Genomic DNA, 70,678 nt, shown 5'->3' on the forward strand with positions numbered 1-70,678 from the left:
AAACATACAGCCTTGGGTTGAACCAAACTTACTTGCCTCTTCGTTCACTGAGGCGGACAGTTAGGCCAATCCAACTAAGCTACAGGGTGGATCTAACCATTGACGAAATAATTAAACTGTTTTTAAAAAAAATCAGCGTAAACTTGTCCGAAACACGTTTGTACTTTCAGTTTATCTTTCAGTGGTTGAAAGATATTTCTCAAAAATGACATAATTTCCATAATGCTTATAGCAAAAAGCCTCTGCTTCACTGTAGTTGATTGTAGCGTACTTACTTAACGTCAGCGCTGTGAGAATGTGCTGGTTTCCAGATTACCCTGGGGCCTGTGCAATTGTGTGACCTAGGCTGACAAACTTCTTGCAAATGGCACTACTGCATAAAATGATTCAAACAAAAAACATCATATATTGAATGAAAGCTTAATATTCACTCGATTTAAGCATACCAATTGCACACTAGGTAGCACTCGCAAATAAATAAACGGAGGTGCACTTTTCAAGTAATGAATATCTAAACACCTGACGCAGTGGAGCGCCTTGGACACTCCTGGGTATGTATTCTTGTACAAATCGACGCTGTGTTTTTTTTTTCAAAACAAGGTGACAAGCTACCAAGCACTGTAGATTCGCAGAATATCTCGCCAGTAACAAGGCGTTTACGTTTCATCTCTATCAATATGAGCAAAAAATACAGAAAAAAAACACGCGTTGTGGAATAAACATTAAAAGTTGAAAGCCAATGAAAAATCATCGCTTTTTTCATCACAATCATCACAGGAATGACTTACAGACTGGCGTCATGGTGCCTTCGCGATGAAACGCCAAAACAACAATAAAAGATTCGGAACAGCTTCAAAAACAGGTTCATATCTAGCAAGCAAAAATTGGTGTTTTTACATCGTTTGAAGGTTGTTAAAACGCTGAAACGATGTCAAAACGGCAACTTTTTTCTGGCTAAGTGTACTTATATGCAAATGTCTGAAAATCATATCAACCAAGAATAAAATAATACGCATGAAGCATCAAATATCAACCAAAGACAATAACTTAGATTTAAGCGACAGAAAAACATAACAGATAAAATATATATAGATAAGTTGTTGCCCACTTCACAACATAAGCAAGATTAGCATAAAATTAAGTGTAATCATTTTAAGTGCAATAAAAATCCTTTAGAAGCACACGATCAGTCCAAATAACCCAAGGAGTAAATTATGCTACTTCATGTTTATCTACGTCTTGCACTGCAAAAAAGCAAAACTGTGTTTGCTCTAATTAAGATCCGGTCTTCTATTGCAAGTGTGGTCAGTTTTCTTATACTGAAGAGAAAATTTGACTTGTATAACCAAATGACTGGTCGTAATTTTCTTCACAATCGCATCGGAATCCAGATGATATTTTGCACCAAGTATATCGGACTTCCTTAATTAGCAAAAAGCAAGATTGAAACAAGAATCCAAAAACAAGCGAGCCACTTCATCTTAAAATTGATGTCAGATTCATTTACAGTGCAGCAGTGGTTATAGATTGGACCAGTGTCGAGAGAGAACAACCAAATTACATACATCCTGCAATCAAAGCTTCAAACAAAACCGTTATGGCAAAGATGGCTTCATCAGCGATTAGGTAAACTCGTACAACAGTCGCAAAAGCACGGATGCCAATCAAACACGAACTCCACATTGTTTTGTTTTTCATTTCATCTGCTCTGCTAAACACAAATGGCACCTAATGAGCTGGCGATCCAAGGACCATCATGGGCTAGCTGCAATGAAAAAGTTATTCAGTGGCTGACCATACAGTTAGAGGATGTGAAAGGAAACTGTCTGCTAAACGTTTATCGACGTAAACTGTGCAAGCCATTTTGCATTGAACACATAATAAACAGTGTTGAAGCATTTCAAACGACTTCATCACTGGTTCCCCCGCCGCGCAGGGAAACTTCCCTGTCCAAACCTAAACCATCAAACCCGCTCTCCTCGTGAGAAAGTACGCCATCATACTCAACCAACGGTTGCATCTGTTCTGGCTTCCCTTTTTTTCGTCCTTTCTTTGGAGGACCTGATATCAATTTTCTTTTTTCAAACAAAGTGTCGTCTTCTTCCGATGACGAGGGTGACGTCATGCTACGCATGAGCGAACTTGAACGGAAGGCATTCTTTTTAAAACCATCTAAAAGCAACATAAGCACAAATTCAGTACGTTACAATTGATAAGTAGGCTAAGTGACAGATGTATCTGGACATGCCACGGCGTACCACAACATAAGGTAGCAGTGAAAAATCAATAAGTTGCCAGTTATTTCAGATGAAATCAAGTTTGATAAAGGTTGTATGGCAAAGGTAAAAAATTAACGTTAATAAATGTCTGCCATGTTGAAATAGATATGAGATCAGGTTCCATGATTTACGTGTTAACCCTTGTTTTTCACAAAAAAAGATAATCTCATGTGTACTGTTATCTGTAGTGTAGCAAAAATAAAGGACGATGCTGCACTTACTTTTCGGTCTAAGACCATTTTTACTTTGTTTCAAAGGGATTTTCTCGTAGCCTCCATTTTCAATCGGCGCGTAATTCCGTTTTCTTCGCTTGTGTTTCGCTTTCATCTTTCTCCCTCTTCTGCCAAGAACAAAAGTTCAGAACGTTCGACTCAACCGAGCAAAAAAAATGTCAACAGACTTTGCAAAACTTCGCAAGAAAAAACTTGTTTGCGTAATACTGGTCACTTAATTTTCAACACTAAAAAAAATGGAAATTTGAGCGGTTCACAAGCAAGGTACATTTCATCAGGAATGAGCATGAAATTACTTTCAAATAAATACTCTAAATTAATTTAATTCAAATATAAAAAGAAAATAAAGTGACTTGCGTTCTCATGGTGACTATAGGCTACTAGGTTACCTCCTGATGTTAAGGATGATACCTAACTTTTATTACCGACGTTTCGTCAGTCAGCACGACTGACTTTATCAAGGGGGATAAAACAGGTTAACACAACCTGTTCAGTAACAAATGGCACAACACAAAAACATACTGACGAAATGAATAAAGTAGCAAGAAAGAATAGTCACATGAAGAACGCAAGTCACTTTATTTATTAAATGCCTGGTGAACAGTTTCACTCTGTTTTTACTATAAGAAGAAGTTTACATAAGAAAATCTTACGTACGATAGCTTACTCAAAAACAACAGCATATCATATTTCACGCAACTACTTCATTGCACGTGTCTAAGAAGCGACTGGATATTGGGTTGCCTGGCATACGATTTAGAATGCAACGAAACAAAAAACAACCTTTTTACGCTGATCAAACATAAATGCAAATACACTGATTCAACGTCTCCAGACGTTGACTTAATGCAAAAAAAGACAATTTTTTTAATTGGGTGGTTGGTTAAGCTCTTAGTTACCTGAGACAAAAGCACACAACAAAATACGAAATCGCCGTCAGGAGAATAATCAGGATAAAAATGACTATCACAACGTAGAGGATGCTCCAATCTGCAAGTACATGGTTCAACAGTGAGAAAGATTTAGTTTAACAAGGAAAGTCAATTAGCTGCGACATCTCGCAAGCTATACTATCGATCGGACGCGTTTTATTAATTACTGCATTTTGTGGAAAGCAGTTTCAATCTAGTAAAATCCTACAAAATGTAAAAAACCTTTGCAATTCTTAAAGAAAAACTTAACGTTGTGAAGCTGACTGAAAATTTGATCACGAACTCAAAATGTGATACAAAACATCACATGCTTGTATTTTACACCTCATGTGATAAGTTTCTTGCATCATTTATTAAGTTTGTGCTTTTCACTCCGGAATGTCGTTGAAGTTATTCTGCATAGTCAGATTTATCTTATAATTTTCATTTTATGAATTGCAGATTTAGGTAATTCTCGATGAGGACACAAGTACATGGTAAAAACGTTTGAGTTACTCTTAATTATGTTACATTTGTGTAATAAATATGTTAACCCCGTTGAAATTACTTTGTTTTGTTTGTCTACGGTTCAACAAAGCGAATTCTCTACCAAAGCTTTATAAAACTAAAAAGTGTTTCAAAAATGAAACTCCAGATAGTTTTTAATAATTATATCAGCTACAAAAGAAAGTTAAAATAATATTTAAGATTCTGGAATTCACAATTTTTTCAAAACCTTATGTTTGCACTTGATTAAATAATACCTTAGATTTATGCTTACCACAATTTCTCCATCCATCACCCATGTAAACTCTTATGAAGTTTTCCATCCAAAACACATCACACTCGCACTGCTTGGATCCCGAGTGGCATTTCCCGTGTCCGGAGCAGTTGTTCTTACAAACTAAAGTTTCAACATGTTTTAATTAATCCAGTACGAGACACTTCATTGCCATGGTTCTAAAATTGAAACTCCAAGCAGCAGTGTTAAATTCTTACCACACCGTCAATCAATCGACACAGTGTTGCATGCGAATAATCAAGCAGCTCAAACTTGCAAGGTCAAAATTTTTCATCAAAAACCGGCATATGAAAGAGTTGTGAAATTTGCATTCCAAATGGAGATTTATCATGAATGAATTTTTACCAAAGACAGCTACATGCCCGAACCCACGTCCTTGCAGCCGCTATCACTTTGAAGATGACGCTGTACAAAATATTTCATCTGTCAACATACCGAATGTGTCAACCAGTTTCACGTCCACATCGAGCAGTTGAATGCTAGACTGCAGTTTCAAGTTAAGAGAGGCAACCACGTCCAGTGCTGCCATGTAACCACCATCAGGTTGAGTGACATAGAACAATACTACCGTGCTGTAAAAGTGAAAGAATTTTTATTCGGTAAAGTTCTGTATTTATTTTTCTTACAACCATCGTTTGTGAGCGAACGGAGACAAAATGTTATTATTTGGTGTTAAAAATGTTATGACGTTGTTTGGTATAAATTGCAAAACAAATTAATTTTGTGCACGCCACCAACCATTCCTTTTATGTTGATTAAACGTTCTGCAACACAAGCTGACTATAAAACAAAACAAAAAACTCTTCAAGAATGAAAACGTTTCGTTTCGGTCGATGAAAACCACAAAATACTAATCAAAATGTGAATACGAAGAGGCCAGAAACATAATGAAAGCGTTCGATCTTGAAACCAACCAGTTTGAAAATTGCAAACCAATGAATGTGATACGCCGAACTCAGATGTTCCGTTACAACGTGAGCGAACAACAGTTTAATTATGTTGCCTTCGCAAGGGATTGCTGTGCTCCCCACAGACACACAAACACGACGCCAATATGAAGTGCTTCCACACACGTTAAAACTGCCGCCATATAAAATTAAATTTAACAAACTGCCTTTAACAGCTTTCCGTAAACAGTGTAGGCTACTTTACGGAATATAGGTACTTTGAGGAATAAAGAACAAATGAAGAGGATAAGCAGTTATTTCCTTGAGTCAAACCATGCCGGTTCTGATACTGGCCAGCAAGGAAGCGACACTGACACAACAAAACGTACGAGCTCGCCGAGCTGGTGAGTTTAACTTCTTTTTCTGACAGCAGAAAAAATCTTTCTGTTTACTGTACAAATATTTTTGAATCAAAAACTATCAAAATATCTAAGCAGGTAAAAAATATGTATGGCTTTCCTATCATTTGAAAAATTGAAACCTTTCAAAAAAGACAAACGATTCTGTCCTACTTACTCTCCGGTCCTGTGTTCATGGTAGACCGATCTGATGACGACTTCCTGGTCGTCTTGCAACGACAGAACGAGAGGAATCTGCTTTGCGATGATGTTCTTTGAGCGTTCAGTGAAAGCAGATATTGAAACTTGAAGATGAAGCTCAACCTAAATATATATCGCGTTTGGACAATGGACATTGAAGCGTGTAAGGTCGTGCAGTTATTTTCGTATTAGATTTCAGGATTAAATGAGCTAATTCTTAGACTTTGTTACGCTTGTTAGCGCTGAGACAACTGTTTAGTGTTTAGTTTGTCTTTCCCTAAAACGCTCAAAAATTGCATGTTTATAATTATAGTTGAAAATTATGAGAAAAATGTTTTTAAAAACTTCATAGTCTCAAAAAAATCTAAACTGATTGCCAGGTCGCCATGATGTCGACATCATAAATCACGTGACTACAACGTCATCGAGATATCGAAGTGTTGACACATGCGCAAATGTTGCGAGCAAATATTGACTTTCGAATTAAGTGCCGAGTCCTGTCATGGCCATGCCGGATGCGTTATTGAACTTGCGATACACATAAACTAAACCAGAGATTCTTCAACCCTGAACTAAACAAAGAACAACATTTTTTTCGTCATGGTCAATTTGGTCGCATACATTTAAACGTCAAGTGACGGTTGAACGGTAGGATTTAGTGGCAAAAATATAATCAATCGAACACCTAAGTCATTAATTTAGTATGCGAAATCATTCATATAGGAAAAAAAGTCTCTATGAGAAAGAAATTCACTTCTACTGAGGGATACCAATAATTAATTAATGTTCTTGCATTGTTTGTAAACCCGAAAAGTAAAAGTCGATTGAAACTAGACAGGCAATCAATTCGTCAAGCATAAACAACGTAAAGGCTAATTGGTAACAAACTTTATGACACTTTCAGGCAGTCAAAATAAATGCTGCGTGCACAATTCAGTGAAAATACTGCAAGCCATGTCGATTGTCGAACCAGTTTACCACAAAAACACGTTGCACAAAATAATTTAAAAGCGTGTGCTACATGCTGATTATTATCAGGACAACATTTCCGCATATTAGCAACAGTGCTGTTGCCGTTTGTTGTTGACAATGACATCACAGTCATTATTTTTTTATAGTAAATAATTATGACTGAAGACCGATTGCGGATAAGTTATTTCATAGCAAAAATGTGTAGAAATGTATACAGATTCATGCAATGAACAAGTTTCCAAAAACACATCACCGAAACAATTAATATTACACGTTTTTATTAAATAACTTAACCGTTAGTCGAACGCCATGGCGAAATACATACCAAATACTTAAGGAGAGTGTCAGGCAAAACTTTTACGACGGAGACATCGTTTGACGATTTTCCTCTGATGTTGGTGACGGTGAGGTGAAAAGTGTATGTTCCTTCTGTTAAGCCCACAACGAACAACTTGCTTTGAGTATCCGTGTTGTTCAAAACATGCTGTAAAAATTGTTTAGTTAAATATCTACGTTACGACCACTTATTCGTTCAACCGTGTCAACAACAAAGTACAAACAAACCGAGCGTTTTCAGCTCTCATGGAACCTTCATCAAGGAATCTTGATTTTCGATAAAATTACAGTAGACAATTTACTAAGCAGATACGTACCCCAGCAGATGGGCTAGACGAGTCTCGAACCCACAAATATGACTTAATTCCGTAATCATCCGAAGATTTACTCCCATCAAGTAGAACACCATCGTCAGGAAGATGAATGGTTACGTCAGGACCAGCATCAGCTACAGGGGGTCGCTCTGCGCATGGAAAGCACATTTACACAGACTTGTGGTAACCTTTCATTACAGTATAACTAATTGACTATACTAACGGCAAAAATGTTCGCCACAAATTGAAGCAAGAAGCTTCATACTGAAATCATGCTGAAAATCATCTTATTGGGCAAAACTTTCCCACTGAACAACAAAAACACTTCTCTTTTCATTTTGTGCCAGACGCAACGTCTGTTGAAAAAAATTAACTCTGATTCTTGTTCAATATCTTGACAGAAACATTAAATATTAATCCTAGAAATGATTTGTAGGCTAGCTTATATAGTATATACTTGATACTCAAAAATGCTAAAACAATCGTTCAACTGTTTTCGTACCATACCTTCAAAAGATAAAGCATGATATCTTTTAATTAACAAAAGACCAATCTATCATTCAGAAAATAAACAAACAGAATCAACATACCTTCCACAACGGTGATCGTAACGTCATCACTACTCGTCTCGCCTTCGTCATCTTCAACCGTCAAAGTGATGACGTAGTCACCTGGTTTGGATAGCCCAGAGACGGATGTGGTAAGGGCGTTGGGAGTGAGAATGTTGACTGCAGGCAAGGGCCCACTGCAAGTTATACGTTCGTGTGAAGCTGTGGTTTTAATTTTCATAGAAAGGGAAGTTATCACAATCGCAATGTTTCAAAGCATAATGAACAAGTTGATTCAGCAAAAGCTAGGTAGGGATTCTTAAGTGGTTCATTAGATTGAAAAGCAGCATTCAAACTGGTTCAGAAATTGTTTGGCAGCAAACAATAATTTTCTTCTCTCGAAACTTACGACTTGATTTTCCAATTGATTTTCTTGATTTCTTTGTCGTCACGGCTCCCAGTGCCGTCCAACTGCACACTCAGCGCATCATCACCCCCAATTGGGATCAGCAGCTGCACATCATCCCCTGCGTTGGCTTGAGGAGGATGGTTTGACTCCTGAATGTAGCAGAGGATCAAAAACTATCCATTTAACAAAGAGGCATGACGTAAGGTGAAACGGTGTGTCAGACCCAAATGGATTTGTGAATGCAATTAACTTTTACATAAACGTATTATCGCGTTAAAACCAAACATAATTTTAAAATGTTAAAATGATAATTTGAATAAAAATGAATAAAAAAGATTAGCAATTGCACAGCGGTTGCCATAGATCTTCTTGACACACTACAACGCACCGGTTGCACTATTACAGTGACTGCTGCTGTGTCTTCTTGTCCACTGCTGTCTGTCACCGTAAGTCGGAAAGAATACACGCCAACCTCCAAGTTAGACAACGTCAATGTGTCGGTCAAATAACCCTTTGAAAACATGGTTTCGATTAAAATTATCACTACAACATGATAGAAAAGTAAGATTTGTGTTTAACAGGAAACTCAACAGATTTATTTTAGCACACAACAGTACAGGCAAAACCTCTGTTCGTTTAGCATAAAATAACATCAAAGCTGTATAAAGTGGCTAGGGCTCTTGCATCAAATAAGAGTCAAGAATAGAGGGAGAATGAGAAGGGATTGCTCAACTCTGAAATAAATTGAGAGATATCTACCACACACCCTGGATCAAAACTGCATTGCCGCAAACATGCATTGCAGCAAACGACCTTGACTTAACGCATTCGTAGACAACTAGACATACTCGTCCTCGTCCATTTCAAAATGAACAATTGAACATATCACAACATTATTATTTCAATGTGTTTTGTAAGAAAGGCTCGAAACATGGCATATATAATGTGGGTCTGCTACTATTCGGTGAGTCCGATTCGGTGAGTCCGATTCGGTGAGTTCCTAACCTCTAACCCTAACCCCAAACCCCTAACCCTAAAACGGCAATGATAATTAGGCTACGGCACCCGATAATTTAAAAAAAAAAAAATTGAAAAAATCCCCCGTTAACGGATCGGACTCACCGAAACGGGCCATTCCGATATAATGTACCACTAATTAGAGCCAACAATGGTACAGTATTCGAAACTTTCCAAGAACTTAAAAACGGTTGGAAAAGTTGAAATGAATGACAACGTACTTGCATATCAACTCCTTGTATTTCACTCTCTGGAGCTATAGACCATCTATAAGACTTGATCCCGTAATCATCAGCGCTTCTATTTCCATGCAATACAACTGACGTTTGTGGCAAATGTATAAGTATATTGCTTCCTGCATTTGCTATAGGTTTGTTGTCGATTCCTGCGCAAACGCATGTCGGCGTGAAGTCAGTTTTATTTGAATGCTAACCTACCTAGTTTAGGATGATGTGAACATACCAACACTAGAATCGACACTGTTTTTTTCTCACGGTTCGTAATAAAGGTGTCCTTTTCGTGGTACAAATCACACGGAGAAGAATAGCATCAGATGACGTTTTTAATGAAATGTCACGTCAAAACTGCGTTTTCAAATTTGTGCAATGGTCATCATGGGGCAGTCGATAAAAAGAAAGGTGATTCAACTCAACAAAGGTGTATTCATTCCACAAACAAACTAAAAATTTACGAAAGCGAATGTATTAAGCACGTTTCCAATCTAGTGTGCTGGACAAAGTGTTGCATTATCTCCGTATTTCATGCTCAGAACGTCATAGGCTACAAAATCGAGGAAGCAGCCTTGCTTGCCCCATGGTGGCCGCGGCTTGCAAGTGAAGTATCATATTTGACTTACGTTGTTTCACAGACACGGTCGCTTTCGCTGAGGCAGTTTCCCCATCGGTGTCTGTCACAGTTAATTCAAACATGTAATCTCCAGCTATTAAGTTTTGCAATTGAAGAACCTAAAATTAAACGGATTGATTTGAAGGGAAAGAACTTAAAGATGGGCATGCAATAAAATGACAGTAATTAAGACAATCTAGCGAATGAGTTTAGACTGTACCGGCTTGTCATCAGCTTCCAGAACGCTGTCGCTGACTTGTAAGGGCTTGCTCTGCATCTCCCAGTGATAACTTACAATCCCATCGTCGTCGGTTGAGCCTGCAAATGCATGACACGATTATTGCTGGATTAAAGCAACGGTATAACTTGCACTAAATCCGTTTTTTCGCACTGATAAAAGGAAGTCCATTCATTTTCTATGACTTCATAAATCATGGAAACAAAGCTGATGACCAATTCTTAAGTAATCTAACCTTTAAATCAAAATTAACACTACTTTATGTTCTATGTTTTGTATAAACGTCCCGTATGGAAAATCCCAGTCAGCATATCAGCTCTTTTTTACACTGATTCAACGTCTCTAGACGATGGTTTGCTGACTAGAACATTTTAAGCATACCTGAACCATCCAGTACAGTGTCATCGTTGGGTAAAGTTATATTTTGTTTCGATGGGGAGATAACCGCGACAGGGGGGGTGTTTATCCGCAGAGGTTCAAGTACGGTTATATTGACGTAGGCTTCTCCGTATGCGTTTCTGTCTGTCACTATTACCTGTTCCCAACGTCAATATTATGTTATTACACATTAAAATCTTTTCATCGACTTAAGCTTTTCGCATGCACCGTGCAGTAGCATTTGAAAAAAAAGTGCAAGTGCAGCAAATATGTGTACTAGCATTTCAGCGAAAAGTCTTCGTATTGTGAACTGTATTCAAAGTTCGCTATTCAATGCTGTAATGGTTATAATTGAGCGCAGCCACGCAGTAATTAATCTTGCAGGAGTTGCATGTTGATTTTACCACACATCAGAAAATATCTGTCCAGCGCTCCGGGTCTGATAAAGTCCAATTTACGCTGCCATGGTTTCCCTTAGCCAACGAGAAAGGAGCAAAGTTCGATTGGTACTGAAGAAATGTTTACAATGCACTTTCAGCACCAACAAGTAACGACTTTTCAAATCCACCAACATAGCAAAATAAATCCTATTTAACTTACATTTTACCTATATATACCTGTTCAATTATATCTACACCACATCAATAACACTTAATGCTTAGACTAAATATATAATTAATAGCTTAAACAATTAATGCCTAACTGAAAACAGAATGAAGATACTAGTGATGTATCATAGCAAGAAACGCAAATAAAATAGTTTTTGAATTGGTGCTGAACTTAATAACGCTGCATTGAAGTATAACTAGAAACATTAAATTTTATAAGAATTTTACAACAAAACGATTAAATCCGGCCTCTTGTGCAGACTGGTATCATCCGGTAACTAATGTCACTCGTGCATTGATGCAGGTATGAGTAAACATGAGTAAAACTGAACTATCGTGCATCATTACCTCAAATTGATATCTTCCCGCTGTCAATGTACTCAATGTTAAATTATCATTATGCTTAGTCTCTCTTCCGACATCGTCTGCAGGATGTTCGATCACTTTCCACTCATACGAGTATCCACTTGCTGCAAAATGTACGAAGTTGAAAAAGTGGAGCGTATTTCGTCAGACATTGCAGTAAATAAACTTACGAAGCGACGGTGTTCCATCAGCAACCGCGTGCAACACCAAAGAATCTTGTGGGAGTCGGATTTCTGTTGTTCCAGTGACCGAAACAGAGATTTTTCTAATACCTTCAGTAGTGGTGGTAGGCTGTGTTGTTGAAAGTTGTGTACTTGTTGTAGTGGACGTTATCTTCGAGTTTGTGCTTACAGTTTCAGAAGACGTGTTTTGTATTGCAACAGTTGTCACTCGTGACGTAGTGGCCGCTTGATCCAAACCTACAACGCGGTTAATTTCGATTAAGTTAAAGGCAAAGTATAATTTTACAAGTTTACCAAAAATTTACAGGATTTTCCAGATGAAAACTCCAAAGTACGCTAACACTACTAAACAGCTATGTATCAAAACTTTTAAGAGGAATTTTAAGAGACATTTGAGTGGTTACCACAGCAAGTTATGACAAAAACATCATCAAGGAACAATAGTGAAAGCCATTTGAAGTGGATAATCAGTTTTAAAACTATTACACTTAGACTAAAAGTTAAAGCATACTTGTAAGGACATAGTGTTAACACAGGTGACATAAACACATGCAACAAGCACGCACTTCAACTTTTCACATTATCAATCAAACGTTTTTAAAACTTAGTTATTTCACTTTAAACCTATGTACTGAGTCACAACTAAACACATTTCTTCATGCAGTAGAAGGTCAGGCAACCAAACGCAAACTTCAAAATGCCAATTTGAATGCAGTGAACAAAATGCTGATGATCCGAGCTGCGTCTTTTGTTTGATCATGCGCAGACATTTTACTACCTTATAAACGTGATAACAACCTAAGAGTAATGGAGTATGTAGGCTATAGTATGATGTAATATTTTCTGGATTAATATAAAATTGCCATAAAATGACATGGCGCACAGACAGAGTATTGCTAAAACAACCCAGAGCTGCTTCACTTAAAGTTGATGTTTAAAAACTACGAAAGACGTCAACATTAGAAACAAAAAAATTGTGACAAATTTTACTGTTGGTCTACTGGCACACAAACTAATGGTTGTCAATAAAGAAGAATCCTACAAAGTGAAACACTGACTGGTTGATTGATTAGACGTAGGGAAAACATACAACCCAAACTTGCAAATCATTTGCATGCCCAAATTAGTTTGGGATTTGTACAATCAGCACTCTAACTGCATTTCATTTGAACATTTAGCAGAGTTTTCCAAATATACAAAATTCATATATGCTTCATTAAACGGACAAGAAACGATACACAATGTTTTCACCAATATATTTTATGGTCGTTTTACACCCATGCTTCCATAAAAAGGTTAAGAAAGTAAAAATATTAGCAAGCAGTACAACATGTATCAAACCTTTGACATGCAGCAATGAAAGTTTGCATTGTATTGGTGGCTTGCAAAACACAATTAAGCACTTAGTGCTTGCAAAAAATTACATAACTAAACTACCTGAAGTAAAAACTTCATCGCTTGATGGTGTAATCAGCGTAGTAACGTTGAAATCAGAAGTTACTGAATTTAAGCTGGTGTTGAAACTTGTGGTGTTTTCATTAGCTAAGAAAATGTCTGCTGTGGTGGCATTCACTGGTTCAACAACAGAGTTGATATCCACTGTGTCTGTGCTGACACTTGGCGCTGCTGTTGTATTGAGTATGACTGGAAGAGATTTATTCCCAATTGCAGTATTAGAAATTGTTACATTTTCTTCAAAAATCATTTTTGATAAGTTCATTGATGAGTTAATTGTATCAAAAATTGAAGAAGAAATCAAATCTGAAAAAATTATATATACCGATAAGCCAAAATCAGTAGAATCACACTGTAGCCAAGAAATTAATTCCACACTGCAAAACTCCATTGATAGCAAATGAATGTAAAAAAGTAAAACTCCAAACATAACGTCATTGCTGTTACACAAAGATTGACCATTTTAGTAGGCAAAGATCAACACAATTTATGACAATGAATTGACTGAGCAATGGCATACCTTTGTCAGAGCTTCTACTCTTGATGAAAATGAGAGTGCTATTTTTTCCTTTTGCAATCAAATCCACATCTTCTTCAGAAGCAAGATGTGGTTGGCATGAAACCATTGTGTCATTCGGACAATCAACCAACAGACATTGCTGAGATTCAAAATAAAAAAATTACTAAACACACTAAAAATCCTGATTAATATTAATATATACTACTTTTAGTTAAAACAGTGTCATATATATATTCTTAATATTATAATAAATCCTATTTAATTTAAACAGTTTATTTTTTATTTTTAAGCTATATAAATAAATAATCATTTGACATTTAAATGATCACAATACTAATACTAGGGCATTAGTTCAATAAACTGAACTTCAGTCTTTAGACACTAAAATATTGATTTCAAAAAGTTGTTAATCCCAGAAACATGTAGCCAAGCATGATAAGAATCAAGCTACAGTGGGGAAGACTGTAATTGTTAAAATGACATATACTGTATATATAAAAGAAACATCAAATTAATTCAGTGTGAAAAATCCAAGTTCAAACACTAAAATTTTAAAGAAACTACCAAGCAAGAAAAGAAAAAATATGTAAACAAAGTCAAGTAGCCTACACAAGTGACAGAAGTTTATTTTGATTCAATGACTGCATCTTTTTAATCTTAAAAAGCTTCTACTTACTTAACAGCACTAAGTACTCTCATAAAAAAAATATTTAAAACAATTGGCCTAACAGACTATATATATAGAAATTTACCGTGTCAGCATAAAGTGCAACATCACAAGTCAAATTATCACAGCATAGTTTTGAACACAATTCAACATCTTCTGCCTCCATTAAGGTCTTTCTTTCAGCACTTAATGGCCCAGTAAGTTGCAATTGAAAGTCCGAGTGGGTTACAACTTTGCAAATGCCTGTCATAAAAATCATACCGGTAAGTTATGATTTTACATTAGGCCTACACTATGAGTAAGCTGAAACTCAAGCTACTGTATAAAATTCTACTATTCTCAATACGGCTAGTTGTTTTTCAAAATGAAGAAATTAGATGAACAAAAAGATCACAAAAACTAGTTTTACGCTTATATCCTATCACTACACTGTATTTGCATGTTGCTCAAACAGGCGACAAAAACTTCGCTTTTGTGGAATTTTTTTAATTTTGTTAATGTTGAGAATCCTTTTTTTTTTGTTGAAAAGCAATCATTGAATAGTCATGAGCCATCACAAACCTTAATATAACTTTAATCCCTTTTTCAACAAATAAAAAATTCCCAACTCTTTAAAACAAACAAATTTTGCAGAAACTCTAATCAGCGACTTTGCCTCAGCTCTATTTTTTATCCCAATCTTTTCAGGGAATGAATTAGTTTACAGCAGTCTTTAAAACTACTAACTAGGCTAGAATACAACTTTAGTTTTGGCTAATTTATTGTAGGTAAAGCCTTCAAAATCAAAGTCCCATTCATTATTGACATCAATCATTTGTTTTATTTACCATATATAATCATCAAGAAAAACTTAACTTTGAATATGAACAAACAAGATTAAGATTGAATGACTGTGTCATCATTATTAATTAATATTTTGTTACTGCTATATCACTGTGTGGGAAAGAGTGACTAGTCCTCACACCTTACATGCCATGCGAGAATGGGAGTTCATGATGTTTGGTTACTTAGCAAAGACAAGTCGACCTACTGTATATGTTTATAAATCAGAAAGACTTTAGGTTTGTGGTGCATACCGAAATAAAGCAAAATTTTGAAAACAGATTTAGCTGCTTTGTGCCACATTGCACCCCACTAGTGTCAGAAGGCTGGGTTTGCCGGAGACATGCAAAGGTAGAGTGCATTGTTCTGAAAGTCACCACTTCGAGGGAGGGTCACTAGTCCTCAAACCTGTTGTTCGACATTGCCTTACATGCGAGAATGGGAGTTCCCAATTTTGGGTTACTCAACGGAAAAGTTGACTCTTGTGTTCTATCAGAAACAACTTAGGTTTGCAATACGTACTGAAACGAAACAAAATCCCGAAAATAGATTTAGCTGCTTTGTGCCACAAGTACAGCACATACAGTAGCCTAACCAGGGGTGGCAATGATGTCGTCCCCTGCCGATATCGTCTCTCATACATTAGGACGCGCAATCATTTACACCGCCAGAAAAAGCTGCATATGCGATGGTCGAAGGGCTGTTGGATTTCAGCTCGAGCGTCTATGACAATTCCCATTAAGTGATTATAAAAACGCTGCCGAAAAGACTTGATATTCGCTGAAAATACACTTTTTTGCTGTAAAACGTAGGCCAATGAAAATTGCAAAAGTAAGCTATAACATTATAACTATTTATTGTGGTGTTGGTTACATTATTCTTTCAGTTTGGTACAACTTGTGAGATTAATTGATGAACAAATAAAACAATCAATTTGGTAGGCTACCGTACCATTTTTAAAAGTCTCTGATTTTATTCGATTACATTTCAAAAGTAAAAATTAATTTCTACTCTATTATATATAATTAATTTTTTTCAGATGTTTGTTAGCCAGGGTTAATTATTTTGTTGCTGACGAATGCACAGTGTTGCACAACCAAGTGAACACTTTGTTTATTTACCATTCTTTCTCTAAAATAAAATAACCTACCGATACAGCTACAGCCTAGAAGGGGAACAAAGTGGTAAAAATGTGGCTTGCAATTCTGTTCACTTCTGTTTAATTTTGTGTCTGAAAATACGTGGAATGGAAAATCACAATCGCAAAAATGAAGAGCAAATTCTTCTGGATATTTTGCAGTCATTATGTGTTTAAATTAATCTTGTTGAACATCTGGCAACACTGTTTTCAAGGGACTACATCGATGTGAAACGACATCTCGGGGACGACGTCTTCAGGGGCCGCGACATTGTTGACATTTGCCTAACCAGTACACTAGCAAATGTAATACAAAACATTTCAGTTTGGGTATCCTCAGAGGTTTAAGCCGTTCTAAAGTGAGATGTAATGCTGCAACATGGTAAGTAGCAAACTACAAGACAGTACTGATACATGGTATAGTATTTTACAGATATGACATGGAAAGTATATTGTCGGCAGCAGTGGCCGAGTGGTTAGCGCGTTGGGCTCGCAGTCGAGAGCCTGCATGTTCGACTCCAGCCGCCCACACTTGCTGTTGTTTCTCTTGGCAAAAAACTTTACGATAATTGCCTCTGCTCAGTGATCGATTTCGAGTAATGGGTAGTACCAAATTTAAGTCATAAGTAGAGTAGACAACCGGAAACAGACATTGCCGTCGGCTGCAGCGTGGGTCAGATGTACGTCGGAAGGCATACACCAATGCATAGCGCTCAAGTCCACTTTCCCACAATGCAGGATAAACATACGAAAAACAAAACAAACAAACAAAACAAGTAGGCTATACCGTAGGTACTAGAATACAAGTTAGTTAAAATACGGTAATAAATACAATACTATTACTGTCTTACCTTTTTCCACGATTTCAGATCGACACTGAAAAATGCAAAAAATGTAAACAACTTTAAAGATTTCAAGCTTATGCTTCACCTCCATTTTAAGCAAACTTGATGGTGAGGAGATTCCAGAATAGAAATAACTGAATGGTTGTCAGCTTCTTTGAGATGAACTTTTTAGCCTTGGCATTAAAAAAACGACAAATTGTTTTTGCCTGTCATCTTTTCAGCACATGTACGGTATGACGCTGCACTAGAGAAATGCTCAAATCACAAGACACTTGAGAACCAAGTTTTCCTAGTTGAATACTGTATAACAATTACAAAAACAAATGACAAACAGAAAAATTGACCACCATCATTCTGGCAGAATAGTTTTTCCGCTTTCCGCCTAAAAAAGTCATCCGTGAATAAGTGCGAGGCATAAAATGCGACCTGACATACCTTCGAAAAACCTTGAATAAAACAATAACCGCCACACGTGCCACTTAAATTTTACATGCATCGGATTCAGTATTAAATTACCTTACCAGGGATGTGCACCAATAGGTGGGCATTTGGAAGGAACTCCCAGCAGAACGGTTCAAAGATGGAAGATATATTTACGATAAACATTAAAATAATAAGACGATTTTTGCATAATAGACAACTCTTCAAACATCTTGAAATAAAATTTTAATCCGCAACAGGTGCCACTTAAATTTTGCATGCATCGGATTCAGTATTAAATTACCTTTCCAGGGATGTGCACCAATAGGTGGGCATTTGGAAGGAACTCTCAGCAGAACGCTCCAAAGATGGAGGATATATTTACGATAAACATTAAAATAATACGATTTTGCATAATAAACAACTCTTCAAACATCTTCGAATAGAACTATAATCCGCAACACGTGCCACGTAAATTTTGCATGCATCGGATTTAGTATTAAATTACCTTTCCAGGGATGTGCACCAATAGGTGGGCATTTGGAAGAAACTCCCAGCAGAACGGTTCAAAGATGCTGGAGGATATATTTACGATAAACATTAAAATAATGTGATTTTTGCATAATTGACACCACTTCAAACATCTTGAAATGAAACTTTAATCCGCAACACGTGCCACTTAAATTTTGCATGCATCGGATTCAGTATTAAATTACCTTTCAAGGGATGTGCACCAATAGGTGGGCATTTGGAAGGAACTCCCAGCAGAACGGTTCAAAGATGCTGGAAGATATATTTACGATAAACATTAAAATAATACGATTTTTGCATAATAGACACCACTTCAAACATCTTCGAATAGATATATAATCTGCAACACATGCCACGTAAAATTTACATGCATCGGATTCAGTATTAAATTACCTTTCCAGGGATGTGCACCAATAGGTGGGCATTTGGAAGGAACTCCCAGCAGAACGCTTCAAAGATGGAGGATATATTTACGATAAACATTAAAATAATATGATTTTTGCATAATTGACAACTCTTCAAAGATCTTAAAATAAAACTTTAATCCGCAACACGTGCCACTTAAACTTTGCATGCATCGGATTCAGTATTAAATTACCTTTCAAGGGATGTGCACCAATAGGTGGGCATTTGGAAGGAACTCCCAGCAGAACGCTCCAAAGATGGAGGATATATTTACGATAAACATTAAAATAATACGATTTTTGCATAATAGACACCACTTCAAACATCTTCAAATAGATATATAATCCGCAACACATGCCACGTAAAATTTACATGCATCGGATTCACTATTAAATTACCTTTCCAGGGATGTGCACCAATGGGTGGGCATTTGGAAGGAACTCCCAGCAGAACGCTTCAAAGATGGAAGATATATTTAAGATAAACATTAAAATAATACGATTTTTGCATAATTGACAACTCTTCAAACATCTTGAAATAAAATTTTAATCCGCAACACGTGCCACTTAAATTTTGCATGCATCGGATTCAGTATTAAATTACCTTTCCAGGGATGTGTCCAGGGATGTGCACCAATAGGTGGGCATTTGGAAGGAACTTTCAGCAGAACGCTCCAAAAATGGAGGATATATTTACGATAAACATTAAAATAATACGATTTTTGCATAATAGACACCACTTCAAACATCTTCGAATAGATATATTATTCGCAACATGTGCCACGTAAAATTTACATGCATCAGATTCAGTATTAAATTACCTTTCCAGGGATGTGCACCAATAGGTGGGCATTTGGAAGGAACTCCCAGCAGAACGGTTCAAAGATGCTGGAGGATATATTTACGATAAACATTAAAATAATATGATTTTTGCATAATTGACACCACTTCAAACATCTTGAAATAAAACTTTATTCCGCAACACGTGCCACTTAAAGTTTGCATGCATCGGATTCAGTATTAAATTACCTTTCAAGGGATGTGCACCAATAGGTGGGCATTTGGAAGGAACTCCCAGCAGAACGCTTCAAAAGTGGAGGATATATTTACGATAAACATTAAAATAATACGATTTTTGCATAATAGACACCACTTCAAACATCTTCGAATAGATGTATAATCCGCCACACGTGCCACGTAAATTTTGCATGCATCGGATTCAGTATTAAATTACCTTTCCAGGGATGTGCACCAATAGGTGGGCATTTGGAAGGAACTCCCAGCAGAACGCTTCAAAGATGGAGGATATATTTACGATAAACATTAAAATAATATGATTTTTGCATAATTGACACCTCTTCAAACATCTTGAAATAAAATTTTAATCCGCAACACGTGCCACTTAAATTTTGCATGCATCGGATTCAGTATTAAATTACCTTTCAAGGGATGTGCACCAATAGGTGGGCATTTGGAAGGAACTCCCAGCAGAACGATTCAAAGATGTTGGAGGACATATTTACGATAAACATTAAAATAATGTGATTTTTGCATAATTGACACCACTTCAAACATCTTGAAATAAAACTTTAATTCGCAACACGTGCCACTTAAATTTTGCATGCATCGGATTCAGTATTAAATTACCTTTCAAGAGATGTGCACCAATAGGTGGGCATTTGGAAGGAACTCCCAGCAGAACGCTCCAAAAATGGAGGATATATTTACGATAAACATTAAAATAATACGATTTTTGCATAATAGACACCACTTCAAACATCTTCGAATAGATATATAATCCGCAACACGTGCCACGTAAAATTTACATGCATCAGATTCAGTATTAAATTACCTTTCCAGGGATGTGCACCAATAGGTGGGTATTTGGAAGGAACTCCCAGCAGAACGGTTCAAAGATGATAGAGGATATATTTATGATAAACATTAAAATAATATGATTTTTGCATAATTGACACCTCTTCAAACATCTTGAAATAAAATTTTAATCCGCAACACGTGCCACTTAAATTTTGCATGCATCGGATTCAGTATTAAATTACCTTTCAAGGGATGTGCACCAATAGGTGGGCATTTGGAAGGAACTCCCAGCAGAACGCTCCAAAAATGGAGGATATATTTACGATAAACATTAAAATAATACGATTTTTGCATAATAGACACCACTTCAAACATCTTCGAATAGATATATAATCCGCAACACGTGCCACGTAAAATTTACATGCATCAGATTCAGTATTAAATTACCTTTCCAGGGATGTGCACCAATAGGTGGGTATTTGGAAAGAACTCCCAGCAGAACGGTTCAAAGATGCTAGAGGATATATTTATGATAAACATTAAAATAATATGATTTTTGCATAATTGACACCTCTTCAAACATCTTGAAATAAAATTTTAATCCGCAACACGTGCCACTTAAATTTTGCATGCATCGGATTCAGTATTAAATTACCTTTCAAGGGATGTGCACCAATAGGTGGGCATTTGGAAGGAACTCCCAGCAGAACGCTCCAAAGATGGAGGATATATTTACGATAAACATTAAAATAATACGATTTTTGCATAATAGACACCACTTCAAACATCTTTAAATAGATATTACGTGGCACGTGTTGCGGATTATATATCTATTCGAAGATGTTTGAAGTGGTGTCTATTATGCAAAAATCGTATTATTTTAATGTTTATCGTAAATATATTTTCCATCTTTGGAGCGTTCTGCTGGGAGTTCCTTCCAAATGCCCACCTATTGGTGCACATCCCTTGAAAGGTAATTTAATACTGAATCCGATGCTTGCAAAATTTAAGTGGCACGTGTTGCGGATTAAAGTTTTATTTCAAGATGTTTGAAGAGTTGTCAATTATGCAAAAATTGTATTATTTTAATGTTTATCTTAAATATATCCTCCATTTTTGGAGCGTTCTGCTGGGAGTTCCTTTCAAATGCCCACAGGGGCGCCGGAAGCGGAGGGGCAGGGGGGGCAATGGTGCCCTTTTAAAGTCATGTAAGCTACTGCACATTCTACAATATAACAATTTCTGCTTTTCTCCTTAAAACTCGTTGTTTTTTCGGCAGCCATCGTGGCCTACCGGGAGCTCCTTCTCGGCGGCCAAATCTGCGTGCTTGGAGGCCAAAATACAAAATAACGATAGCACAAGTAAATAGAATTAAACTTGCAACAATGCTAAAATCATCACTTAGCGTTGTTAAGTCTGGGTCTGGGCGAGGTCCTACAATAGAATCGTTGCACCACGCAATAACTGCTTCATCGGGATTGTAATCCAGTACTGCGAGACCATCTAACGACACTCGCACGAGTGTCTCCAATGTGGCTGATTTTAAAGAAGTTCGCCACTTCCCTAAAATTCTTTTTAGCAACGAAAAAGAACGTTCGACATGTGTTGACGATGAGGGCAAGGTAATAAAATAAGTATTTCAATGATGTGAAGGACATTACTAAACGAAGCATGATTTTTGCAAAATATGATCAAAAAATGTTTTCCCCTCGGATGTCAACTAACCTAGTTCTCCTTTTTAACAACGATTCAATGTCCAACAACATCGAATCGACATAAAAACGACAATATTGCCAGCCGATGTAAATTAGCACTTCGGATAAGACTTTGTTAAAATAAACGTCGGGAATTACAAACAAGACTTACAGCGCTGGTGATCGCAGATGGATATATTTCATCAATAACAAATATTCCCGTAGACCCGTACAATGTAACAGTGGCGATTATGACGCGCTGACCTATTTTTGCGTCACTCTTTGATACTACATATTTTCGACAGTTATTCCACGATCATTCTATTGCAAAATTAAATAATTGACTAGAAGAGACCGGCGGCCAAACTTGGCCGATTGAGGAGGTAGCACCGGCGGTCATTCAAGCACTACTTAGCGGCCATGGCCGCAGGCTGCTTTAAGGCTTGACAGTAGGTTACATCATTATAACATAGCATGATGCCCTTCTTTGTATACCGAACACTTGTAGGTTATCACTACTCAATACATAGTGAGCTGATAGATTAGCATTAACGCTATATCTTAAAACTTGAAAAAAAATTGGCCCTTTAGTAAACAAAAGTGCCCTTTTTTGTAATTTTGCCCCCCCAGTCAAAAATCGTTCCGGCGCCCCTGCGCGCTAACCAATTGAGCTATCGGGGCGGGGCGAGTGCAACTCATCCGCTGCAGTCCTTTGTATTTGCTATTTTGGGCTACTTTCAGAATTACTTTTGCTACAATTTATTAAAATCCGATACAAGTAAAAATTCGAGTAAACTTCTAGGAACTATCAGAGGATTTGTCAGTCATAAAGATTTATAACCAATCAACCAGCATTGTTTTGGTCCTTCCTCCAAATTTTTTGTAAATTTTGCTTTGCAGCACTTGTCTTGCGTAATTTTAACTGAGGCTGATTTGAGTCTATCAGGCCGCCATTGCTTTTTGTTCAACCTCGTGTTCGGATAAACTTTGTCCTGACACGTTTCGTATAAAATCTTTAAAAAAAAATTAAAAAAGTGTGAAAACACATAAAAACTCCATCGACTACAAAAAAATTATTACATTTTGAGAAGAGGATACTAAAACGGTAAGTTTTTTGTTTAAAGCTAATTGAAATAAAACTGTTTAGTCACCAGATTTTTCCACTCAATGAAAACATATTTTATGAAGTTGTCTTTTATTAGATTCCAGCAAGTATCAATTTTGTAATAGGTTGCCGTTAAATTGTGTGAAATCAGCCAATAGGAATAGCATCTCATGAAATTAATTGAAGCTGTCTATCAAACAACTGGCTCCAGCTCCTGAATTTTACATACAGCTTGATCCATCTCCTTTTGAAAATGCAAACTTCTAGCTCCAACATAGGCTACATATTAATAAGCTGCAAATTTCATAGTTACAGAAAAAATGAATAACTCTGGAACCAGCAACTATCCGATGGCATCTTTGTATGTTGGAGATCTGCATCAAGATGTCACAGAAGCTATGCTTTATGAAAAGTTTTCACAGGCTGGGCCTGTACTCTCCATTCGTGTATGTCGAGATGTCATCACACGAAGATCATTGGGTTATGCTTACGTCAACTTCCAACAACCCGCTGATGGTATGAGATACTTTTGCTAATATTTATGTAAAAATCTAATGTATTGAAGAAAGGTTAACTACGGTACTGGTAGTTATGTCCAAAATTTTTTTTGCCACAGCACTCTTCTCAATCATTTAACATGTGCAATGTGCATAGTCAGGTTTTATTTTCATTATATATGTTGAAGAATATAGAAGCTCTATTTAGCCTACCACAATAAGAAATACTACCGTAGCTATTGTAGCTTAGTTAAGCAAGTGCAATGTAACTGTTTATTAGAAGTTGCTATTTTTACACACTTAATGCCATGGTTACAATCAGGTGTTGCCAGAGTTAGGATTAAAGTTAGGAAGGGTTAAGGCAGGGGCGTGCAACTGTTTATCGCAATGGGCCACAACGTACAATTATAATGATGCTGAGGGCCAGTCTATCGAATAACACATGAATATATATGAACAATTTATTTAATGGAAAAGTATACACAATCAAGTTACACATTAAGTTTCAGATATCTTGAAGCTCAGTTTTGTAACAAGCTCAATGTCTTTCTTGTAACCGTGAAATACCTCTTGCTGTTTGCTCAAAGATTTTTTCAACTGCTGCATTTTGTCAACCGTAATTGATCCACAATGCTATCATAATTAGCAGAGTATTCTGCACAGTATTGTCGCTTGATATTGTGCTCTTTCATTACTGCTATAGTGTTTTGACAAATCAGGCAAACAACATCTTGATTGCGTTGAACAACGAATTAATTTATTCACCACTCATTGTTGAACTTCCGCCTTTCATAATCAACCTTCCTTTTCTTACTTGTAGACATTTTTACTATGCTAAGCTTTTTGTAGAATAAATATTAATATAGGCAGTGGCTATTTGACCGGCGCCGGTCTTTGAATCTGAAACACTATTTGACCGGTCATGACGTCACTCTATACTATAGGCACTTCTTTCTTTTTCTCTTTCAAAGCAAAAGACGAGAAGAGTGCGTATATAACTTGTAAACTTGGCGATTATCTTCAACTGATTGGATGGCGCGTGGGTTACGTCTCTAGTTGGTGTTACAGAGGGTATGAGTTCGATACTTCGCGGAAGCGTTTTTTTTTTAAATTTTTAACTAAATTTTGACCCGAAGTGACTCAATCGTTAGGCTGCTGCATTTTTGTAGTCAATTTTTATTTTCGGAAGCCTACAGCCCAATTTTTTATGTCTTTTCAACTATGAGTAATAAAGTCAGAGTTTTTTAATTTTCTTGAATTTAAGAATTTCTCTGGATAATTTTCCGTTCGTCATAAGAGGATGTGACCGTGTTTGCCAAACGACGCAAAAATGTAATGCGTCGTTCGGAAAAACGATGTTTTCCGAACACGATGTTTTCCGTGGTCGGAAAACACGGTCACATCCTCTTATGACGATCGGAAAATTATCCAGAGAAATTCTCAAATTAAAGAAAATTAAAAAACTCTGACTTTATTACTCATAGTTGAAAAGACATAAAAAATTGGGCTGTAGGCTTCCGAAAATAAAAATTGACCACAAAAATGCAGCAGCCTAACGATTGAGTCACTTCGGGTCAAAATTTAGTTAAAAATTTAAAAAAAAACGCTTCCGCGAAGTATCGAACTCATACCCTCTGGAACACGAACCAAAGACGTAACCCACTCGCCATCCAATCAGTTGAAGATAATCGCCAAGTTTACAAGTTATATACGCACTCTTCTCGTTTTTTGCTTTGAAAGAGAAAAAGAAAGAAGTGCCTATAGAGTGACGTCATGACCGGTCAAATAGTGTTTCAGATTCAAAGACCGGCGCCGGTCAAATAGCCACTGCCATTAATATATTCACCACACTGCACCCATAAAGTAAGATTTATGTTACTGAATCATTGCCAGAAGAACAAGGCGGTTTTCTACGACGCTTACTAATGACGCAACAATAATGCTAATGATGTAATAATGCTAAAAGTCAATAATGCTAATGATGACATTACAAATAACAACATCCTCCGATCTAACAGTGAAAAGTATTTAAAAATAATGGGCTACTTGATAAAGAATGTGCGGGCCACGTAAATGGGTACCGCGGGCCATGCTCTGGCCCTGCTGGCCGTATGTTGCACGCCTCTGGATTAAGGTAAGAGTTAAGATTAGGGTTTTGATCTTTGCCCTAGACCAGGGGTCACCAAACTATTTTTTCCGAGGGCAGGATTGCTGCGGGCTGTATGCAAATTGCGAAAAGGTATACAACTATTTAGAATCTCCATTGACTTAAATTGAGCACAATAAATAACAAAGTCAGCGGTGGAATAGCAAAGTTGTGATGAAAATCGAAAAGTTGCTAGAAAAGTTATCCCATGCTGTAATACTACCTAGTGCTCTTGAAAAAACATTACATCTTTCCAACTATGGCCTAGCCTGTACCAGTAGCCTACCTATTTGTAGTGGGTGGTGGCCCAATGATAAAAACAAAACACCAACATGTAGGCTGCATGGTGGAAAAATGTACAAATTCAACATACAACAACGAACTATAAGAACAAACAATTTTAACAAAGAAGTCTATATTACACAAAAAGGCAAAGCAGCTGTTATTTCCGCAGCACGTGGCGGGCCGGATGGAATCAGTTTGCGGGCCGCCTCTGGCCCGCGGGCTGTACTTTGGTGAATGGTGACCCCTGCCCTAGACTGAAAAAATTTCCAAAATACAAGTTTTTGTTTTCAACAGCTTTATACTTTTCTCAAATTAGGGCAGAATTCCTTATCTGGCAACATTATTGATGAGCCATTCCGTGTCAATTCACACAGTCAAGAAAATCAACCTCTTCGATTTTTCTTAAATTTTACATACCTTTTCGCTATCCTATATGATGAACAACTGCAAAATTTGAGTGAAATTTATTGAGAAACACGAGAGTTATGAAGCATTCAGTTTGGGGGGGTCTGCCGAGGGAGCACATTTTTTTTAATTTTTGGCCATGTTTGAGGCCTTATTACTGCTAAATTAAATTAGGTAAGAACCCAAATTTTTTACATGTGATAGTACTTCTGCCAAATATTGAAAAAACAACATTGTTCACATTGTCACTCTAAAAGGTCAAAGGTTATAGACATCCAAAGTTGGCCGTTTCCAGCTCTCGGCTAAAATTTTCCAAAATTTGAAAACCTTGCCAAGACCCTATTTTTGGTTGGTTTTGGCTGAAATTTAGTAGAAATGTTGTTTACAGGATTCTCTATGAACTGAGAAAATTTCAGTACAAAATATTAAAGGGGTTGGGAGGTATTTAATGTGAAACATGGGTCGAAATGAAAAAAAGCAAAAAGTGGGGTCCTTTTAATACCCCGGTTACCCATGACCCCAGTGAAAATTTGCACTGAAATTTTTTTTACATATTCACTAAGATATGACAAGTCTACCATGCAAAATTGATCCATGGTTCTCAATGTTTTCTTATAGAAAATATTCGTCAAAGTTTGGACAAAAACGCTAAAAATTAGAAATAAAAACTTTAAGGGGAGTAGGGGTGATCATTATTTTATCTTGCTATTGGCTATATAAAATGTCTTGATGGCAGTAGCAATATTATGTGCTTGACAAACGACAATATAGACCTATAAATAAGTTTTGCAAGACGTTTTATGCATAAAGTTTAAGACATTATTATCTTTATGTGTTTTGGTTACACTGTCCGATATCGTTTTGTTCAATCTTTTGGTATTAAATTTTCTTTAATTGCATGAAGAAGAAGTATATAACATCAGAATGCCATGTTAATGCAAGCCGAAGAACCTGATAAGCTGACATACACAGACTATTTGGAAAATTGGTGTGTTCCATAATTCTAACAAAGAATGCATGATGAGTTTGTGCAATGATTGCTCTGGCAGAGAATGTTTGAAGAGCTACTTAATTGATACATTCAGCAACGAGTATGATCTTGATGATACTATAAGGGACAAGCAATGGGCTCATACTGATAGAACGACAATTAACTGAGCAGCTAAAAAGCCTGGATGACTTTATTGAATCATTGTGTGACACCTTTCTTGCTTTTATTTACTTATTTATTTGCATCAGGCTCAACTCAAGATGGTCAATATTACAATCAAACATAAAAAGTAGAAACAAAGCAGATACTCAGCCCCGAAGAGCTGAGTCGTAATGTACCAAATACAGCTTAGAAGACCCATCACTTCATTAGCAAATCACAATCAAGTTACTTGAAACAAAATTTAGCTGATGATGAAGTCGTAGTACTACTTGATTTTGCTGAGAACTACTCTACTCATTTATTGTCCAAGATACCGTGCAAGGGTTCCATTGGGACAACACTCCTGGCAACCCTTCACCCTTTTGTAATAGACTACAAAAAAGATGGAGCTTTAACATTAAAAAATTTGGTTGCAATATCAGATCACTTGGAACATTCAACAAGCACAATGCATACATTCATTAACCAAATAATTCCAATTATCAAATCACTTGGTAATGTGAAAAAATGATCTATTTCAGCGATGGTGCTGCTTCACAATACAAAAACCGTAAAATTTTTATCAATCTTTGCCATCATTCAACAGATTTTGGAATTGAAGCTGAGTGGCATTTATTTGCTACATCTCATGGCAAAAGTCTATGTGATGGAGTTGGTAAAACCACCAAAAAATTAGCTGCATGTGCAGTGCAGTCGTGCAAGTCTTCACGCAGCAACCACCAACCAAATTCTCACACCACAAGATCTTTTTCAATGGGAGCAAGATCACATTTCTGGGTTTAAACATATTTGGGTTTCTTCAACTGAAATTCAAGACCTCAACACAAAATTTGAATTGGAAAAGCGATATGCATTGTGTGAAACAATAACAGGCACGAGATCACATCATACTTTTATTCCACAATCATGTGAGTCTTAGAAAATGCGTCGACTGTCAAATGATATTTCACATACCCTTGTGGATGTGGTACGAGGTCAATCACAACCCCCAGAAAATGATGCAAATATAGGCCAATATGTGGCTTGCAGATATGATTCTGATTGGTACATTGGCATTATTTGTGAAAAAAGCTATGAAACGCAAGACTGCAATGTTCAGTTTATGATACTAAACAAAAGCAACAAATGTTTAAACTGGCCCAGATTATCAGACATCAACAAACATGCTGGATTCCATTTCATGACATTATTTGTTCAATTGCTGTGCAGAGTATCCATGGTTCTTCTGGACAACAATACAAACTGAGCAATGAAGATTATGACAAAATTTGCCATTTTGTTCACTGATAATGAGGACCACGTCTACATGGTATATATATATAGGCTCTACATTACAGTTGTCAAATATATAACAATTGCTAGAATCACAATCAAAAATACACTTCAAATGTTTTCTAGTATATATATATAGTTCAATATTGTTGTATTTTTTTTTGAATTTTTCGTTTGTAATTTTTAACGTTTTTCTCCAAACTTTGACGCATACTTTCTGTAAAACACTGAAAACCATGGATCAATTTTGCATGGTAGACTTGTCACGTCTTAGTGAATTTGTGAACAAAATTTCGGCTTGCATTAACTTGGCATTCTGATGTTATATACTTCTTCTTCTTTATGCAATTAAAGAAAATTTAATACCAAAAGATCGAACAAAACGATATCGGACAGTGTAACCAAAACACATAAAGATAATAATGTCTTAAACTTTATGCATAAAACGTCTTGCAAAAATTATTCATAGGTCTACATTTTTATTTGTCAAGCACATAATATTGCTACTGTCATCTAGAACACTTTATATAGCCAATAGCAAAATAAAATAATGATCACCCCTACTCCCCTTGAATTTTTCATTTCTAATTTTTAGCGTTTTTGTCCAAACTTTGACGAATACTTTCTATAAGAAAACATTGAGAACCATGGATCAATTTTGCATGGTAGACTTGTCATATCTTAGTGAATATGTAAAAAAAAATTCAGTGCAAATTTTCACTGGGGTCATGGGTAACCGGGGTATTAAAAGGAGCCCACTTTTTGCTTTTTTTCATTTCGACCCATGTTTCACATTAAATACCTCAAAACCCCTTTAATATTTTGTACTGAAATTTTCTCAGTTCATAGAGAATCCTGTAAACAACATTTCTACTAAATTTCAGCCAAAACCAATCAAAAATAGGGTCTTGGCAAGGTTTTCAAATTTTGGAAAATTTTAGCCGAGAGTTGGAAACGGCCAACTTTGGATGTCTATAACCTTTGACCTTTTAGAGTGACAATGTGAACAATGTTGTTTCTTCAATATTTGGTAGAAGTACTATCACATGTAAAAAATTTGGGTTCTTACCTAATTTAATTTAGCAGTAATAGGGCCTCAAACATGGCCAAAATTAAAAAATATGTGCCCCCTCGGCAGACCCCCCCAAACTAAATGCTTCATAACTCTCGTGTATCTTAATAATTTTCACTCAAATTTTGCAGGTGTTCATCATATAGGATAATAAAAAGGTGTGTAAAATTTAAGAAAAATCGAAGAGGTTGATTTTCTTGACCGTGTGAATTGACACGGAATGGCTCTGATGCTATTATTACACCATATAGTGTAACTATAGCCACAGCCTTGTTTATTTCTGACAAACATGTGAAAAAATAAACCTGTTGAGGCAGAGGCGATAATTATCGTACCTCACTCAAACACTACATTAGCTCAAGCTTTTAATCTAGAGTACCGTAGTGCTGAAGTGGCTGATTTAAGTTGCCGTGTAAAAAATTTCACTTTTGTCTGAAAAAGTTAAGTAACTCCATAGCAGGCCTCGAAATTCGTTTTTGTTGACGGCGGACAAATGTGTCCGGTTTGAGCAGCTATCTTGGCGGACAAATTAAGTCTCACAGCGGACACACCAGTTTTAACGTCGATCGTCATACTTAATCCCTTAATCTTGATAAGTCTTCGCCATTTGAGAACTATAGCTACAGTTTAGGCCTTTTTTAAATTTCAGCGAAGTCACTCTGAAAGGCTTATATCAGACCAACGACGTGCGCTTGATGCCGTGTAGCTACTAAATATGATGATTGTTAAAAATTTAAATTCTATGGACTTTTTGTGTCTGATGAAAATAAATAATAAAAAAATAATCTGCCGCATAACTGATTAACTTCCACCGAACGAGGTCCTGTGGCTTCTTGCGTCACAATGCTCTGGGCACAAGTCGGAAAACTTCTACACTAACGCGTAACGCTACTATTTTCTGATGTACAAAGTTTCACTAGGCTTTTTTCTTTAGGTTTATTTTTGCGTGTCATGTGAGCAAAATTGACGAAAAGAATAAACAAAACATTAGAAAAAGCACAATTATTTTTTCCCCTCTCCGTGTTGCGGTCGCTTCTTCAAAATAGTATCAGTATTCCACGAGACCACGGCAGGCTCGGAGTTATAATCAGCGCAGTCAAGGTCATTCAAACAAATTATGCGCATTGCGCATGATGAGAGCTTCAATAACATCGATCTTCAAAGACGTGTGCCAATTTCCACAAGATCACTGCTTGTCGTTAAGATACGTGATACTGAGATCTATTCCGTGTCTTTTCTCCAGACCGGCTAGTTGAGGGAAAAGCGTAAATGCGCGCTCTTCTTAAGCGATAAAATATGCGATTTTAAACAATCTCTTAATTTTGATTTTTTTTGTTGTCACTCATATTGTCGATGGCCTTGATGATCGGAAATTGATGGCTTGGGGTAAACGATGTGTTGTGATCTTTGACAGAGCTAATCCTTACATTCGTTGTTCCTTTAATATATGCGTCGTTCACCACTAAATTTCCTAGTAGTAGGTTCATCGCCCTCATTCTCCTTTCAGAAATTTTCCTGGGCCTTTTCTTTCTTACTGTAATACCAAAATTTAAGTTTTTCGGCTTCTTGCTGTAGTAGCCTACTCTTATAATCTAACTTTGTAACCAACCTTGCCTTATCAATATTACTCGGAGATCAAAGCCAGACATTGTGACATAAGACTTGAACTAAGTTGCGCGTGATTAGTGTAGAAGTACCAGTACTCCCATCAATTCTTAGCTAAGAATTCACCTCTGTTACGCTGATTCAATGTCATCAATCGTTGAAGCAACGTAAAATTCAAAAGTTTTTTCTGCTTGAATGGAAGCTAAGAGATACAGTATTACCGTAACTTTTTGTAGATGCGCGCTTGGAATGCGATTATTTTGCATTTCCAGCGCAAATTATATTCTTGCAACAGTTGTTCGTGCCATGCAATGACGATTTGTATCGCGAGTTTCTGCGGCAGACAAATATAACCGATCTAGAGGGTACTTCCTGCGGACATCAAATTCACGGCGGACATGTCCGCCATGAATTTCGAGGCCTGCCATAGTCGCTGCTCGATCTGCGATTTGTTTTTAAATATATATATGAATGTTGAATATAAAATTCATTTTATCTTTTCAGCTGAAAGGGCTCTTGATACAATGAACTATGACCCTATCAAAGGAAGACCTATTCGTATAATGTGGAGTCAACGTGACCCATCCCTGCGAAAATCTGGTGTTGGAAATATTTTTATAAAGAACTTGGATAAATCAATTGACAACAAAGCTCTTTTTGATACATTTTCGGCATTTGGAAATATTCTTTCATGCAAGGTTCAGAATTTTGTGTTTCTGTCTTGATTATTTTTATCATAACTGAGCATGATATATTTTAGATATCAATCAGCCAAATTATTTACTGAGTCAATTGTTTTCACTTTATTCTTTATTTAGGTGTCTTCAAATGAAAATGGCTCTAAAGGTTATGGCTTTGTTCATTTTGAAACTCAAGATGCTGCGGAAAGAGCTATTGAAAAGGTTTGTATTTTATTTCCAATGTCTAGTTTAAAAGGCTAGGATTTTCATTACAGGCAAAAGGTTTTTAGTTCTGTTTCTGTCTCAGTATATTAAACTTGCAGTGCTTTATGTTAAAATTGAAAGTCATTTTTAATGATAGTGTCAATTTTTATTTGGAGAGCATCAACACATACTTATTTGATTAATATTATTCAGGTCAATGGCATGTTGTTAAACGACAAGAAAGTCTTCGTTGGTAAATTTTTGACTCGTGCTGAGCGAGTTAAGAAAATGGGAGAAAGAGTGCGTCAGTTTACCAACATTTATATCAAGAACTTTGGTGATAAGTTGGATGAAGAAAGCCTAAGAGTCATGTTTGAGGTATATATCTTTAATATACACTTATACAGTACTGTATTGTTATTTTGCATTCATTGAAGGAAGTGGCTACACTTACGGCGCCGTAAATACAGCCGTTCCATGCCTTTTTTTTAATCTTTACGTCGCTTTTACTGCGCATGCTTGCTGTTGCTGCGTCTGCGCGCTTGATAAGTACGATACCGCCAGTGTTGATTTTATTCTTAAACTAAATTCTAACCCGATGTGACTCAATCGTTAGGCTACGCATTTTTATGGCCGTATTTAGTTCTGACCATCACCACGAAAAACAGTATATGACAAACATAGCAGAGGTCTAAAAAAAGGTAGAAGCGACAAAAAACATGGAGGTTAATAGCGTGCATGATACCAATCTAAAGCAGGACAATCAGTTTGAAATATGGCACGATCGTAACCGTGGCGTCGTCATAACATCTTAACAAATTTTTTGAACAAAGAGAAAAAAAAGCTAATGAGGTTTTTTTTTTAACAATTAAAATGAGTATAAAAAATTCTAAATTTATAAAGTTTTGAGGTGTTACGACCGTGCCATATTTTAAACTGATTATCCTGCTTTGCTATCATACACGCTATAACAGCCGCGTTTTGTCGCTTCTACCTTTTTCTATACCTCTGTTATGTTTGTCATATAATGTTTTTTTGTTGTGATGGTCAGAACTAAAACCAAACTAAACTGAACGGCCACAAAAATGCGTGTCCTAACGATTGAGTCACCACCAAACTAACTTGTTGAGAGCGATAGTGTGGTGTGTCGTTCGGCGGGCACGGTCGCGTCCTCTTGCGATGGACGGAGGCTTGCCCAGAGATGTTCTTGAGTTCCAGCAAATTAAAAATACTCTAACTTTATTACTTATATTTGAAAAGACGTAAAAAAGCTACTCGAATTAAATTAAAACTTCGGGTTAGAATTGAGTTAAAAAAAATCTTTAGGTGGAATCGAACTCATAACCTTGCGAGTACGAGCCAGACAAAGATCGCACGCACCTCTGATTCACTTGGCAAAAACAGTTGAATGAATTTAGAAGTTATATACTCACTTTTTTCCAGCAACAGTGCGCATGCGCAGTAAAAGCAACGTAAAGATTAAAAAAAAGGCATGGAACGGCTGTATTTACGGCGCCGTAAATGCAGCCACTTCCTTCATTAAATGCTGGCATTTGCACAAATATATGTAATACAAAATAATATATTGTAGGCTATGTGATACAACATAACAGATATATGTAATACAAAAGATTCTATTGGAAGAAATACCGTACCTTCTGATCTCCCTTTTAGGGTGAAACAAGTTGTGAGTGCATTTCCAAGATACTATGGATTAATGATGACTTATCTTTATTAAATAGAATGACTCCAACTCTAATTACAGTACTTATATATATAATATAATTATGTATAGTTGATTGGTTTTGATGTCTAAAAGCAAGTAATGTATTTTAGTAGCCTAACCATTTTGAAATTTATTCAATTAGAAATTTGGCATGGTGAAAAGTGTTGCAGTGATGAAAGACCAGGATGGCAATTCTCGAGGCTTTGGTTTTGTAGCATTGGATAAACATGAAGATGCTCAGAAGGCTGTGGAAAACCTCAATGGAACTGAAATTGAAGGTATGACACCGGTTCAAGAGTAAAAAAGTTTACATTGTTGGTAATGATATAAAATATTTAGACTTCATTTATAAATATTTTTGATTGATGGGTGTCGTTTTAATAAAATGCCAGGCACAACAGATGTTCTTTACGTTGGTCGCGCCCAGAAGAAGCAAGAACGCCAAGCTGAACTGCGTGGCCAGTTTGAGCAGCAGAAGCAAGAAAGAATCCAAAGATTCCAAGGAGTGAACTTGTATGTGAAGAACTTGGATGACAATGTGTCAGATGATGAGCTCCGGGAAGCATTTTCTCAGTATGGGACCATCACCAGTGCTAAGGTACCACAAGAAGAGAAATTACTTTTAAGCCCTGTTTTTAGTATTTTACTCCAATTTTGCAACATTATTGTCATTAACATTTTGTTTTGTTAGTAAATTTGCACCTTAAATGCAAGAATAGCTGTAACCTGTAATTATAAAATGTTGGCAAATCTGTTAAACTTTACACCAGGCTTCAGCTCCTGTAGTTGCTAAATGGCCTACAAAAATGTCATGTTTGTGATCGCTGGCTTCCACAAGCCATCATTTCTTCACTCTATTGGCGTTTGCATTCGCAACATTTTCATTAACAAAGCAAAGTCTTGTTTACATGCCGATGAGAAATATTGCTGATTAAAGATTCACAACTCGAAGGTTAGCACTACACCTACTTGGGAATCAGCAGTACGCTTAAATATAAATGCTATTATGTTTCAGTGCCTTCTTTGTGTGGTTACCTGAATGAACGTAAAAGAACGATATTAAATTAGCGGATTTTCAACAAGTTTTTTATTTTGGCTGTCGGGCGGGAGAATTTCGCTGCCAGAAAGAACTCTGGTAGGCCAGTAGGTAGAGCTCTTGGTCGCCGGATAAATAAACAAGCTTAAAGGCTTGTTAAACCATAGTAATTCTTGTTCACTGTGCAAACTTTATATTTCAATATTGTTTAACCATTTTTCAGATTATGTCAGATGGTGAACGCTCACGTGGATTTGGCTTTGTTTGCTTCAGTTCTCCTGAAGAAGCTACAAAGGCTGTCACTGAAATGAATGGTCGAATTGTTGGTTCAAAGCCTTTGTATGTTGCATTGGCTCAGCGACGAGAAGATCGTAAGGCCCATCTCACCGCTCAGTACATGCAACGTATGACAAACAATATGGGCGTGAGGATTGCTGTAAGTAATGTAATACTTATTTTAATAACGTTTAACACTTGTTTCTTTTCACAATGATCTTGTCATTAATTGTTGAGTTTGCTGTTTGCCTTCCCGGAGTAATGACACATAGTCATCATCACAGTATATTTACTAAAAGCTCCTTGTGCTTTCAGCCAAGCCAGATGAACCTTCAGCCGTTTCAAGCTACTGGTGCGCCGGGAGGTTACTTCATGCCCTTCCACCAGGGCGGGCAACGTGCAGCTTATCTCCCTGGACCGGTAATCAGGGCTACACCCAGATGGCAGCATAACAATTCAAACCAAACTCAATTCCAGGTATTTGTTGTAAACTTGCAGCAGATTTTGCTTGCGAATGCTGTGAAAGTATACATAACCTGCCATCAGTTTTCAAGATGACTTTAATGTTTTAATTAGTTTTCAAGATAACTATGTCATCAAACCAGTGTATATATTCAAAATTGTGAGTTTTATTTTAGCATTCCTAATATTATGCGCTTGTAGATGGGAGACATGCCTATGCGCCATGTTGGACCCCGAGGACCTAGCGGACCAGCTATTAGGCCCATGACAACACCAGTGGGAGCTCGAGGTGTGCACAACCATCCAACGCCTCATCAAATGATGCAGCACCCAGTTGCTCCTATGCAGGTACAGAATTTAATGCAGTATTTAATGTGCTCTCATGTCTTCCCGGCTCTTAATGACAAAATTTTTAACCTCTAACATGAATGCCTTTTCAGCAATTCAAGTACAACCCGAGTGTGCGCAACCCAACATTGACTAATTATCCTCAGTCTGGTCAGCCACAGCAACAACAACAACAGCAGCAGCAAAATGAGCAAGGTATCCAACAGGCTGTGCATGTTCAAGGCCAGGAACCACTTACCGCTAGTATGTTGGCCGCCGCCCAGCCTCAGGAGCAAAAACAAATGCTTGGTAAGCAAAATTTCTAAGATGTTTGTTTCGATCAACATGCCATTGTGTGAGGGTTGTAAAATAGTGGGCTGCGGAGCAACATTTAAGTTAAGACATTGGTTAATGAGTAATGTTTGTATTTTCAGGCGAGCGACTTTATCCATTAATCGAGTCGTCCCACCCCGATCTTGCTTCTAAGATTACTGGAATGTTGTTGGAAATCGATAACTCTGAGCTGTTGCATATGCTGGAATCACGTGATTCTCTCAAGGCTAAAGTGGAGGAAGCAGTTGCTGTGCTTCAGGCGCACCAAGCCAAGGTTGTGGCGCAACGTCGTCAACCTGCTGCTCAGCCTGCTGCTGATGGTGTTGCTATCCCTGTTGGGGGAAACCAGGAGTAATTTATATTTAGTGGTTTCATTGTATTTATTTCCCTAGCTAAATGTAGTAACAATATAATCAATTTTTGATTAACGTTGCGAACTTTAGCTTGGAAAATAAAAAAATAGTTCGGTAATTTTTGAAATTGGCGATGTGTCTCCAACTTTTTTTTAACGTTTTAGTAACCTGCATTCTCACCTTGATATTTCGTGATATTATGCTGCTAAGAAAAAAAAAAATTACCTGCCTTTTGTGGCCAGAGAAGTATTTTACATATACAGAAAACCTAAAAAAATTGAAATATTTTGAAAACCTGCACAAAATTTTTTAACAATCTTAAGAGTCTTTAGAGAAGACTTCATCGCTTGGTAGTACTTCCAGATCTCGAATTTTGTGGAGTTGTATTCAGTGATATGTATTATTGACATGTGTAGACCACGGGTGATATGGATACTGATCGAGAAGCTCTGCTAATTTGTCTGTTTTATCGTGGCAATGTTGTCAACGATACAAAAAGTAATTTGTTTATGAGCTCCGTTCGAAAACTTCTGGCTAATCAGCATAATCATCAAAAAGTTTATGCCATAAATCTGATTCGGGGGCCCTTCAGAATTCGCTATTGTCATCATTGAGTTTTAAGTCCTTCAATGATTTTTTATCAATGTATGCTGAAATTTTGCTGGCTGGCTTGGTACTGGGAGGGGTTTGTTAAAGAAGCGCCAACAAACACGTGTTCTAAAAGTTTGTTCGTGTGGTTTTGTGTGTAAAAAAATATAAAAATTGCAAAAAAATGCCTAAACTAATAATCAGTTTAGGTTATGAAATGTGAGAAGGAATTCTCTTAAAGTGACTGGGTGCGAAGTTCCCATAACGACTTTATGTAGAAACTTGTTTCGATTTAGAGTTGGAATAAAACCGAATGGGTGAATGTTGTCTTGATGATGGTCTTTATTAGGGCAGGTGCTTTAATTTCGACGAATTGTTTGAAGGATATATTTTGCTGTCTAGAGGGCTTGTCCTGTGTGAACAGCGGCTTGGGAATACATCGCGCAGAATGACCCTGCGCCGTCATTTGTAATCTGTAGATTGCTGCAACAGACGGGGTATTTTGACCGGCAGACATTAAGATACCGTATGACTATTTATTTCTAAAGAACCAGCCGAGCCTTCTAGTTACGTACTGGAGTTGATTCTTGCTACGAAAATGAAATCGAATGACTACAATACTGTATTCCCTAACCCTCCGGCCACAGCGAAACTGTGGTAAGGGAACGTTCAAATATTACGTAACGCTTTTTTTCCGAATTTTTGACCCCCCCTCCCCCATGTAACGCTTTTTCACTACAAATTCAGCACAAAAAACTACCATTCCGTACTCGAAAGCGTTACGTAACGTTTTGCTTGAACCCCCTCCCCCCCGATGTGACGCTAACGTAACGCTTTGCATAAACCCCCCCTCCCCCTCGAAGGCGTTACGTAATATTTGAACGTTCCCTAATTCTACAGAGCAGTGATGCCCAAACTTTTTTCATTAATTAGTGTGCCATTTAGCAGTTTCATACAGTGTTCGCATACCACCTGTATCAAATAAAAAACAAAGTTTAACTTACATCAGCATGAGGCTTGGAGACGACGATGACTAAATAATGTAAATATAGTTAAGCTATTTAGCTGTCGCTTAAGTGGAAGGCCAATAAATGGGCTATACTGCTAACATCAGTAGCAACATTGAAATGTTTTCGCTTTTCTGTTGCACAACCCAAGTCAGGTTCTCAAACTGCGTCGCCATGCCCTGGTGCGTGGTTTCAATTTTTCAATGACGTCGTGCAATGATTCCGCTTCATATCAAAACTCAATTGAATACCTGAAAATGAGAAGGGCCCGGTCCACATTTTTGGCAAAATGAGTTATACCCACCATCGTAATACTAACGCCTAGCGCTACCTTATGAGCAAATGAAAGGTCCAAATCCACGCTTTGAAACGTGTTATCGAAGGCAAATAAATTTGTATGATTAGCAGAATGGCCCAAGTCCACGACTTCGGCCATTCTTTCATAATACATTTTTTTATATCTTACATTCTTTCATAAATTGACGTTTCAAAGAATATGATGGGACTCGTTCGAACTAAATTTCGGATCCGTAAGCCTAACGCTCTTCCTACCTTAGAAGCTAGTCAGTGCTATACTAGCCAAGTACCGATTAAGGCTGCGAAGAAGCAAGATGTTATCAAACTGAAAAAATACTTGCGCCAAGAGACATAATAGACCAACTCGTTACACCGGACGATGCATTCTTTGAAGCACAAAACTCAGACTACCGGTATGAAAACTAGAGTTACTTTTTACACAAACTGCTTTTATCTTACGCAATGAACTGAAAAACTGCTTTTACTGTACATAACAAAAGTCTCAGATTTCTTTCATGATGAATGTATTTTGATATGACAATGGGACAAGGTCAGTGGCGTACCTAGCGAGAGCGCCTCCCCCCCTGCGTGGCTTTTGTCACTGCATCTTCAGCTAAGAAACGCTCCGTTTTTTGTCCCAAAAAAGTTGTTTTTCAAAACAAAAAAGGTCTTCAACCTCGAGAGGGGGCCCTTAAACGTGGGGCTCTTTAGGGGGGTTACTACGCCAGTGGGCAAGGTGCTATCTATCAATATATCCAAGCAAAGCGCAGTGCATTACAAATTTGTGAGGTCCTGAATATAAGGGTCCAAAAATGACGATCCGCACCGCATAAACTATAACGCACAGCAACACACAATACAGCTTTTTTGTTGTCTATTGCCATGAGAAACTACCCACATTAACCAGGCTTTGATATCTTTAACAAAAAAGAAAATTGTGAAGTTTTTTTAATTTTCTCGAAATAGTATCACTTGGGCCATTCTCATTTTCAGGTATTCAATTGCAGTAATAAAACGCTTACAGATATTAACCCCTGACATGTGCATTAGGGTGGGTCGAAATTTGGACTTTTTCTCCGATTTCATTGCTACAAACTTTTTTTCTTGCGAATAGCCATAAAACGACATTCCTGAAAATTTGAGCTTGATCGGACATCGTCTTCATTTCTAAAAATCGCGATTTATAAAGGTACCTGAAGCGATTTTTTCGAGGCTTGAAAATGCATTGTTTTTAATAGGAAGTTGTTTTCACGAGATTTGAAAACGTCATAACTTACTTAATTCTTATTGTAAAAAAATGATTTATGCGTCCACAGATTCAATATAATTAGGAGAATCCAATTCATTGTGTCCTGACTCTGAAAAAGGTTGACGTCATCAATGACGTCATTAAACAGTAATTAGGAAATAGCGATAAAACTGATAATTCTACATGCTTCATCTCTAAGTTATTTGATAATGAATTGATGTACTTTCCAAACATAAACATCATGCTGGTATTTGATGACGTCACCCACTTTATTAAAATGAAACTGTTAAGATAGCATCAAGAACAGGTAGCAAGATTTTTGTTCGCGAAAAACACTACAGTGTTGTTCAGAAACCTGGAAATCAGTATTTAACTGTTGTCAGTCCAATATCAGGAACAGCTGAAGATATTACAAATGCTCTCATGGACTGTATCAAAAAATATAATATGGTGCATTGTGTCAAAGTAGTTGGGTGTGATTCCGTGAATGTAAACACTGGATTTAAATCAGGTGTGATAACTGGACTGGAACAACGCCTTGGTCATCGTGTGAGTTGGTTTATATGCATGTTGCACAGTTGCATCCAATAAGTTACCCCTTCGACACGTCTTCGCTACATTAGATGGACATACCAGTGGTGACACACCATTTAAAGGGCCAATAGGGAAGCTTCTAAGTAGAGTTGAATTTGAAGAAGTCAACCCTTTATTTGCGCCTGTGAATATGGGGCCAGGAAATCGTTTGCTACCGGAGCACATAGTAAAAGATCTATCGACTGATCAAAGGTATCTGTACGAGATTACCAATGCCATTAGGAATGGCTATGTTTCATCTAAACTGATGTACGCAAAGATTGGTCCGTTAAATCATTCGTGGTGGCTAACTTTCGCTTCACGTTGCTACAAACTATACATCAGTGATCACAAATTGCCAAGTGACATTGCAGAAAACTTGAAAATAATTGTTGCGCATATAGTCATTCAATATGCCTCATGTTGGTTCAATATAAAATGTGAACCATTGTACAAAGACGGACCAAAGCATATCCTTAAATCATTGCAGTGCTGTTCACTTTTGCCTGATAAATTTCGAGACATTGCGTTGAAATATGTTAAAAAGAATGCCTATTTTGCACACCCGGAAAGGCAGTGTGGAACAAATCTTTAAAGAGCAATATTGTTATTTAAAATCAAGCGAATCATAACTAATTGATAACGATCCATTATCTATCAGAAACACGCAATATTTTCCAAAAGCCATCATAGTGAAATGTAATTTAATAATGTAGATGACGTCATCAATTACGTCATCAAGCACCAGCATGATGTTTATGTTTGGAAAGTACATCAATTCATTATCAAATAACTTAGACATGAAGCATGTAGGATTATCAGTTTTATCGCTATTTCCTAATTACTGTTTAATGACGTCATTGATGACGTCATCATTTTTCGGAGTCAGTACACAATGAATTGGATTCTCCTAATTATATTGAATCTGTTGACGCATAAATCATCTTTTTTCAATAAGAATTAAGTATGTTATGACGTTTTCAAATCTCGTGAAAACAACTTCGTATTAAAAACAATGCATTTTCAAGCCTCGAAAAAATCGCTTCAGGTACCTTTATAAATCGCGATTTTTAGAAATGAAGACGATGTCCGATCAAGCTCAAATTTTCAGGAATGTCGTTTTATGGCTATTCGCAAGAAAAAAAGTTTGTAGCAATGAAATCGGAGAAAAAGTCCAAATTCCGACCCACCCTAATGTGCATGCAAGGTTACCAGATTTCTTTGAAATTTCCAGCCCAATTGCTGCCGCACTGAAAAGTAGCCAAAATCTAGTTATAAGGCAAACCGAGGCGTGTTGTCACAGCAATTTTTTTTGTACTTGCATTGACTGCTTCGAGTATATATTTGTAGCACGTGCTTTGTTAAGAGTCATCTTCATTTTGAGGTTAGCAAAGTCAAGAAAAGACAGCAGGTTTAGCTTAAATTAAAATATTATCAAAAATTTGGTCATCGATGTAAATTTCACTAACTTTTCAAAATTGTGTGACGCTTTCGTAAGAGCAGTCTGACCGCAAGTATGAAATCAGTTTTATAGCTTATTGGTATGTTAGGAGTTTATCTGACACTTTAGAAGCGTTCCTTTTCTAGCCACCATTAAAACTTTTGTCTGACTGCATACGTCGGGGCGAGTTGTCACAGCTGTGACAACAAGTTTAATACAAGAACGTACAAGTTTAATACAAGAATATTAATAATCTTCATTGAAACATTCCAAACAATTTCAAAAACTGGGGACTTCACCCCCATCAACACAAGCCTTGTTTAATTTAAGGATTTTTCTATTAACTTTAGTGAAAACGTAACGCCAAAGTGCTAAAAACTACATTTTAGGATTTCAAACCATAAATATTATTAGCAATTTTAAGAGGACCCTTTTTACTAGAATTTGGGCGGGGGCGCCAAATGGACTTGATGCGGCACTGGTTAACAGGTTTTAAGTTACTGCAAACGTGCAAAAGAACAGTTGCAATCTTGTGACAACGCGCCCCGTGCAGGGGCGTGTTGTCACAATTGTTTTTTTTTACAAAAGTTTGATTTTCTTGAAATCCTTTTGCGGTTAAAAAGTTTAACTAGACTAGTGGCAAAAGGAAGTGTAAGTGGACAGTGTACGAATGATATAACCAAATCACTTGCATTGCATATAGCCAAAGCACAAATCGAAAAACCCCAAACCTGTGACAACACGCCCGGTTTGCCTTAATCGAAAAAAATTTGGAGAAAATGGAACATTAATCAGCCAATACATCCCTGGTCTGTAGGTACACCACTACAAAATATAGACCTTGCTCCGGCAAGTCCGAGGTACACTGGTGCAGCTTTGGCAGAGTTCGTGAATGTTGCAGATTTTATTGACAATGACTCTCTGCTAGTCCGGTGAAACTTAAAAAGGTGTGCGGCATCCTTTAGAAAGGTTGAAACAACAAAAGGAAGGCCTGCACAAAATTTCCCTTGAATTATTCGCATTGCTGATGCAAATGGCAGTTTCACCATTGATGCATTTCTTTGATTTTAGAAAAATAATTTCAAATCGGCTCAAGCCCTTTCCGATCGTATTCTCAGTTCAGTCAGTGCAAGATTGTCTCGTCTCCAAAGGCACCTGATCTTTTGCTTCAAGGAAAACTTTTGGAACGTAAAAACTTACTGCCTAAATTTAAGTGAATTTGGATAAACCGCTCAGAAACATTGGTTAACAATGAGACAATAATGCACAAGTCGAAAGATACTCAGATATAAGCAAACAAACTTTAAAGAATATAATGGTATATATATTTAGTTTAGACTTGCTTTAACTGCCACTACGGCATATCGGCGAGGTGACAAAACAGGATTAAAAATTTCAGAAATAAAACAATGGGAGATTTGTGCAGTGGAAGCATTCTCCATTAAATAACAAAGTTTATCTAAGACTATTAAAGCTTCAATAGCAGGAGCATATATTTGTCTGATCATACTAAAGGCAACGATTTCTTTAAAGTGGGCTTCGTGTTGATTTAAGTATGTTAGAATTGCTTGATCACAAAATCGGCTTTCGTCTAATTTCAGTTTTCGTAGGCTTTTTCGAACATAATCTACAAAGCTTTTGGATTTTGAAAATGTTTTTCCGACTTGTATATCATCCCTTTCAATGTCCACGTTAAACTCCTCTTTTAAAATCACCGTCAGAATAGCACGATAATATAAAGATCTGTAATAAACAAATTTTCAACATGCGAGTAGTGTAGAGGATATACTATGTAATAGATAATGCAACAGTGTAGGCTAATTTGAAGAAGAAGCGTGCTTCCCGGCCTTCAGCACAAGGCTGAGCACTCACTAGTACAGCGAGCAGCAGTTGCGTTTCGCTAACCGTAACGGTGTAGCTTCCACGCTAGCCATTCATACCTCCAATAAACGATAAGTAGCAAGAATACGTACGATACTGATGAGCCCAGCCTCATGGGCGAAACACGTGTCTATCGCTGTCAATTCTTGCTACAAATCGGCTGCCCAGAAACTTAGCGTAGGCTAATTGGTAACTGATTACAATGTATCTGGGTGAAAGAAGCAACCTAACAGAGAAAAAATGTCACAATTATTGATACAGGACGTCTTTAAAAAGTATTGAGAAGGTCCATATTATTCAAGAGTCTAAAAATCAAACTGACTGATGTGTGAATGTACAATTATCGTCACCTACACTAAGAAAAAACTTAAAAAATACTGTAGCCTATTTCTAAAAAAACTGATAAAACAAATGCCTTATTTGCTATACCTTTCAGATCTAGCAAGCATTTCGATAGGAGCAGAACTTGCAGTCTTTTCTGGAGCTTTGAGACCTAACATTCGCTTGTTTCTGCCAAGTTTAGTTTTAGTACTCTTCAAATAGTGAGACATTGGAAACCCAGCTAAAATGTATATACAAAAACAAAATTTCAAATAAATAATATACTTTTTGCATCAAATGAAACATAACTCATATATCTTTGCACATACTGTATTTGATAAAAGTCAAATTGAAATTTCTAAAATAACCTTCAAAAATGACTTAGTTTTTGATATTACTCTAGCTGTCTGATTACTAGAGATGTAAATGCAAAAAAAACGAACCGTTTTTTTTTTTAAAAAAACGTGTTTTTTTTCAAAAAAAACTTGAGCCAAAAAAAACACTCGTTTTTTGTTTTTTTTTTGTTTTTTTTCATATTTTTCTGGAAAAGTTGCAATTTTTTTGCAATTTACAGCTTAGTTTCATTATAGTGCTCTTGAAAAACATTAAATTACTAAAAATAGTTTTATTGGTGTGCTGAAATTCCTAAGTGTTTGTGTTTGGCAGCATATGTTCTTGCATAGTCCTATGAGGACCTATGTTGTTTCGCCTTCTTCTTCATTCTCTGGCATGTTTGTGGCAGTAGACCTGACAAACATTGCATTAATGAAATTTGATACATGACATAATGTAGATGAGTTAATTTCTTTTTCCTTTTATGGAAGTTAGCCTATGATGTTAGTATACTGTGGTACTGGTTATTCTTGTACACACTCAATGGGTTGACGAAATTTTGACAAAACAAGGTGGCAGTATTCAGTACACACATTTACCTTGTTTGTGGACGTGATAATTTACTAATGCAAGCTATTGCCAATAGCTTGTTTAAACATGTTTTGTAACTGATAGCTTGCCAACGATGTATATGCTTTACAAATGTTGAAACAGAAGTATTCTTTTCGTGTGTTGTAAGATCTTGGATTGGACACTTCGTCATTGATGCTTCTTGCAGATTATTCGGGACATATAATGCAAGAGACCTTATCACTGATATTTTTAGCTGTCAAAAGTTAGTGCATTTGTCAGAAAAGGTTTAGGTTAATGTTCCTTTCAAATGCCCACCACCCATGTTGACTATTGCTAGTAACTACCATTCTACCAACCTTGAATGAAGAAGTTTTTCCTTTAAAGTGGAGATTTTCAGCACTGCTCAGTGCTCAGTGTTCACATAGTGAATAAATGCTTTATAATGCTTTTCCTGACAAGAATAAAGTTTTACCCATATTCCCACAATGCAGGATAAAGATACAAAACAAACATCAAAGATGAAAACTTATTTTATTTGAGAACTAGGCCTACTGTTTTTTGAGATAAAAAGAAATTGACCTCTTGTCGTTACGCACCAATAAAACCATGATGCAAACTTTAATTTTTTTTATTGGGCAGAGGAAAGATTGACGAAAAGTTAGGCAAAAACAAAAAAAGTGCTAAAGTCTCAAAGTTCTGCAAACTAGTTCAAATTGGATGGATTAAGTGCAACCAATAACCATACTTCTTTTAAACATGTCTATGACAGCACAATGGTGTGATTAAGGGAAAACAAACATGACTATGACGTCACAAAGGATTATTGAATCTCTTCAGGGAAAATAAAAAAACATCAAAACGTTTCCATCTTTCACTACATTTAAATGTGATTTGGGCTAAAAGTTGGGACTTTAGCACTACACTGCTTTTGCCAAACTTGTCATCAATCTTTCTTCTACCCAATTATTATTTTTTTTAATTTACGCACCATGGTTTTATTGGTGCGTAACGACAAGAGGTTAATTTCTTTTTAGCTCAAAAAGTAGTAGCCAAAACTTGTTTTAATATTCATAAACAGATAGCCCACCCCATAAAACATGGGGGTAGAGCTAAAACTTATGTAAATATGTTGAGCGGTTCTTGAGATATGGCCGTTTTTCTATTGCTCCTTATCTATAAAGCCACTTAGTGGCTAAGGTTATTTCACTTATAACTCGAGAACCGCTTGTGTGATTTTCATCACGTTTGCACCAAATGCACATCAAAGTGCCTTTGTGAAGTAGAGAAACAGGACCCTGACCACCTGGTCTTAACGTAACATGCCCATTAACCAAAATCCCAGGTGGCTTCGAAACTGTACACGAGTGTGGTACTGCATTTAACAACTGGCTGAACCAAATTACAGACAATACTTGAGATGTGCCAACCATAGGACACTGTGTTACTATTTGAGACGATGAGAAACCTTTATGGCTCGTGTGTTGAGACTTGAGAGACATATTGTCTCATTTGAAAGATGTTATACGAGTTATGAGACTGTTTTTTTGTTGAAAGAGACGCTATTGCAATGAGTTAACCCTAATTGCTGCATATTGTGACATTTAATAAAAAAATAGGTAAAAAAAACAAAAAAAACGAATAAAAAACAAAAAAACGATAAAAAACGAGCTCGTTTTTTTTAAAAACAAAAAAAAACGTTTTTTTACATCTCTACTGATTACACATAACATATTATAATATTGATAAAAAGATGTATGAATGCAAAACAAAAACTGACTTTACCATTGTGTTGGCAATCCACAGATTCAGTATGGTGATGGTAGCAGCAGCCTACCACACATAAACCAGTAAATTCTGGTTGTCTAGAAAATAAGTGAACAATATTGGATGACAGGTCACCACAGGCATGTAGGCCAACCACAACACAGTTGCTTTCATTTTTCTGTAACTTTACATCAGATTCTTGTCCAACATGTTGAGTGATTGAATTGAATTTTAAGTTTGAATCTGATGATAACGATCGATCATGTAAATGTTTTGTCCAGTAACTCAAATACTTTTTAGCTCTTTCATCAGCACCAGAAGAGTTACTTTCACATGATTCTATTCCAGTGACACTCAAACCATAACGTAAACTTAAATATGAGCTTAAATAGCCTTTTCCAGAGCCAATGTCAATAACTTGATTAGTTTCACAAAACTGACATAAATGGCGAATGACAGGTGACATCTCTGTAACTTCATGAGACTTTTTCTGACACATAAATTCTTTGGATTGAATGTCTACAGAATAATCCATTTTTGTATCACCCTTGTTTTGCTTAATTTCTAAAAAAGACAATAAATCCTCTCGGTCTGTCAACAGCTCAAAAGCATTCAATTGGCACTGACTTGCTTCTTTCATGAACTGATTTAAATTAGGAAGAACATGCGAAGAAATGTTAGAAGTTGGTGCACCAAATGGCTTGTCAACTTTTTCCAAATAATTATTCAATGATCCTGGCAGCAAATACAATTCTTCAAGTGATAATTTCATTAAATCTTTTCTCATTTTATTACTCAGCAGAGTATTCCAATGATCTTTGGCAAAGTAGTTCACCATGTGAGCATCACCCAATGTAGTGTATTGATTTATGAAAGATTTTACTACATCCAAAGCAAGACAAACTTCTTGAAACTGTGCATTCATTTTCCATCACAACCTTGAAATCATGCAAATAAAAACAGATTAAATATATAATATATCAGTTAGAGCAGGGGTCACCAACCTTTTTTGCATGCGGGCCACTTTGGCACTAAGGAGAGCTGTGGAGGGCCGCACTAATAAAATGTCACGTAAGTTGACCCTTATGCTAGAAACGCATTTTGTACCCAGTATCCAGCGTTACATGTTGTTTATATTTATGTTAGAATACCGCAGCAACAAAATTAATCGAACAAAGCTACTGCCAGGCCAAGCTCCTTTTACAACACTTGACTTTTTTAACAATGCCTAATAAACGAGGCCACTTGTTTTGCGCCCCACTTATAGCGAGGCGAGCGGTTTTATCAGAATATTCATCGCCAAGCAAGAGTGGTGTTGTCACTTCGCTTTACAAAAGATATCTTGCAATTAACAATTTCAGTAAACAAGGAAATGTTTGACACATCGCAATACAGGCAACAATAGTGACCTGCAAACATATCAGCGAAAAATGGGCTCCAATAACAGGGAGAAAGAAACCAGGCACCATGAAACAAACGCTTGTGGAAATCACCAAAAAAACGTTTCTTTCTTAACTCATGAACAGTGTTCCTTCTAAAAAAGCAATGAGTTGGTTTGATTATAGACAACTGTCACTTTGCGGTGCTTATCAGCATGGCAAGAATTGTTGATTAACAACATTTTGCAGTACTAAGCTAAATATTTTCGTATTATTACAACCAGAAAAAGTCTTTAAATTTATATATAATATTTTGCAAATTTATTATAAATTGAGTTGGCACACCGACCTATTTCGCCAATAAAAACTTGCGACAAGGGAACACTGCTCGTGAAACACAATAACAGTGAATCGCACACTAGTGTTTACAGGACATTTGCAAACTTAAAGTAAACAACCCTATGCTCACAGACATTTTCGAAATTCGAAAACTTTTTAATCGTTTTGGAACGTTTTAATCAACCACGGGGCAATCAGGCCCGGATTTAAGGAGGGGCAGAGGGTGTAGGTGCCCTAGGCCCCCCGACTTTTGAAGGGCCCTCCTACGTAAAAAAAATGTGATTTTGTATTATTATTTTTTCTTTCAGCCTTTGAAGTTTCCGCAAAATACTGTGCAGTGCTGGATTAATGCTCCTGTAGACGTAGTGGTGATTTTTCGCGCCGTAGGCGCAAAAATATTTTTTGTTCGGGGGGCCTCTTTTCTAAAAGTGCCCCGGGCCCCCCATCTGCTAAATCCGGCCCTGGGAACAATGTGGCTGGACATCGCATTGGAATAACTTTAAGCGACTCTCACCTAGAACTACAATCTGTTTGGTCGGTCGGAGGAATCGTATGCAAAGCGAAAATATGCTTCTTGGAAAGTATTTCTTGCCTTCATGCTTTTTAAGTTCTCTAGAAAAGTACTTTTGGTTATACTTGTACGCTGATACCTTCCGCGGGCCGCACATAACAACGGGGCGGGCCGCATGCGGCCCGCGGGCCGCCAGTTGGTGACCCCTGAGTTAGAGTATAAATAATTTAATTAAAAATTCATTTTTTTCAAAGATAAATTAATGAACCAGAACTATGCCTGGCATGAGACAGCAAGCCATTACTTGAGTGGTTCATAATTTAGGTCCATTATTCTTAAGGAGTCAGTGGACAGTTTTTGGGAATCAATGAGTGTGCAGTACGGGTGCAACCTAGCTCGTACCTTGAACCATTCGTACAGTCAGTTCGTACCCTGAAAAGATCGAGAGAAAAAATCAAAAAAAGCAAGAGAAAAAAATAGGACCGTGTTTCCGCAGTTTCGGCAAACATTTTAAAATTTCCGGTAATGATTCTAAGAGTTTTTGTTTGTTTGCGGAAACTGCGATCAGTGACTTTGGCTTTTAATTTTTTTCTCGATCTTTTTAGGGTACGAACTGTTCAGGGTACGAACTAGGTTGCATCCGTGTAGTACATATAGTCCATGTACTAATTTGCAACGATTTTTTCAAGCACATGTTAGTTAGTTCAAGGTTGTATGCCCTCTTGTTTTATTAGAAAAATATTTTCATATTCTTAAGCTTGTAATAATTTGGTGGTATTGTTGTGTGTATTAAAATTACAATAACACATTTTGTGACTGCTGCTTAGTGTTTTAACACTAAACTGCGTCCAAACACCAAGTGCTGTCATTCTGGCAGAATATTTTTGTGTGATCTGCCTAATAAAACAATCTGTAAAAAAACAAGCAGTAAATCAAGACTCAAGTGTCTCAAACTCAAATTGCCCTGAGGACCAAATGAATACTTGTAAATTAACCCGAGGGCCGCAATACCTTTTTGCATAGCGGAACATTAAGCTTGTTTTCATGGCCCATTTTGCTCTTCTCAATTTTGCAGATGAGTCCTACAGAGTATTTGATCTACATTCTTCTTCTACAGTTACCTCAACTTCCCAGCCTGGCCCCTGTGACCTAAGCTAGTGGACTTCACTACAGGTGCATTGCTACCGCAAAATCACACCTCTCTTGCTGTTAAGGCTGTGGCATAACTGGTTCATTAAAGTCTCTGACCTGGCTACGTTTAATGTGTTTTTCTTTCCGGGTTAATTCTTTTGTACCTGAAATGTGTTGCCGATGCTAATATAATAAAACAGTTCAATAAACAAAATGAAACAGTAACAACACAATAAAAGACGCAATAAGCTCATGCCAAGAACGTAAGATCGCAAGAGAAAAAAATTCTAGGAAGAGCAAAGGGATTGAAAAATACTGTAGTTGCATCCGGGCCTGCGTCAGTGGTTCAATGACTCTAGTCTAGCCTCTACTAATAGTACCGTAAACGGGGTGGCTTTGGCTCAATTTTACTAGTATTTTTTATGTTTTCTATGATATTCTGATTTCCTAATGACCTAGGGTTTATTTTATATCATTATATTGTAGACAGAGCTCTTGTGTTATCATAACCCAAAAATAATTCTCAAATTATTACAATTTGATGCGTTTTTTTTATTAAGAAAACATGGGCTAAAATCACCCCGTGGTTGGGGTGACTTCGGCCCATGTTTACTTTTGCCTTCCCATCCTACCCAAATTTAATTTTGAACAATGTAACAAGGTCTGGAGGAGGTCTTTGGCCCAAAAATGGGTTTAAAAAAATGGCAATATACAGCATGTCATAGTATAACTGACAATCAGGCGTGCAGATACATTTCTTTTTCTCATGGATTTTCAGGTAGGGTGAATACGTTTTTTTTAAATTATGAAATTATGAATGAATTACTATGTAGCCTAATCTGATTGTGATTTGATTAGCAGCATGTATACAATATTGGACACATGGATTGGATAGACATACAGTATACCGGTACACTGATTCAATATTGTTGTTGAGTTCATGATACTTCGTCCAAGCTTATACATTGGTGGTAATGTTGTTGAAAATGTAAGGCACTATTTTTATACACTATTATACAATTTGGAATTTATCTGAGATATAAAGATTTGTGGAAACAATAAAAAGTATATACATCCCATCACAACATCCCAATAACCCATTTTAAATGGAAAAAAATAATTAGAAAATTATGTTTGCCATACTTTGGCAGAGAAGTTTGAGAATGTTTTTTCGTCAAAAGTTTGATATTCTTTAACCTACCCAACATAATACCATAAAAAGTTTCCTATATTTGTTGTATTCATACGGTAGTAGGCTACTGGTTCCTGAAATTGAAAATACAAATTGTTATAGCCTATTTCATTTGACACCAAAACTGAGTATAAAAATGAACATGTCACAAAATTACACCATTTCAAATAATTTTATAAATTTTCGGCCAAAGTCACCCTCAAGGGCCGAAGCCACCCCGGTTTACGGTATGCAAAACTGCCAGGGTTTGAGCTGCTTTCCAAGTCCGAGGATAAAGATTCAATCAATCAATGTTACAGTGTTGCCAACAACAATTTGCAATTTTTTAAATTTAGTTTTATCTCCATGTTTTGGTAACTCGTCTCGGTCCATACGAAACTAGCAGCAAACATTTCATTCCATTAGGTGGTGTAGACTTTTTTTTGCATTATAGGCCTATTATGCTGCCTTTCCATTTGTAACCAGCAAGGTCTATTAGAGGAGGTACAAAGGATACGACGTACCTTTGAGGGCTCAGGCCTGTGTTTGTTGGGGGGCCCGAAATTGTGATTTTATAGTTTACGCGAAAAAATGTTTGGACAAAACCATCCTAAATGACTAATTTCAAGCATAAAAGTTGTTATTTTTTAGTCCTGGGGGCCCGTAATCTAACAAACGGGCCCAGAAAGGTAATCGAGAGCTTTGCGAGCAAATTAGGAGCCCAAAGTGGTAATTTAATGCTTTACGTGCAAAAATGTTTTGTTACAAGCACCCTAAAATAAAATCATAAAGGTTAGTTATTGTCCTGTCCGGGTGTTTTTGGATTTTTTTGTGTTTTAAAAACTATTTGAAAAAGGTAGTTTCACGCTTATTTCACTTCAAAATGAGTTTCAGAGTAAGAGCAGGAGCCGGAGAACACTTTCGAAGCAGGACCGGAGTCGGAGTAAAAAAAAGTGACTTCTGTCGTTCACCTCTGCTAGTGCTAGGCATGTGGTGAATGCAAAAGTTAATGAAGAAAGGTTATTGGTCAGATGATTAACTTGATTATGTTCTAACAAAATGTTATATTTGAGCCTTGGTAGAGAGCTTGGCTTGTACCAGATACATATAGGCCTAACACTCAATAACGTTAACGGATTTAACATTAAACACACGAAAAAACAAGAAAAAACTACTAAATCCAACGTTTTCGACACCACATAGTGTCCTCATCAGGAATAATTATAGCCTACGCTACATCTAAGAGAAATAAAAAAATGAATTTGAAAATATTACATTGAAGCTGCACAATAAGCGACACCTCTCAACAGCACCATAAAAACTGACACACGAGTTCAATGTAGGATACACAAATTGGCGAGGGACAAATCACATGATATGCACAACACAAAACATTAAATAATAATTGTTTTATTTCAAAAATAAATTGAATTGAATTGAATTGTTGTGCACAGATGTCCAATTCTGCAGTAAAATGTTGTATGGTGTGCAATAGCCTAAGCAAACATCACGCGTTTTGCCCAAGACAAAGGGGGCCCGGAGTGAGAGGGGAGCCCGGAGTGACTGTTCGTACCCCTAGTAAAAATTTCTCTCAGAGGCCCTGACCAAGCAACACTCATTGTTAGACCTAGGTTACTGTAAAATTGAAATGTGCATGTAGGCTTCTTTGCATTCTATTTCGTTGCCTTTCCAGTATGCGCATGGTATCGATCCTTCGATTGGCCCGCGTGCTACATTCTAGATGTCTAAATCCAGATACACGCTGCATGCGCGATGCGCGACAGTGCTCCATGTTGTCGTGAACAGCTCACTGGCCGAGTGGTTGTTGCCTTCAGCGCTGGAGCTGGTAGATCTGAAATCGATTCCAGGTCAAGTCAGACCAAAGACTTTTAAAACGGTACCGACTGCGTTTTTCTGATTGACTGAATCTTTATCCTCCGACTCGGGAAATCTTTCTTACATAACGCAGTGAGAAGAAGTCGGATAATAATGTGATGACATCGTAAACCTGATATTAAATTAAAAATGAGTCCTGTCGCTAAAAACCTTAGCTGTTGTAGAGCGACAATAGGCTAAATAAAACCATAACTTTATTATTATCAATTATCGTTCGGTTCTACAAAGAACTATGAGCTATTGTTCGGTTCCACACAAAACGATCAGTTCTCGTTTGGTTCTTCGCTGAGCGGTCACAGTCTATCAGTCTTAGTTTGGTGTATTTGCAGAGCGATTGCACTGCGGTATGTCAGTTGTCGTTCTTAGATTTATCTTACTTTTCGATTTTGTTGAAAGATAGTTCTGTTTTTTTTTTTTATATCTATTTGAATTTCTGGTTACTATTGCAACTGGTTATTATTAGACATTAGTTATATTCCCACCTTAATTTTCTCTGCAGTGCAGTGTCCAGGGGTATCCCCACCACGCTGTGCTAGTGACGGCTACTACATGTAGCCCCGCATGTAGCCTATATGAGTGGGTAGTTCACTTCCAAATCACGCCCGCTGCAGTAAGCTTAGATTGAAGATGGTAGGCTACAATCCCTGAGACGGTACCGTATAGCCTACAATCGTTGATAATGCGGTCTGAGCTCGGTTAATCAGCACCACAGAAGAAGAGGAAGAGTGTTGCAGGTCTACCGTACGTCAGTGGTCAACGTTTAATAAAAACTTGATAACTTTCTGATATAGGCTAATGTCTGAACTTTTGTATGTTTTGATATCAAAGAAAAAAATTCTCAACAAATAAGCAATTCCGCATTTTAACTTCAATATGGCTATCACAACAGTTGGTCCACCTTCAGGTTAGGCCTTGCGTAAACTTGGAGGATAATTATCTGTTATCATTAGCGACTATGAATATAGCCTAAACCATACGACATAAATAGCCAACGCTTGGAATTTCTCAGGAAAATTAGATGGCATTTTATAACTTAGGCTATGTGTAGTCTATCTGATCTCCAGCCAGCAATGACAACTGGGTCGCAAATGGGCAAACACATTTACGACTGCTCTCCATTCAGATGCAAATAGCGGATGGAATAATAATTCCCCGGCATCAACATTTTAACAATCGGAAACCACTACGTCAATCTCGGTAACCGGCCTTGAAAGCCTCTACAAGTCGAGAGCCAGTCGAGAGCCTGCATGTTCGACTCCAGCCACCCACACTTGCTGTTGTTTCTCTGGGCAAGAAACTTTACCATAATTGCCTCTACCCAGGGATCGAAGTCGAGTAATGGGTAGTACCAAATTTAAGTCATAAGTAGAGTAGGCTAGACAACCGGAAACAGACATTGCCGTCGGCTGCAGCGTGGGTCAGGTGTAGGTACGTCGGAAAGCGTAAACCGATGCATAGCGCTCAAGTCCGCTTTCCCGCAATGCAGGATAAAGATATGAAAAACATGAAACATGAAACAAACAATCATGATACTTGTTTTTGTAAATGTGTTAATGTTACAACTTTTATAATTTTTATAAACAACACAATCTTCATGAGCTGGTGAAAGGATAAACCTTTCGCTGTAAAAACTTTAAAAGACAACAACGTTATAGTTGATTACAAAAAGCAAGAGTAGGCTACTATGGTAGCCTCGGTCTCGAAACAGACGTAGGCTAAGCTCCTCAAAAGTCTGTTTCAAACGGCAACATCAAATACAAAGTTTGAAACTCTTGCATGAAGGAAGCTCTTTTCTTTGATGACGAATGCGTGCAACCAATATGTTTTTCAAAACTTCTGGCTAACGATTGAAATTGGAGTAAGTGTCAAAAGAACTAAGATATTCTTGTAGAATTGTGTAGCATTGTTGGTACAACTCCTGCAAAAAAAATACTGCAATTGTAGTTGAACAACCTGTACAATTTATCCCGGAATTTATCAGGTAGCCTTTTCTGCGTAAAACGAGAGATTCTCGCCAACTTTGTCAGGGTAGCCTAGCCTAGCCTACTACATAACGGCATTACCATTGCTAGCCATTATAAGAGTAGCTCGTTACAAACCTATTAGTCTAGCTAGCCTACAATAGGGTGGAAACCTATTACAAGGTAACTCGTTACTCCATAAACGAAACTTGTTACACAATAGGCTACTATAGACTTTGCGCTGCATTATAAGCTAAGGTGAGAATATTAGTTTGCGATAGGCTATTATTATTTCCTTAGAATTACACATCAGTATTATTATTGGTTCTAATAAGTTTTAATCATTTATTATGATCTACCATAGGCAATTGGAGCGTCGTCTCTCAGTCAAGCAATATAATTTGGAAACAGATGGCTTGCGATTTTTGCCACTTTTGTAAATTTATCCTACATATCATATATTACTATATTATACATTAACATATCTTACTATACGTATATCTTATATATTACACCCGACCGGATAAGGATGATGATTACTATCTTTACTCTTTCATGAATAAGCTACTATACCGTATTGCATAATTTAATATTTGCCAGATAAGAATATATCACTAAGTTACTACCAGCTTGCATCTAACTACTCCCCTGATTATTATAAGCTATTATGTTCGTTCAGAGGATCGCTTGACTTTTCGTAAGATTATTATTTAGGTTGGTTTGGAAAAGATGCATGAAACAACTCAGACACTACATCCTTCATCGGCGCTACCAAAGAGTCTCCACCTCTCATTAGCGATACCAAAAACACTCCATCCCTCACTGACGCTATCAAAGATGATTCAACTCTTATTAGAAATACCAAAAACACGCTGCTATATCATCATGCTTGTTATGCTCTTACATGCGCAGGAAATTAATTTAAAAAACAAAGCTTTTTTAACTATTTTATCTTGATAATGAGCTGCCATATTATGTATTTGTTCTACAATATATAGGCTACTTAATATCGTTGCTGCGAACACTTTATTTCTGTATGAAATCTGTAAATAGTCCTTGTTTTGATAGTCCGTTATGTAATTTCAATATGTGTGTGTAACTGTGTATATTAGTTTGTTTTTGTGATGTTGGGTTCAGTCGTGTTCTCATTGCTTTAAGAATTGGCGCTCCAGTTGTTCCAGGAACGAGGAGGCGACTGATTCTTAACTAATTCATCAACTTATTTTAAAGTATCAGGTTTGGTGGCCGTGCTTAATTATATTTATTGATGCATATACCGCAATATTAGATCCTTTCACGCACGTCTTAAACCATTAAGGTTTTGCCACCTTTTCCTTTTGTTAGTTTTGTTACTGTATTTCTTTTTCTCAATATCATTTCTTTTGCATTCTGACAAAGAAAAATAAATTGAATTGAATTGAATTGAATCGATATTAATTGTGCATGACTTGTCCACGGCGACGTCTTGTAAAACAGTTTGCCGTTTAATTTTCCTATTTGGTAACCTTGCAAAGTCCTTATGGATCAAAATTAAACTGATCGACTGAGAGGCTTTACCAGTGATAAAGGTTAAGTTATAATTAAGGACCTAAATAAAAAAATATGTAAAGACCACTTCGGTTAAGCTGCATAAGTTTGATAAGTCTAGGCTACATTGAAAAGTTTAAGCTATCATTACCAATGAGGAAACCATGCCCGGTCTCATGTCTCTTAAATCCTTGACAGTACGAAACACGTCAATTCTATGCTCTGCGTTCAATCTCTCAATCAAGTTGATCATCGCACAGAACACTCCAGTTTGTTGCAATCCATCGCTTAAAGACAGTAAAACAATCTTAAACTGCTAATATAGTCTACCGTATTTAGCATAAGGCCAAATGCAGCTTGGTTTGTAGTCATAAAACTTGTAAGTTATCTTGACCTGTTTCGTCTTCAATTTTGTCTTTGTAAGCTAAGTCTACGCTTTTATAGGCCTTACTGTAGTACGATACTTACTATTTTTATAATTTTATTTATCGGGTCCAAAAAATAACAACTCATAGTGTTTGGCTTTGTGATAAACTTTACTCACTTACCATCTACTTCAATCAAACAGTTCTGATTTGACCAGGGATATCTAAAGGGGATGCGAAGGCTTTTAGTCTGACTATAGGAAAGCTTATGTTTATTGGAAATAATATCAATTGGCATCGATAGTAGCCTAATTTAATAAACCTTGTTAGGCTACAACCTGCTTTACGCTATTAGTTCCAGACCTGGATATTCACTGCATGTTCAATGTTCATTGCTCATAGATAGGCCTACTTGTTATCAACTATCCGAACACTTGCTTTACTCCTAGCCTACCGTACCCCAAAGGCTTTGTTAAGAAAAACATCTTACTGGTAACATTTCAACTGTGTTTCTAAACAACTTGTTTTTTAAAAATGCTCTTCATAATTTCCTAACTGTTTTCTGTAGTTGATTGTACCAGCAGCACTATAAAACTTTCTGCAATTAAAAAAAACGCATGTCGCGCTACCAACTATCGCCCTTCTAGTGTCGTAAGAATAAGGCGAGCCTTCGGATGCTTTTCTTTAGATATCCCTGGATTTGACGCCTACTAATACCCCACGTTCGCATTTTGAAGACACTTTTGACATGCAGAAAGATGAGCATGATGGTTTTCTTGCCTCCCCATGCATTTAATCAGTCTATGGCCTACTTCTAGTTACCGGTTAAAGCTTAAAGTGCCTTCACCTGCAATGTACTACGACAGAGCACTTCTTGCTTTGCTTGCGTATAGATAACAGCGCAATACAAAGATCAATGATATCTTTACCGCCGGAAAATTTACTGGATACGTCCCAGTTTTCGTACTGAAGATGGTGCATCTCTTTCTGCAATACAACTAGTTCTTATCGATCGGGATTGTCAAGCAATGTAGCTTAGCCTACTTAGCTACACTTTCGTGCATGGCCAACGTTGTAGCCTTTAGCCTCATTGAGGATGTTAAAATTTGCCGATTAAGAATTCTTAAAGCAACTTGAATTTGTAGTAAATATGCTTGCGATTTAAAAAAAAAACTTGGAAAAAATGCCTTATTGCATGGGCTATCTGGTCTTCTTCTGAGGATGGCTGCAAGGAAGCTGAAAACGTTCGAGTCCGAGTTATTCTCAATTTACCGTAGGCTACGTGTTGTTTTTGTGATTGAATAAAACCTACGGTAAATGAATTAATTGAGATCAGTAGTTTTGTCCATAAAATGAACTGTTCGCCAAACAATGAGTTGCGCAATAGATTGAATTTCACTTTTAGCAGCATGATCGTTGCTTACTTCACAATGTAGATATTAACGACCTGTTTTAGCCTGATGCTGCGATTTAGCTGTGGTAACAGCGAATTGCACTAGTGAAAACTAGTTGTTCAACATTCTTACCTTTGAATGTCCGCAAACGACATTCAAGTTACGCAAAATGTAGCATGGTTTTCTTTCTTCTTTCCTTAAAGTGACGTTAATGCCATTGAAAGTCAGAGACGAGTTCTGAAATTCCGGCCAATAGCGGAAGGACATTTCCTAAACACAATATGATGTGATGCGAGACGGCAGTGGTGAGCAAACCGAAGTTAATCAGGTCTTGTCGGACAATGTGTTATCTGCCAGGGTCCGATAGACCTAGCCAATGTGTGTTTTTTCACTTACTGAAAGACAAATAATATTGAAAATACAACTTTTGTATTATTTTTACTTGTTTACAATAGCAACTAAGCTACTCTAGTAGCCTACGTAGTATTATTTTTCATTATCACCAAAATTTATGAAGAGTAGATTACTAGATAACAAGAAAAAGTAGCTGCAGTGTTCTATGACCTGCTATCATATACATTACTTGATCGTTTTTCTTGACTGGTGTAAGCATGACAATAATCTTTATGTCACAATCACAGATCATTTGCCAGAATTCGTTGATAGTATTCGACATTGGGCTTTGAGCGGCAATTAAAACACCGTTGGTCACATATTCCTACAAAAGTAAAGTAAGCTTCAACTATTGTGAAATAAAAAGTATTATTAAGAGTTGTGGTTACGTTTCATTAATATTGCTTGTATGGCCTAAAATTAGCTATCGGCAGAAGAAATTAAAAATATTTAAGGCTATTGTTGTTATTAGTAGCTGAAGCCCGAGATGTGCTAATATAATTTTTTATTCAATATTTACGTAAGCTACTTTGCGGTACAAAAGCGTTGGTGCTAACGTCCTGTTAAAAGTTTTACTGATATAGTTTATCTTATGTTTTGCTATTGCGTGTGAGTCTGAATTGCATGACTCCATTACAATAATGACTGGCATAACTTTTAAAATTTATTCTGCATGTTTGAAAATGTTTCAACAACAACATAATCCACCTCCACAAAAGAAGCGTTGATGTATGTTATCACTTCGCTTGTTCTTCCTGGAGAAAGGATGACTCTGGCGTGATCGTCTGCAATAATAATCAGCAATATAAGTTGCACTGCCAATACTTCCAGTAAAAAACATGATGAAAATACATGAAATAAACATAATGCTTAAGCCTATTTGTAAATCTGATATTACATAAAAACCGTGTAGACAATAAAAACTTCATCTCTTACAAGTAACTGAGATATAGTCATAGCAAGTCCGCTCCGTTAACTCAGTGGTTACGCGCCCGACTCAAAATCAAGCGGCGCTGGTTCGGATCTCGGGGTGTGCGCTTGAGCAACGCATTCCAGGTCTGCTCTCCATTCAGCGGCACTTAGTCAATGGAATAATTCCTCGGTGACAAGACTTCAACAATTGGAAACTTCACTCTGTCAATCTCGGGGACCGGGCCTGTGCGTCAGTGATTCAAAGCCTCTACAAATATGCGAAACTGCCAGGATTAAGCTCTGCAAGAAGCTTTCTCAGTCCGAGGATAAAAATTCAATCAATCAACACACAGACTATAGTCTACTTAGCAGTAGTATCTCACATGGTACGTTGTCTTGAGATATATTTTTGTTTTTGCATTCAAGCATGTTCCCGAATTGTCTAGAAGTGGTCAGTGGCTTGATTATATTGAGAGCTTCAAATTCTTTTTCAGACCTAGAAAATGCATTGAACGATTTTATAGTTACACCAATACAAAGTAGAGGCTAGAGTAAATGGTCGGAGGGGGGGCAACGACCTTACTCATATAAAGAAATGTTTTACAGAAGTTTTTTTCACGGTGATCAATAGCTTACAATACATTCCACCATGTGGGCATGGTCATTTAATCAAGGGACAATTCATCACCGACATTTAATCACTAAACAGATAATCATTTATGGGCACACAGAGTCATAGAGACTAATTTTTTAACTCTCCAAATAAAAAAAATCTCATATCGAAACTAATTAAACTTCACATGCTCCCGTATGGAAAGATCGACAGAAACACTAGTCAAGCTGTTAGAAAAAAAAATATTTTGAAAGTGAAGTGACTAGCAATACAACATTAGTGACCAGTTGTCGAGTCATTTCATTCCAACTAAACCTCTTGATATTCGAAAACTTCCTCTACGGTACACCAACTGTTTGAAGCAAATTTTCTTAAATCTCAAGGTAAGGTTTATAACTTATTATGTAAATGTGAACGCAAAAAAACAAATCTCCGATTAGGCTATTAGTATTACCTATGTAGCAGCAAAGATATGTTGTGCGCTGACAAAGCTGTGTGCTCTTAGTGAATGCCCAAACAGCAATATTTTTAAGATTTGGTCAAACATTTTCACTATTTGCTTTCGCAACCGATATTACTCATAAAAATGGAAGCAAAGTGAAAGGTTGGTGATTTTCATACTGAAAAGTTTACACCAGTAAATTTTTACTTATATTTTACTGAAGACTACAAAGGCTGCATAAACTTTTTAGTTTTCAATGCCATACCAGTCAGAAAGTTGAGCAATTTTTTCATTTAAATTTGATACATCGAAATCCGTGTCTCCGAGAATGTGAGCTTCGGCAATGACTTTATGAATAAATGTATACTGACCCTGTAAATATGATAGTGTTAAACAAGACAAGATATAGTAGATAAAGTTTTGTGAATATATATTCCTATTTAGCAAGTAACTTTTAATTGCAAAATAGCCGGATTAAACAAATGCCAAATTTTTAAATAATTGAACAATACTGTAGCTAGATGAGTTGTAAAAACAGCTTGAACACAACCAAACAACATGAAAATTAAAAATATTGCACTGAAATCTGTACGTCTCAGCATGCAACAAATCGGTTTTATCGAGGCAAAGAAATTTTGTTTTTGACAACGTTAAAATTGTCTCGGTGTACGTGAAATTTTACTTTTTAGTTCATATGCTTACCAAAGTCTGCACCATGTCACATCTCTGTCTCCTCATATTCATCACTGCAGAGTAAACGTCTACAGAAGATTTCTCTTTCATTTCCCTCATCAAGTAATCGATTCCTATCAAAGTCCCAGTTCGTCCAGCACCGGCGCTGTATGGAAATGTAAGCTCAATTCTATCCTTTGGCTAAATAGGCAATCGTGATTGTAAACGTTGAATTGCATGAAAATGGATGTAGACCTACTGTCACATAGCAATGCCGCAGCTGTTGTTCTATTTCAGTGGTTCTCAACTTTTTTTTGTAACCCATTTTTGTCGCACAAAATTCTGTTGCTATCAACTTTTTATGCAAGGAAAAAACTACAAATTAGGTTAAAAAAAAACAGCGAACATATTTCAAAACAGAATATTATTTATTCAACCGAGCATTGGCGAGATGTTTGCTCCTGAACATTATTGACCAACATATAAATTTTAGGAGTGATTGCGAGAGCGCACAAGATACCATCTTTTAACATCCGTGCTCGTATGATGCAATAGAAGCCATTGATGGCATCACGCCGCCAAAACTATTACTTCAATGATTATTTCAATAATTAGGATAAAAGTACCACTTTGTAGCGAAAAATAGCATTGTAACTACAATTAAAACAACTAAACAAACACACAAGTGTAAAATTAATTATAGTGACACAAATAAAATTGAATTTTTTAAATAAATCGAGCAATTTATTAACTAGGTCTGTGGCTCAATATGTTTCTATATTCCACCTCAATATGTTTCTGTGGCCCACAAGTGAGCCATGGCTCACTGCTTGAGAACCGCTGGTCTAGATTGAGTTTGCCTAGACTAACTATCAGCACAACGATCAACTGTTGGTACTAAACCTGCAATGAACGACAATCGGACCAGATGTTTCCTTTGCGTGCATACGCATGATGGCGTTATGGAGGCGTATCAAACGCGTAGTTGTGACGGGCACGCCGTGATCGGGCCACTCCGTGTATTGAAATTGCGTCACTGTTCGATTAGCTTTCTAAATAAAATTATATGGCAACTGTCAATCAAAACGCATCAATAGCGTTGAACAGAGTTAAACTTAGTTCAAAGGTCATCACAGTTTTTGAGAAAGGGCCAGTTGGCTGTAAGGAAAGGTATCCGCAGACCAGATAACCATTTTGTTCAACAGTCTGCAACCTACAATGGTGGTTCAACAGAGTGGGTGTGATTTATTGAGCTGTATCTAACATTTGACACTTTCGGTCATTGCAGGCGAATGGGTAGTGAACACAAAACAAATGATTTTTCACAAACTTCCAAAATTACACGAGCAGCAGTGGCCGAGTGGTTAGTGCGTTGGGCTCGCAGTCAAGAGCCTGCATGTTCGACTCCAGCCACCCGCACTTGCTGTTGTTTCTCTGGGCAAGAAACTTTACGATAATTGCCTCTATCCAGTGATCGATTTCGAGATCCAAATTTAAGTCATAAGTAGAGTAGACAACCGGAAACAAACATTGCCGTCGGCTGCAGCGTGGGTCAGGTGTAGGTACGTCGGAAGGCGTACACCGATGCATAGCGCTCAAGTCCGCTTTTCCGCAATGCAGGATAAAGATATGACAAACAAACAAACAAAAACAAACTGAACTTACACAAACTGAACTTTTTATAGTCGCCATTATAAAAAAGTTTTAACAGAACATAAGAAACAGGAAACATCAAGTAAAACATGCAAAACTTCACATAGCGTTGACTATTGATAGGATTTTTGTTTATTGCATATATTTCACACCATTTGCTCTGTTCGGCGGATTAGAGAGGCAAACCTTAATGGCCAAATCTGGCCGTGGGCCATAGGTTTGGTGACCCCTGTCTTAGTGAAACAACCTCAAAGGAAAGTAGCTGACAAAGGTTACGCTCGCATTCAAATTAAAAATATTAATCTTAATGGAAACTAGCTTTAACATTAACCGCAGCCAACCAAGCTGGATCTATATCATTTATATTTTTATTGAGGTAATTCAAAATATTTGTTCTTTCAAGCAGCTTGAATGTTTTTTGTTGTAATTATAAGATGAGCTGCATAGAAAATAGGCTGCTTTACAATTGATATTATCGTAGTTTAAAGTATAATGAATTTTCCAATCATCTTTGAATTAAATAAATAACAGACTACATGCCTTATGGCTTTGTTTTTGTTTCGACCTTGACAAGTTGACTGAAAATGTTCTGACAACGTAGCAACCGTAAGTCACTTCAGTGTTCGCTGTAACAGTGTACCTTCCAAATTTTAGGGTGGTAGCTTTTGATGGCCAATACTGTGCACATTTTGCCTATATCAAGAAGAAAATATTAGTAAAAAGAAAAATATGGCAATAGTAGGCTAATAGTTTTCTATCTCAAAAATACACTCAGGTAGCAATTCTTGTCAAGTTAATTTTAAGAAGATTTGTTCCAAGTTTGCATAAAGAATAAAAAATCAACAAACCTTTCCATTCTCCACCAAGTTAGCTAACATCACAATGATGTTGCAATTCTTTTCCCACATCATTTGCCAAAAAGTGTTGAAAGTTTTTTCAAGTGGTCCTTGCGTTGCAATGAAGAAGCGAGGCTGATCAAAACTCTTGAAAAAAAAAACAGAAAAAGTTATGAAGTTCATAGTGAGGTATACTTTGATATAATTCGAAGCTTAATCTTTATTTTAAGTTCTTGTACAAATCATAGTATCCAAAAACTTAAACTTCTTAATTTTCTAATTATTATAAACTCGATACATATTTAAGTAATAAACTACTATTCTAATACAAGCTAATGGTATTAAAATTACATTTCCTTTATTTTTTATGTTATAATGATTTTAATATTGTACACACAGTTTGATCTATTGCTTACATAAAAACCAGTAAATTTAAAAATTTTTAATTTGTTTATTTATAAACTCAATAGATATTTATATGATAATTTACTATCTGCATTTTATACAAGCTCATATTATTCAATTTTAAACTCCCTCCATTTATCAAAGTTATAATGACTTTAATGCTGTATAAATTATAAGGCATTTTAGCTCATGTGAAAGATACTTACATCAATAAATGATGCATTGATATACTCGTGGTGTTTTTCCAATGTAACTCTGGTGCTGTCATCTGTAAATTGACGGGTATTTAATCAGAGTAGGCCTACAGTCCTTTACATATGAGCTGCGTGAGCAAGATTTATTTCTAAGGCTTTAATTAAAAGCCTTTTGACGTAACTAAACTTGAGCAATGACGCGAGGAAAAAACCACAGCCTTCGTAGGACGAAAGTACGAGAAACCCACTTGTAAATTCTTGATAACGAAATCATTTACAAGTCAATAAAGTATAAGTAGCATTTTACCCAAATAGGATATTTTGTAAGACTGTATGAATTTTATTTTATTTACATGGAATTATATTTTTGTATCGATTAAACTTTTTGTTTTCGGCAGCACTTCCCACTTCTTTTTTCAAGTTCAAGTTCTTTGAAGCAGCCGAAATTTTCTAAAGAAAAGCAATAAATTTAACGTCACGAAAAAATGAAACACAATTCCACTTTTCAATTTGAGTAGGCTGTTGCGATGAAGTTATACTATGCGTAAACAACAGTAACAAAACAAACGGAATCTAAAACAAATCAACCAAAACATTGAATAGACGAAAATACATGTAAAACAAATGCACTTACAGTGCTGCCGTATCAAAAATGTAATTTCAGTACAGCACCATATCGGGCTTGAAGCCTGAAGGTATCGGAAGTTTTGCAGGTGAAGTTAAAGAGTGTGACGAACAAAAGTATTGTACCAGTCTGCGCATTTTACCATTACATCAATTAAAAACAAAACATCATTTGATAAATGGTCAAGGTAAGGAATATACATTGCTATTTTCTATTTAACTGAATATCTTGTGATGAACGGCAGTAAACGATAAATATTATCTTGTTCAAGGGAAAAATAATTTCAATGGTAAATATTGTGTTTAGTGGTTACTTTGGAAATGGACAGAGAATTTAAATTCCGATAAAGTTGAGCGTAGGTACTGACAAACAAACAGTTGTTTACAACTTAACATCTTGCTATGAAGTGAAATGTCTTCATAGCTTTGTCATCAAACACGCTGGTGTTTACTCTGCAATTTATAGCTTAAAAAACTTTGTTTGCTTCAAGCTTGAGTCGAGATGAATTTTGATATCAAAATCAATATTGTCCGCCCCGATAGCTCAGTTGGTTAGCGCGTGACTTCGTGAACGAAGAAGCTTAAAGATCAAGCGGCGCTGGTTCGACTCTCGGGGTGTGCACTTGAGCAACGCATTCCAAGGACTGCTCTCTATTCAGCGGCACCAAGTGAATGGAACAATTTTCCCGCAGCAACACTTCAACAATCAGAAAACTTCACTCTGTCAATTTCGGTAACCGGCCCTTCGTCAAAAGCCTCTACAAGTATGCGAAGCTACCAAAAATAATCTATCAAGGCTTTGCCAGTCCGAGGATAAAAATTCAAAACCAACCATTAAACTAAATCAATATCATTAAACTTCACTATACGTCAATAACGACTTTGTAATTTTGTTGCATTACTGTATATGTACGTACATGCATTTGTTTGCTTGCAAAAAATTGACAGTAGGCTGATCCTCCAATATGGACCACAACTTTTATATCTCGATGAATACAAAAACACAGATTGAGATTTTGTAATGTTTTCTTTAAATACTAATACAACTATTTACCGCAAATTGTTCTTCTAATGTGTGACTAGAAGCTTCCATCAACGACTGGTAGATTTCAAGAAAATTATGGAGAGAGATGGGAAACTTTTCTGGAGAATTTAAAAGTTGTATATTTTCATAGTTGGTGTTGCCAGCATCTGAAAGTAATTACGGCAGTTTATTAGCTGCTCAAACGTTAAAGAATTTCTCAATATTATAAAAGCTGAGCAACATTTACTCCACGAGACGTGAGCGACAAATCTTTTACAATAAAAGGTTAAGAAAAAGGTAGGTCTGTAACTTACGTGAAAAGTAAAGGTAAAAGATTACAATGTAAAGTTGATATGGTAAAAAAAGTATCTAAGGTTACCCATCATATGGCAGCTGCGCCACACGAACCAACGCTGCACGATATATCAACTTACATATTCTTATTATCAAGGCCGTTAAGAGAATAATTTGAGGTCGGTACCAATGAGATCTTCGGCCCCAAATGAAGACAGTTCTAATCAAAATGCGCTATACTCAAAAATTAAGCGGTGGTTTTTTAAGTTTCTGGGTCCCTCAGAAAGGTTATGGGTTCCTGAAATTATCGCGGGTTTAGGTCTAAAAGTACCTTCTGGACTACCCTGCCAACGCTATACTGCATATTACTGTATCTCAATACATCAATCAAATTAGGTCAGAGAACTCATTTCATCGTTTCCGTGAGGATTCACATTGAACCGAAACAAGAAAACTCTGTATGGAGTTTCGAAACGAAGGTTCTTTGCAAAGATAAAAAAAATAAACAAAAGAATGTGTTTTTATTGGAAATTAACTGTTTCTAAAACACGAGCATACAAAAACCTTGCTGCAACGTTGGTTCGACGATGCGATCTTCATCGACTTGCGAAAGTGAGCTCTCGACATGATGCCCGGATTCAGATGCAGTTCCAGAAATGTGGCTTTTAGGCTGCGTTTTCCTGGAGTTTCAAAAAGTTGTATTGGTTGGTTAAAGTAAAAACTACAATTGAAAGTAGAATACCCCTATAGTAGCAACAAGAGACATAAGATCTCCAGATGATACTTGTTGCCACGCTTCACTGCTATATAAATATTATAGCACTTTATTTTGTAACACGTCATACGTCCGCATTTGTGTCTGCAGCAGAAACAACTCATCTTATCATAATTCAGTTTAAGAACTCATTTAATGTGGTATGCCAATCAACCAATGGTGGTCCAAATATTCCTTGATGTTTAACGATTGGTCGTTTGTAGCGTTCGTATGTTGAAGGTACATAATTTAATGATGAACACAACAAATATTATTTGAATATAAAGTTAAATATTATTTGTACAGGAGCCCAGTTATGAGAACATGTTCTGTTAAGGGGTTTGACCACATCGGGTCGTTAAACGTTTGGAAGAAATATAAAATAATGTTGCTGTTTTCTGAGCGAAGGCTAGTAAACAGGTTCTGCAAACATCAAATTGTACGAAAATAGACCGAACAACAAGATGAGATTAATTAGTAACTTACCTTCGTCGGAGGTACACGACAACAATAATAGCAACCACAAGAATAACCGCCGCTACAATGACACCAGCTACCCACGTATAACTTGCTTTTCCTGCAAAAACCTTAGTTGCGATTGTCACATACTTTTGTTTGCTATTTAAACATAAAAAAAACATCTGGGGCTCTGAATTGACAGATTTTCTGTGGGCTTATTGCGCTTATTTTGTTTAGGCTACTTCCTTCGCAGTAGCAGGTCAAGACAAAGTTATTAAAAATGTTCTTTTAGAAAATGCTTTTGAAATGACATACCACTCAAGATCTTAAACTTGTTTTAAATACTCATTTGAAACTTATAGAAAACAAAGAAATTTCAAACAAAATTCATAAAACTGAAGATAAAAACAGTTTAGTTTTTGCAGCGTTTGCTGAAGATGGGTTTGATTTTTAAACGTTGAGCTTTTTTAATCAGGTTTAGTAGGCGTTTCTAGCATTGAATTATAAAATAAGTCTTCATACTTCTTACTTTTATCGCAAGAGTATTTTTTGCAATGTGACAATGTCACAAGCAGCCCTGTGCATGGGTAGTGGTCTCGTGAATCAAGCAAGTCTGATACTCTTCTGCCCAAATTAAATAGACATATTGATTAAGGGCAATACAGTTTGTTTATCTATGTCTGTGAACTATTTGATAGAGTTTAGTATATAGCAATTTAGGTGAGTTAACTAAATTAAATTTTTTTCATATTTATCACAAATAAAAACCTATAAACCAGAATAAACAGAAAGGAAACCAAACAGACTGTTGTTGCTGTTGAAGATTTTTTTTATTATTTAAAGCAAGTTTTGAAAAATGTTCATCTGGTCACTGCGCAGCGGCAAAGAACATTGTCACTAGTGTTAGTTGGGATATCAATGAATTTTGCTATCCGGATAAGGGTTATAGCCAGACATTTACATTTTAGCTCACCAGATAGCCGGATAATAATCAATCGGTAATAATTACTAGACCACCGCTCTTTCAAAATTTACACAAATAGTAACTTACACAATCATCTAACTGTCACATAGTTTATAATAAATGTCCACACATGCCTTGTAAATGAAAAAGTTAAGCAATTTCAACATGTATTGTACAGTATATAAAACACAATGCATCACTTAAATCGTGTAAAAGAAGTTTTGTTCTTATAGCTCCATTTTTACAAGAATTTATTATTTCACAATTTTCCGTCCTGCCATTTCTTAATCATAGAACAAGTCCCGAAATATACAGAGTTTTCTCTTTAAAAATTCCTGAAATACAGTAAGCAATACATTTCCTAACTGGCTCTTATGTGGAAAAGGTTCCCATCCCAGCTGTAGTCTATTAAAATCCGGCAGATTTATATTTTAAATGTTTATGTTTTCCAAATTATATCAATGCCAAACAACGTCTCACCGCTAAGAAACAAAACCCGGTATTTAGTGACCTCACTATGCCCCCTAACAAAACTGATTTATATGTGGAAAATTTTTGTACTAATGAAACAAGGAATATGGAATACTAAAAACGTGCAAGCAATATTACTAAGTAACATGAAACCACGATTGCATCACTTGCCTGGGTTGGGAACCTCATCTATGCCTTGAATTTGATATGACGTCACATTACTGGAAGAAAACGCAACGTTGACGTCATCAATCGGTGTGGTTGAAAGAGCGTAGAAGCTAAAATCGTAACAAATCAATGCTTTAAGCAAATGTATTTTTTCCTAATCTTACTTTTTTCAACAAAACTGTAAAACTTTTTCAATTTTAGTGCAAACAAAGACGCAAATATCGTACTAATCAGGTATAGTTCATGTGTTTAAATTCTACATGCACGACTTCTAAAGCACCATTTCGCCACATATGTATGCCAGTCAAGATTTTATCGGGAAGAGAGATACTTTTCAGTGAAACGTACTTAGCTAGAAAATTTAGTTATTTATTTAATTGATTTAACATCTGCAGACGTTGACAGATTTTGACGTACACGTATCTGCAGACTTTGATGTAAAAAAGAACTAATTTGCTCCCTAGGTTGTACAATGAAGCTCCACAAACATAATTGCTTGCAAGTTATCAGTTGAAACAACAGCAGCAAACCAGAGATTGTGGTAAAACAACCAAAAGATCCGGCTACAACCTAGACGTTCCCAATCAAGAACTAGAAATTCCCGCCTTAATGTATCCAAAACTAAGACTTCAACTAAGCTACGTTTTGAAAACCTGTAAAACTTTTCAGGCATAAAGTTTAGGTTTGTTGCAGAATAGATGCTTTTGTTCGTGTATGTTGTTGGCCTTGTTGAAACAGTGTTGATGTCGCAAGATGTTACTGATCCATCTCCTAACGTCACATTGATGCTTTTCATTCTAGTGATAAACAAAAGACTCTTGATATTGTTTGTGCGTTAACAAATTACAAAGACTACTGCACAATATTTTTCATTTTTATATGCCCTAATACCGCAATACAAGTAATGTAGCCTACTATTAGGC

General features: G+C 36.6%; 4 protein-coding genes across 6 annotated transcripts in view; 1 reads left to right on the forward strand and 3 right to left on the reverse strand.

Moving 5' to 3' along the window:
- Window positions 1–408: 408 nt before the first annotated feature.
- LOC145786453 (dyslexia-associated protein KIAA0319-like protein) lies at window positions 409–17,502 on the reverse strand. 2 transcript variants are annotated; one of them, XM_082598110.1, is made up of 21 exons: window positions 17,379–17,502; window positions 14,653–14,810; window positions 13,901–14,039; window positions 13,363–13,686; window positions 11,914–12,162; window positions 11,726–11,847; window positions 10,773–10,926; window positions 10,374–10,471; window positions 10,164–10,272; window positions 9,529–9,692; window positions 8,679–8,801; window positions 8,291–8,439; window positions 7,924–8,078; window positions 7,337–7,482; window positions 7,009–7,167; window positions 5,689–5,834; window positions 4,661–4,797; window positions 4,208–4,327; window positions 3,412–3,502; window positions 2,501–2,619; window positions 409–2,172 (listed from the first exon to the last, which is right to left on the reverse strand). In XM_082598110.1, the coding sequence occupies exons 1-21, from the start codon at window positions 17,461–17,463 to the stop codon at window positions 1,901–1,903; spliced, it is 3,219 nt and encodes a 1,072-aa protein (XP_082454236.1). In that variant the 5' UTR covers window positions 17,464–17,502; the 3' UTR covers window positions 409–1,900. The 2 variants fall into 2 exon arrangements, with proteins under 2 accessions (XP_082454236.1, XP_082454235.1); XM_082598109.1 differs by having other exon boundaries at window positions 4,205–4,327.
- Window positions 17,503–23,184: 5,682 nt separating this feature from the next.
- Window positions 23,185–38,086, forward strand: LOC145786999 (polyadenylate-binding protein 1A-like). 2 transcript variants are annotated; one of them, XM_082598750.1, is made up of 12 exons: window positions 23,185–23,344; window positions 23,654–23,860; window positions 32,284–32,477; window positions 32,598–32,681; window positions 32,877–33,041; window positions 34,532–34,667; window positions 34,782–34,987; window positions 35,649–35,861; window positions 36,017–36,178; window positions 36,365–36,511; window positions 36,604–36,799; window positions 36,925–38,086. In XM_082598750.1, exons 2-12 carry the CDS (start codon window positions 23,665–23,667, stop codon window positions 37,176–37,178), a joined length of 1,953 nt encoding a protein of 650 aa, XP_082454876.1. In that variant the 5' UTR covers window positions 23,185–23,344; window positions 23,654–23,664; the 3' UTR covers window positions 37,179–38,086. The 2 variants fall into 2 exon arrangements, with proteins under 2 accessions (XP_082454876.1, XP_082454878.1); XM_082598752.1 differs by having other exon boundaries at window positions 23,191–23,344; window positions 23,660–23,860.
- Window positions 38,087–43,079: 4,993 nt separating this feature from the next.
- LOC145786624 (putative methyltransferase-like protein 25) lies at window positions 43,080–48,128 on the reverse strand. Its single transcript, XM_082598314.1, has 3 exons — window positions 47,222–48,128; window positions 44,642–44,774; window positions 43,080–44,074 (listed from the first exon to the last, which is right to left on the reverse strand). Exons 1-3 carry the CDS (start codon window positions 48,126–48,128, stop codon window positions 43,660–43,662), a joined length of 1,455 nt encoding a protein of 484 aa, XP_082454440.1. The 3' UTR covers window positions 43,080–43,659.
- A 7,026-nt stretch (window positions 48,129–55,154) lies between these two features.
- Window positions 55,155–70,678, reverse strand: part of LOC145786232 (uncharacterized) — a 25,157-nt gene continuing 9,633 nt past the window's right edge. Inside the window, exons 11-29 of the mRNA XM_082597874.1 lie at window positions 70,409–70,552; window positions 69,755–69,865; window positions 68,180–68,311; window positions 67,504–67,619; window positions 66,676–66,812; window positions 65,351–65,447; window positions 65,010–65,071; window positions 64,411–64,545; window positions 64,103–64,255; window positions 62,813–62,961; window positions 61,940–62,075; window positions 61,503–61,609; window positions 60,566–60,678; window positions 59,979–60,055; window positions 59,461–59,595; window positions 59,010–59,147; window positions 58,331–58,470; window positions 57,270–57,405; window positions 55,155–55,548 (exon numbers count right to left, since the gene is read on the reverse strand). Coding sequence (XP_082454000.1) covers window positions 55,471–55,548; window positions 57,270–57,405; window positions 58,331–58,470; window positions 59,010–59,147; window positions 59,461–59,595; window positions 59,979–60,055; window positions 60,566–60,678; window positions 61,503–61,609; window positions 61,940–62,075; window positions 62,813–62,961; window positions 64,103–64,255; window positions 64,411–64,545; window positions 65,010–65,071; window positions 65,351–65,447; window positions 66,676–66,812; window positions 67,504–67,619; window positions 68,180–68,311; window positions 69,755–69,865; window positions 70,409–70,552 — 2,296 coding nt within the window. The 3' untranslated portion in view covers window positions 55,155–55,470. The remainder of the gene's footprint in view (window positions 55,549–57,269; window positions 57,406–58,330; window positions 58,471–59,009; window positions 59,148–59,460; window positions 59,596–59,978; window positions 60,056–60,565; window positions 60,679–61,502; window positions 61,610–61,939; window positions 62,076–62,812; window positions 62,962–64,102; window positions 64,256–64,410; window positions 64,546–65,009; window positions 65,072–65,350; window positions 65,448–66,675; window positions 66,813–67,503; window positions 67,620–68,179; window positions 68,312–69,754; window positions 69,866–70,408; window positions 70,553–70,678) is intronic.

Source organism: Aplidium turbinatum, chromosome 17, assembly GCF_918807975.1.
Source record: "Aplidium turbinatum chromosome 17, kaAplTurb1.1, whole genome shotgun sequence".
In the NCBI taxonomy this organism is placed as follows: Eukaryota; Metazoa; Chordata; class Ascidiacea; order Aplousobranchia; family Polyclinidae; genus Aplidium; species Aplidium turbinatum.

Coding starts and splice junctions, on each gene's coding strand:
- LOC145786624 (XM_082598314.1), bottom strand. CDS start 48,128: ATGAATGCACAGTTTCAAGAAGTTTGTCTTGCTTTGGATGTAGTAAAA. Junction 44,775..47,221: donor TGTGGATTGCCAACACAATG/GTAAAGTCAGTT, acceptor TATACATTTTAG/CTGGGTTTCCAATGTCTCAC. Junction 44,075..44,641: donor ATGCTTGCTAGATCTGAAAG/GTATAGCAAATA, acceptor TGTTTATTACAG/ATCTTTATATTATCGTGCTA.
- LOC145786453 (XM_082598109.1), bottom strand. CDS start 17,463: ATGGAGGTGAAGCATAAGCTTGAAATCTTTAAAGTTGTTTACATTTTT. Junction 3,503..4,204: donor TGATGGATGGAGAAATTGTG/GTAAGCATAAAT, acceptor ATGTACTTGCAG/ATTGGAGCATCCTCTACGTT. Junction 2,620..3,411: donor GTTGTGTGCTTTTGTCTCAG/GTAACTAAGAGC, acceptor TGTTCTTGGCAG/AAGAGGGAGAAAGATGAAAG.
- LOC145786999 (XM_082598750.1), top strand. CDS start 23,665: ATGAATAACTCTGGAACCAGCAACTATCCGATGGCATCTTTGTATGTT. Junction 32,682..32,876: donor CGGAAAGAGCTATTGAAAAG/GTTTGTATTTTA, acceptor AATATTATTCAG/GTCAATGGCATGTTGTTAAA. Junction 36,512..36,603: donor ACCCAGTTGCTCCTATGCAG/GTACAGAATTTA, acceptor ATGCCTTTTCAG/CAATTCAAGTACAACCCGAG.